This window comes from Centroberyx affinis, unplaced genomic scaffold, assembly GCF_046629955.1.
Source record: "Centroberyx affinis isolate AG114_WGS23_722 - 3 ecotype Tasmania unplaced genomic scaffold, CSIRO-AGI_Caff_v1 ptg005091l_1, whole genome shotgun sequence".
NCBI classification, from domain to species: Eukaryota; Metazoa; Chordata; class Actinopteri; order Beryciformes; family Berycidae; genus Centroberyx; species Centroberyx affinis.
In genome coordinates, this window is record NW_027282520.1 from 502,166 (window position 1) to 553,062 (window position 50,897).

General features: G+C 38.7%; 1 protein-coding gene across 1 annotated transcript; it reads right to left on the reverse strand.

The window, feature by feature from the left end:
* Window positions 1–642: 642 nt before the first annotated feature.
* LOC139666696 (macrophage mannose receptor 1-like) lies at window positions 643–46,252 on the reverse strand. Its single transcript, XM_071546008.1, has 33 exons — window positions 46,125–46,252; window positions 45,346–45,702; window positions 44,064–44,234; window positions 43,617–43,772; window positions 42,154–42,264; window positions 39,680–39,868; window positions 39,412–39,582; window positions 34,430–34,584; window positions 32,473–32,586; window positions 27,296–27,411; window positions 26,983–27,131; window positions 26,691–26,890; window positions 25,740–25,855; window positions 21,522–21,594; window positions 21,210–21,363; window positions 18,595–18,630; window positions 17,781–17,944; window positions 17,567–17,628; window positions 14,772–14,872; window positions 14,475–14,623; window positions 14,072–14,177; window positions 12,827–12,954; window positions 12,643–12,687; window positions 11,562–11,612; window positions 10,352–10,396; window positions 9,167–9,263; window positions 6,162–6,394; window positions 5,345–5,507; window positions 4,887–5,054; window positions 4,677–4,793; window positions 4,147–4,302; window positions 2,448–2,477; window positions 643–2,258 (listed from the first exon to the last, which is right to left on the reverse strand). Exons 1-33 carry the CDS (start codon window positions 46,225–46,227, stop codon window positions 2,017–2,019), a joined length of 4,428 nt encoding a protein of 1,475 aa, XP_071402109.1. The 5' UTR covers window positions 46,228–46,252; the 3' UTR covers window positions 643–2,016.
* Between the last annotated feature and the right edge of the window lie 4,645 nt (window positions 46,253–50,897).

Sequence of the window (50,897 nt, forward strand, 5' to 3'; positions counted from 1 at the left end):
AACATTTTTTCTTACATTACCTGTATCAAACTGTGAGGGAGAGAGGAAGTTTTCTCAAATTAAACAAATACAAAAATGAACTGAGAACAACCATGGGGTCAGGGGCGCCTTTCAGCACTCTCCTTGGTGGCCATCGAGTCAGAGCTGGTCTGGGAGTTGGATTTTGAGGATTTGATAACCCAGTTTACAAAGGCCAAGTCAAGAAAGAAAATCTTCTAAAGGTAAGACCCAACCATTTACTAGCCTATTTTCTGTGCTTTGGTGTGGTATGTGCTTCTGCATGCTATGTTGGATGGATTTAAAGATCAAATGCTGCCCTGTGCTATTCTGTGGGGTTATAGTAAGCTGCTGTGCTGTATGATTGTTGGATGGAAGTCACTTGGTTTGTAACCTATAGTGGCCAACCTGGCTGTGTTGTTTGGCCAACAGAAGGCATTGTTGGTGTCATGACATAAGCCTTTTTTCCTTATGTTCATTGTAGGGATGGGTATTGTTTAGATTTTGCCAATACCGGTGCTAAAATGATACTTTTAAAACAGTACTGGTGCCTAAACAGTGCCTTAACTGATACCTTCTTTAAAATAAAGCGCAAACGACAACATTAAAGAATGTATTTTTTATTGCAAAGGTCTACCTCTCAAATTGTTTTGGAGGCTAGGCTACATCAAACAGAGGAGAAATTCACACTTCTTAAAAGATGCTCATGCAGGTTCAGCAGCACAGATTGGTGATATATGCCTCTGATTCGCCAGTGCACTCAACAAGCTCAACAAATATGTCTGTGATTGGTTACAAAGATCATTTTCTATTTACAGTGGTTTAGAGCAGTTTGAAACTAAGAAAAACTTGGGAGTATTAAATAGAATGCAGTAATTGCAACTTTTCACGATTACCATATTGCCGTGGCCATAATTGTAATCTCGATTAATATACGATTAGCCTACTTGTGCAGCCATATTATGTCATTATACTGTCTGTCTTATGTTACAATATGACCCAGTAGGAACATATTGCCTGGTTTAATGTTTAATGTAAAAACATTAACAAATGTCCCATTTGTTAATGTTTTAACGCTTTGGATAAAAGCGTCTGCCAAATTGGAAATTGTAATGTTGATTAAACATTAAAGTAGAACTCCGGGATTTCCCAGATTTCCTTGCTTTGTCTCCCCCTCTGGTGGCGAGTATTTGAGTATGACGTTCAGACAACCACGTAAGGATTATATTATCAATTATATTATCAAAGAAGGTGTAGCAGCCAGTGTCGCTCGTGTGCCGTCAGCTCATCAGTAACCAGGTAATTTGACTTTAAGTGATTGTATCTTATGATGAAATTGAGGATGGTGTAAATTTGCGACTTGACAGTATCCTGCAGCCTGCAGTGTGTGCCGCAGTAAGCATACTAGCCAACCCAAAATGATTTTTGGCCAACCTGATACGCTTACTACCTAGCGGCACTCAGCTATACCCAGTGCAGGTAACCTGTGTTGGCTGTGGCAACGTTAATTGGATAGTTAGCAGACTTTTGTCCTACCAGACAAAAAAAATTCAATAGCGGTCCATGGAGAGCGTCTCCAACCAAATACTGACAAGTAATACTGACAATTGGTATTGTGATAAAGTAGCCTAACTATTTATTACTGGAAAAAACATCCTGGATTCCAGCTTTAAAACATTCTAACATTAAACAATGAACAATCTGTGACAAATACACAGTAAATATAGCCTAGTATCCTAAAAGGTGTAATGAAGTAAAATTCTATAATGCGCATTCAGTCACAGGTATTTTATTATGATAAAATATATGATAAAACACAATTAATTTCAAATAATTTCAATTGGCGATCATTCCTAATCAGACATCCTAGAGCCTTTTGTTCCCTAAGGCCAGAAATTGCCAATTCCATTGAAACTTCTCCCATTCCCCAAAACAGACTGCAAAATTGACCATGAGGATGCCAATGACCACCAGCCCTAGATACAGTGTATGTCCCATTAGATTCTGCAAGTTTTTACATCACAGAATTAAAATAGGCTCAGGATTCTCTTCCTCTGCATTCTCTATCAGTTTACTGGTGTCCACCACGTCAGGCTGGGACCGCTCACCGTTGAAGTAGAGAGGGTTGTCAAAGGTGGGTAAGGGGCGACCAGACTTCTTGTACAGGAAGAATGCAATGGCTGCCAGTATGGCAATGACAGCAGCGGCCAGCACAACTGCCAAACCTATGTGGCCAGGGTGACGGAGATCCAATATTGGACCTGCTGCACAAATTCAGTAAGTAGGTGATGATCAGTCAAAGGCATTCAATTAGAAACACAAAATGAAAACAAATTCAGTGAGAAATGACTGTCTCTAGTTTTTTTTTTTTAAATCCACATGGGTTTTGTTGACTCTAAAATATTGTATTCATATTTGACAACTACAGGAGTTGAAGAGAAGTAACTTACTAGGTGTTGGTGATGGCTTTGGCTGTATCACTGGCAGGAAAAAAGGGAAACATGATAAGATAACAAACCTTTCACAAGGCATATAATTACTATAATTTTCCCACAACAATTAATGAGTTGTTGAACAATTAGTGTTACAACTAGGGCTGCAACTAACGATTATTTTCATAATTGAATATTCCATCGAATAATAATTCAAATGTTCAAATAATCTGTTATAAAATATAATACTTTTTTTTTTTAAAAGTCCAGTCTTTCAGTTCAAATTTTTACTGCAAATACTGAAAGCAAACATGGGCGTCGTAAAGCATAATGTGAATTTAGTATTTTCTTGCATTAAAAAGGTTGCTGTTTGGCAGCTGACTCTTCCGGGATGTTGGAGTGCACATGAATGCACCAACGAGTTTTCAAAACAGTCAAAACAGTCTCCGCTCTCAACACAATGATAACAGAACTTTGACTAAAAAAGGATGACAAAATGTTCACTGTGATGGATTACCTATCTCAAGCAAGTTTCAAGTCTCTGCAAGTTGATTTTCATACCATACTGAAATGAACTGAAACCAGTGGCTGCCTAAAAGGTAGGAAAAAGGCATTCATCAATCTAAATCTAAATGGGCTAAAACATGAAAAAACCCTAGGGTAATATTGGCCTTCCTCACAAGTGCAATGGGGAATGAGGACCGTTGATGGCAGCACGGTGGCTCAGTGGTTAGTACTATTGCCTCATAGCAAGAAGGTAATGGGTTTGAATCTCTGCCCTGGTCCTTTTTCTGTTTGCGTGTTCTCCCCATGGTTGTGTGGGTTTCCTCCAGGATCTCCGGTTTCCTCCCACAGTCCAAAGACATGCAGGTCAGGTGAATTGAAGACTGTGAATTGCCCATAGGTTTGTCTGTAGTATGGTATATGATGTATATAATCTAGTAAAATGATATATATGATGTATACAATATGATATAGTTAATGATGTATATGAAGTATGTATATGATGTAGTGTGACATGACAATGACATGTACTGTAGGCCTATATGATGCTATGTGTAGCCCTTTGAGACATGTTTGTGATAAAGGGCTATATAAACAAGACTAGACTAGACGGCTCAGCATGTTACTGACCAAAGACGTTGCGCTTGCGGATTGGTCCCAGATTGGACTAGCCTATAACAAGGCTGTAGGCACCTTTTAACCTTATTTTTGTACGGAAATTGGGCAGGTACACGCTTCATACCAATGTGGACTATTATTTGGATTGTAAACTACAAGAGCATTGCATCAGAATTGGATGTTGAAATGCATTACTCAGCATAATGGCAAGACTCGAGATAGAATGCAAGTGTCAGATTGTAAAAAAAAACTATCTGGAATCAGCAGGGCTATCTCATTGAGAGCTCTCTTGATTTTCAGGCATGCTGAAAATGTATGCATTCCAACGCCTTGTGCTGCCTGTCTGTGCAGGCTGCCTGCAAGAGAGTTGCCTGGCTGGCGGGGCGGGGATAGAATGCACTGAACGGCCCTTGAATGCCACAGAGAGCCTTTGATTTATGTTATAAATCATTCGATTATAGAAATTATTGAAAATATTTTATAATTGAATTAATCAATTTTTTTAATATAATCTTTGCAGCCATAGTTACAACATTACACCTGTTACACATTCCTGTTATAACAAATTCAGTCTGCAGTGGTCTGATGGTCTCACCTTTGGGTGTTTTACAAATGTACGCCCTGTCATGCCAATGGCGGCCTGTCCTCCATGTCCCATCCGACAGAATCTCTCCATAACCGTTGTCATCAGGCTCATCAGGACCCCAGTTAGTATAGTCCATGATTGTTTTGTCCAACCACAACCACTTCCCTGGGGACACAGAAATTCTGTTTTTTTTCTTTGGTAATTTGACAAGGTGAGGTGACGTGTATAGCGAAGGGAGTAAGCTTTCTTAAATTTCCTCTGGGGGATCAATAAAGTGCAATCTTACCTTAAATAATGAATGTCCATGTCAAATAATGAAATCACAACATCCAATAGCGAACAATAGACCCACACCTTAGCATAACATTTATGACACTGGAGTTTTTTGTTATTTGATAGTTTGCTTTTCATTATTTGATGTGTGTATTCATTACTTGATGGTTGGCTGTATTTGATGTGAATATTTGTTACTTGAAGATTGTAAGTTTTTATCATTAGATGTGATCATTTATTGTTGGGTTGTGGCACGGACAATGTACCTTTGTGAGTTTTAAACAGGCCGATCCAGAAAGAGCTGTGGCTGTCTTCAAAGATTTTCACATTGCTTTTAATGAAGTCTTGCTCAGAGGGATCTTCAATACTGGCTAGGTTTCCACCTTCACAACACAAAATAGTCAGTTGTTAATGAAAACTAAACACAGTTTACTGCTTTAAACTTTGATATTGGACTACCCACAGAAAAGCCTTACCATGTCTTATACAGCTAGAAGCTGCATCTGTCCATTCAACTTCTTTTGTGATGAAGACATAACAATGACCCTTAAATGGTAGCCAGACAGACCTCTGGTCTCTGGACTCTACATCCAGCTCTTCAGGGCAAACTCCTGGGAAATGGGATGACTCTGTTGGCGGCACATCTGAGTGAGAGAGATAGTAATGACATAAGCTGTGGGATCCATTCATTAGATCGTTTCATGCTTTAAAATACAGTGCAGTGAGAACTGAGCACATTTTTGACACTGTAGTATAACAACCAAACTACATCTATGTATCTACGGTATGTAACATCAAGTAAAAGACAAGAAGACATATAATTCACAGTATTGAACAGCATGTTTACCTGTAATTTAGTAACCTTCTGTATATTACAACAGTGTGCCAAACAGATAAAGACCTATATGATCACTTAAACTGCTAATTGTCATACCTGTAGACTTCATACAAACACTGTTCATGGTCTGATTGCAGAAAGCAGTCTTCCACGTTCCATTCACATCCAGGTACACACAAGATCGGTTACTTGGTTCACCTGCGTCCCAATTGACAAGGCTCAAGTGCCAGCCATCAATATACCTGAAATAACCGCCAGTCTGAAAGCAAGGATGGATCAAAATACATTCAACTACAGAATACAAATTACCTGATTAAGTTTTGGATTACTTTGCCTCAAAAATCCATTGAATATATGCCATTAAATGAATTAGTTATTCCATTTCACAGACTGTATTTATAATAATTTCATCATTTCATCCAATTTGTGATTAATCAAACAATAACATATTTATTTCAAACGCTTGTAATCTCTTTTCTGTGATTTACGTAAAAAAATCTATATATTTATATACATATATCACATGTATTCATGTTTATTGCAATCAGTTACTCCTCACCCCTGATAAAAAGTTTGTGGAATGATTTTTCTTGTGAAGCTAATTGGCCAGATAAAATTATCACCGCTGCCTTGAGGATTTCATGCTACAAGATTTACGTCATATGCATTTATCCATGACTTGTAAACTTAATAAAATAAATCAATCAATAATCAGAAATAATATCAATAAATTATTTGTAAAAAAAAATCTAAATATATTACTTGATTTCTACAATTATAAAACGCAACTTGAACAACTTAATTTTGAAATGAATCATGTTCTCTGGAACTAGTCAATGTAGCCAGTATGAGTTTATCAACATTTATAGAGGTTAGCTTTATGTGCTATTGTGAGATACTTCCTGCCCTGTACCTCTGCTTTGTTCAGTCCAATCCACAGAGGAGCCTGGACTTTCATGGCCTGCAGCTCAACATAGGCCTGTGTCCACTCATTACGTAGGCTAGCCAGTTTGGCACCATCAGCTTCACAATGCTTCTTGGCTTCATTCCAGGTCATATTTTGAGTCACAACCTTAATGGAGTCATTAGCCAGCTTGACATAGATGTTCAGAGTTGTTGATTCTGTTGTGGCTGGGATAGTTGGGTCTGTTGAGGGTGAGAAATTAGATTGGAAGCGGTTTTAGTTTTTACATTCAACTTCATGTCAGGAGCACTGTGGCATCACAGCAGTTTACAGACACTCAACAGTTCTTTTTCATTTGCCTGACGAGAATAAAATCATTCACTCACCAAATTCAGTAATTCAGACAGTGCACTGTTTGAATAGGCTATGGTATAGTTTAGCATACAACATGTCTTAATTTTCTTATTGTTGGATCATTGGCACAATTACAATTTAAAAAAGTGCATCAGAAAAGAATTAATTGCAATACAGAACAGCCACACAGAAAATCATAGCATACTAGCCTACTAAAGTTCAACTAGTTGGAGGAATAGTTCATCCCAATCTGAAAATTTCTCAGTCAAAAGTTTGTACGAAAACCAAATGCAGATCTAGTCCACATAATTCTATCCCAGCCTTGTTCCAAAGTATTGTATTATAAGTTAACAGGGCCATCTTTTTACAGCTCTAAACAAAATGTAAATGTAAAGTTTCCATCAAATTTCTCCAAATGGCTCATGTAGAATAATTCAAGTGTTTTGTAGCTAAATAATTGCACTATGGGCCCAAAAGTCCAATATTTACCCTATGATCTCCTATATTTTCCTTACTGACAGTGCTTTAATCTAGAACATGTCAACAGTTGCGGGCTCCGCCCTTGCTGCTACAAAATAAGCGGAGCACCTGCACCAGGGCTCGAAATTAAGGACGTCCTAATCCCCTGGGGCCATAAAAAAAATGATTTGGAATTGTCATTCGGGACTGGTCCGGGACAGCTGGATTGTTGGTGGATTTTTTTCATTTATTAATTTTTTGGTCTTGCTGGTGAGCTTGTGGTCTGCTGTTGTTAGGCCAACTAACAATGTAAATGTAGCCTATCAAAAACGCTGGGTGACACAAGGGTTGTCGCGGTGGGCGGTGTTCCCGGTGGCATACATTCTTGGAGTTGACAGCGGTATGATGGTGGTTGGCGGTGGGTTAATTTCAATAGGATTAATTGTTGCGCAAACCTTTGCGCAGGATTTTTATGCCTGTTAGCCAGCTCTACTAGATATAATATAATGATAATGTAATGTATAAGGATAATGTAAAATATATATTTTGGGATGGTCAATGTGTACTTTTGGACGGTTAAAAATAGATGAGTATGTCAAATTTGTCATGAAAGGTTTTTTTTTTTCATTATATATATTATCAGCTGTTTAGCATATGTTACCTAGCCATTGTTGTGAATTTGGTTTGTTAAGGTTAGGTGTAGCTTTAGCTAGTAAAGCATATATTGCAAACAAATAATGTTGCACCTTAGTTACGTTAGTACATCCATACTGGTTAATTGCAGCTAGCAAGAACACTCACAGGAGTTGGTAAATTGACCATCTAGTCAGCAGTTGACGCGAAGCACGCAAAAAGAAAGGGGTGGTTGCTCAATAATTAATTATTCAAAGATTGTGTGTGCTGGTGCCGGAGTATTCCCAGCCACTGAAAACTTGTCCAGGGGAAAATTAATTACATGAAAAGGCATTTCTCAATGTAGGCATACTGCTTCTTTTTCAAACCTTGGTGTTTTTTATTAAATCCCTTAAGGTAACAAAACAACACAACTGAAGAGAAATCACAGATTTCAGTTTCTTGTGGCTTTAATGGAAATTTTAGTCATTTTAGTTATAAGATGATGCTGAGTTTCTGAGAGTGATGCCCATCCAAGAGTGTGTCCATCCCACACAAAACTAGGACAAATTTAATTCATTAGAGTTTTTAACAGAAAAAAACAAGGAACTATATGTAGTGAAAGAGAGAGGTGATGTCAGGAAGGGGCACATAAATGCTTCCACCAGGGCCCACTAACCTGCTAGGTTAACCCAGAGTTAACCTAGCAGGTTTTTCAGAATGTGTGCATGAGAGGGTGGCTCAGGTCTTTGACATTTACCACAGCCTTTCCTCGGGCAGCTATATAATACAGATTACCTAACTTCTTACAGAAGAAGACCTACTTTTCCAGCGGTTTTCAAAATCTTTGCTTTTTTTTGTTGGTGCGATTAGACTTCCCTGCAAGACATGAATGTGACAATCTTTTCCACCAAACTCATAGAAATCTGCTCCAGGACATGCGGATGGTGCTGAACCTCAGGCCCCATTTACACTTGTCATTTATTACAGTCATTTAGCAGAGCCCCAATTTGTTCCATATAATTGCGACAAATTCAAGGTTTTAAGCAATTGGACTTAATGTCATATGGTTAGAAATTAATGATGCGTTATGGTTTTGTGGCACACGGTGCATTGGAGATGCTGGTTTTCTCATACAGAGAATGGAATGACAAGCACATTTACATGCATCAGTATTCATTAAGGGTACTGTTGAGAGACGTTTTTCCACTTGGGAGGAGTTGACGGTTGACGTATGCGGCTTGACAAGACATTTACACTTGGCAAACTTGAGGATACAATGCGTCTCAAGCCACCTCCGAAGGTGGTTTGAGCAATCGGATACCAAACCGTCTCCAATGCGTCTTGGTTGCATTTACACATGGCAGATCGGATAGCTATCCTGCTCCGATAAGGTGAGTGATAAATGGGGTATCACTCACCTTATTAGTCAATTTAGAATTTGCTGAGCTGTTCTTATAAAACCAAACTTCAGCCAATTCCTTTATGTAAGAAATACTTGAGGACAATATTATGTCTTTCTTGTCTACTGCAATCAGTTCTAAACCTCAGGAAATGTATAAAAAATAAAGGGCAGAGGATGAGCTCACCAACATTTCGAAGACAGATATATCCATTGGTGTCATTGCAGGACTTTGCTATCCATTTCCCAATCCCAAGGACAGGATTGCTGGTCATCACAACACACTGTGAAGGAATGGTTTGGGAAATAGCAAACTGTGACAGGATCCAAGACAATTTTGGAGATTTTCTGGCTAAGAATATAGCATATCTCTCATAGGACAATTTATTCTGTTTTAAGGAATATTCATCCTCCTGAAGAAAAAGAAATGCAGAAAAAGTTTGTTGCCCTCTTTAATCTCTGTGATGTCATTCATCCATCTCCACTGAAAATGTATCAGGAAACATAGAAATAGCAACTCTGACAGTATCCACAGTGATTTTGCAGGGATCATGATACATTTTCTGGTTTGGAACTGATAATTCTTCTAGGACATAAAACTAATTTGGATGTAAAACTTCACACAAGCAGTGTACAGAATGAGATCAATCTCAGATCCACTGTCTATGGAGAAACTCCAGGGTGTATACCCAGTGAACACATTATGTAGCAGTGACATAACCTATTCAGACTTGTTGGTTATTTTATGATTTACCAGATGACGACAGTGTGGCTACATTCTATAGTCGTAATTTTATTATCTCCAACCACATTATTGTTAATATTGTGATTAGAATTAGCATTGTTGTGAACCTGCCAGGCAGGGTTAGATTTTATGCTGAGATAACTCTACAAGTGCCAAGCTAGTCAGTATAAAATAATAGCACTTCCTGTCACAATTTTCAAAATATAGCCCTTATTGATGAACCTACGTCAAGCATAAAGTACCATTGAAGAATGACTTCAAGCCTGTTGTTACTGTGTAATGTTATTACTCCAAGTTTCAATAGTACTATTAACAAAAGATGAAAATTAACATGACTTTTTTCCCCAGTTGACACTGGTCTGTTAAAACTGTCAATATTACAGGACATGAAGTGGTTACATTGCTATGACAAACCTTTGCTTGTCTGGCTACATTGTCACAACTCTGTGCTGTACTTTGGTTAGCTGGGACATGAGTAGGACATCACTATTTAGAGTTTGTGCTCTCTGGTTTATAGCTTGCAGAGATAATTCTTCATGTTGACAAATGCTGTTTGGTCTGTTCAAGGTCATGACAATAACAAAATGGAGTGGTATTCCACTTTACAATCAAGTTTGAAAATGTTACCTGATTCAATCTTTGACCGAAAATTCCTGGATAAAGCCGTAGTAACTACAATGGAGAAACAGTATCATATAAATTGTTATCAACAACACACAAAGAAAGAAATATAAATACAAACTTGATATTATCAACAATAATGCTGCATACAACTCAGTTTCTCATCACAATACTCAATATAGATTGATACTGCATGGCTGTGTGGCTACATTCTATGGTCGTAAGTTTCTTATCTCCTAGCCCGTTTCAGACCTACAGTACCAACTCATCATGTTGTAGGCCTAGTTACGTGCTCTGATAGTCAATACGTAATTTTTTCATCCAGTTCAAAAGGTTTAGCTAACTGGGTAATTCATACACTGTTGTTGTTATTATTGCAGTTGTTAGCATTATATTGGATCTGGCAGTCGATCTGGCAGTCAGTGACACTTAACGTGGGCTTGCGTTTTTTAGGTGCTCGGGGAACTATGCATGATTAAAATGAGTGAAACTGTGCTGACTTTAAAAACACTATCTGTTAACACCAAAGTGCGGTGGTAGCACAGTGTTGTCAGCAAGAGAATAATTTTCATAAGTTAACTTGGCCACGACAGTTAGAAATCACCAAGCCACTTCCTGGTGTGTTGGATGTACAGCACACCTTGAGTTGGTTGATGGTTGTTTGACTTCTACCATACTGCCTGATGGTCAAGTGCACACTTGTATTTACCTATGCATGGCTCTTGGGGCTCTGTGCCGCCAAAACAAGTGCAAGCTGTAATCCCACCCAGAACTTCACATGGCAAAAAGCATTACATACAGCTGATCAAACGAATGAACAAACAAACGAATGAACAAGTGAATGCACAAGTGCACACACAGAGCCCATCTCTGAGAGCCCAGGTTTGTTTATGGGCCATGTGTTTTATTTAAATTGTCAAATAAACTAAACTAAAACTAAGCTCTTACACAGATGCTTCTCCTGAGTACCTAATAATAGCATGTCCAGTCCCTTACTGATGAACATATGTCAAGTAATACAAATTACCAAGGTGAAAATAAATAATATATTTGAGGAGTAAGCTATCATAAGCATGTTCTTTACATCCTAATAATCATATTTTTTTCAAGTTTTTTTTTTAAGGAAAAATTTACTAATACTGTTTGATCTATTCTAAGTCATGACAATAACTAAATGGAGTGATATTCCACTCTAAATCAAGTTTGAACATGTTACCTCATTCCACTGTTGTTCAAAAGTTCCTGGGAAATTGTTGGGAGCGTCCATCTACAATGGAGAATGAGCGTGTCAAAGATTACACTAAAAGAAAAAACAACAACTCACTTTTTCATCACAATACTGAATATAGATTGTGTCTATTTACAGCATAGACTGAGTTGGTGTATCACCTTGGTCGGCCCTCAGTCCAATAAAATTCACATCTTTAAACTATTCAGTCCAATCCAATGATGACATTGTGGCTACATTCTATGGTCCTAATTCTGTTTTCTCCATTCCCCATTTCATACTTAACTCACCACATTGTAGTTACATGCTTTGATAGTAAACAGCTACCTAATGTTACTAATCAGTCAAAGAACTTTGCTGAGTCATTCAAATTACCATCCAGTGATATAGGCTAGTTGATCAGGTTAACTTGAACAAATGGCATGTGACGACAAAGCTCCACATCATTATATATAATATAACTAAAAAATGAACTATCCTACTGTATATAGCACTTCCAGTCACAATTTAAAAAATAAAAACCCCTATTAATGAACATACGTCAAGTAATACAAATTATCAATGTGAAAATAAAGAATTTGAGGAGTATTTTGTCATTAACATGTTCTGTACAACCAAATAAGCATTGTTTTTTTAAGTAGGCCTAACAAATTCTGAAGAAGAAATCCTAACTTCCGGTCATATTCTGGCTCAGTTTCCTCCACTATTATGTTACCAATTGTTTGCACCGACATTTACACAAAAAGTGCGGTATTCATGAAAGTTTTTTTGGAGTCAGATTAGTGTGGGAAAATTTTAGTATCTCACAGAAGCTCCTGAGCAGGTGTAAATTGTATGTAAAAGGAAACATCTAACTCTATTAGTGCTATACTCTCTTTTGTTTCAAGTATGTTTTAATGGAGAAAGGATTTCAAGATACACGCCCTGGAAACACAATTAAGGGTTTGTGCTCTGGTTTATAGCTTGGGGATAGAGTTCATGTTGACAAATGCTGTTTGGTCTGTTCAAGGTCATGACAATAACTAAATGGAGTGGTATTCCACTTTAAAATAAAGTCTGAACATGTTACCTTACGCCATCTTTCATAGAGAATTCCTGGACGATGGTGACGCATCTACAATGGAGAATCAGTGTCAGATTTTTAGGATTTTTTATGAAAAATACACTAAAAGAAAACTCTGTATTATAAACATTATAAACAATACTGCTGCATACAACCTACTTTCTCATCACAATAGATTGTGTCCACTTACAGCATAGCCCCAGTTGGTGTATCGCCTTGGCCGGCCATCAGTCCAGTAAAAATCATTACCTTCTAAAACATTCATACCAATCCATAGGTCTGTAGTAGGTTCGTCAGCCATTTGGGTGATCAAAAATGCTGAAAATTTAACATGGGTGACGCAAGGTTCATCAGACATTTTGATTTAAGATTCAATACTTTATTGCCTTGTGAACTTAGTTGTAAGGAATTTGTGTGCTCATAACAGAACGTTAACAACAGGGACTGCAAGCATAATATAACAGAAAACATAACAAAAACACATAAGGCACATTATAAAATACATTACAAAAACAGATGACCCCCCTCCCATCCCACCCCATAAATAGAAAGGTGCATACATCCATCGATGTAAGACTTCAAAAAAAAAAAAAGTACAAGAATAACGTGTGGCAGATCACCTTAGAGGTATAATAAAAGATCTGGTACAGTGTTAGGGGTGGATGTAATGTCTTTTTTTTTTTCAGTTTTGGCTAAATGTAGTCGAAATGCAAATGTTCTATGGTTCTTTGGTTTGTTTCTGTACCCTTGGAGGTGCAATGTACCCTTTTTCTTGATAGATGTCTGGTATGAAGATGCTAATAATTGGTCAACCTATGCTACTATGGCATAGGTTGGCAGCAGAAGGTGGCCAATGGGAGATCCTGACTCATCTCTGCAAATTCTCTTCTGTAAATTCAGTCATGTATTTGTCCATTTAATTGTTTTATAAATATTTTTATTAAATGGGCCATTTAAAAGCATTTTAATTAATCGGTTTATAAATTGTTTTACTTATTTCCCTTTTAATTAATTACTCACTGTACTAGTACTGTACTACTATAATAATTCCTGTGGACTTCACTGCATAACAAAAGAGGTGGTAGTGCCAAAAAAGACACTGTCACAAACGACTTAGTGACATATCACGTTTGCAGCTACATAGCTGGATTATGTACTCCAAGCACTGCTGCAGATAACTGTAGCTCAAGCATTGGTTTTTATATTATTGCTAATGACAGCATTGTACTATGAAGTAGTTTATGAGAATTCGGGTTAACATGTTTGGGGCTTGCTGTCATTGTGAACATGGACTATTCATCATTTTACTATTCAGATGCTACTAGCTGGGGCTAATGGATAATATTATGAACTAGACTAGACTCAAACAAACTAGACACAAATAAGGTAAAAATGATGTGCATAATGTTTTTAATGGGTAAAAAACAGAACAAACCTTGTACACGCCTTGAGAGGATGGAGACTAAATTTCCTCCCATTGCTTTGCATTGTGTCCTTGCTCCATCCCATGTTGTCTTCAGGTCATTAATGATTCTGTAACACTATAGACAATAAATGATATGTTGATTTTGAACTCATGAAAAATATATCCACAACCACAACTACCCAAACATTGCCCTTATAAAGTTAGCAGATCCCAATCTCACATGACAAAAAAGGCTTGATTTATGTGACATTGCATAAAAGTTGTAGATAAGGCGTTGTTCACTATTGATCATTATTTAAAATCCAAGGCATATCTCAGTGCAAGCACTGAGAATTGGGTCTGTTCAAAATCAGTGGCGTTAGCATATTCCCATCCCTTTGAATGACTATTAAAGTTAACAGTGACCTCTGACCTTTGAATCAAATTTTGACCAGTTGACTGAGCAGCCACCTTGAGGAGGCACTGTGGGGGCTACAGTGGCAGTGGTGTTGACAGGTGGTGGGCCCCCACGTTTACAAATGGACCTCCGCTCCCGCCCACAATTATAGTCACGCCAGAACCCTGTGAGCACATCGATGATATTATCTTCAACATTTCAGATACAATCTAAATTTTTTTGAATTGAACACCTAATTCAGGGTTAATGCTTTGTTAAATTTGTCGCATGCATGTTTGCCAGTGAAGATGAATCATTCTTTAGTTTGCTCACCCATAGAGTAAGTCATGGCAGCACAGTTCTCATCATTGTTCTTGAATTCAGGTTGATTTTCGTCCCACCTTTCAAACACCACTGGAGAATCATCCATCCACCTTTGTGCAACACAGGCAAATCAGTTAAAATTTTTTCAGAAAAACATCTCACTCTACAAATTATACTAGCTTAATAAAGGGAATGTTTATTAGGGGTTCAAGCCCGTAAACCCTATTGTTTTCATTCTTTTTCTGCCCAAAGATGATCAAATCTCCCCCACTACTCAGGCAACAAAAATTACACTCATCAGCCAGATTGTGGGACTATAACAAGCAACTTTACACTTTGGCCAATAACTTCAGAACTGTGAGGTCTATAATCAATTCTGTTTTTCCCTCAGGTTCCTTGGTTTATGACAAATCCATTGCACATATGGTTTTAATTTCTGCCATGATAGTTTTTCTGTCATTTTGAATTTTATGCAAAACCTTTTTGTCGCTATTTCTCCCACAAACTTCATCCAATCTCATTGAAATTTTGCAAACAGCATGTACGGATTTCTTAGGTCAGTGGTTCCCAACCTTTTTTGGCTCGTGGCCCCACTTTGACATCACAAAACTCTAGTGACCCCAGACATTCAAAACACAGACAATTTCTTGCTAAAAATTAATTTGTTTTCGATCATGTAACAGTTTGTAATACTATGTTGCAAGTAAACGTTCATTTTAGACCATATTTAGGCTATTTCATGTATATTATTGTGGACGGCAGCCGGAGGCAGAATAGCCAAGACGAGCCACAGATTAGTGCACAAAGTGAGGATTTTATTTTCCCAGTGCAGGATATGTACAGGTGAGCTTGTATTTACAAGGCTGCAAATTAATGCTGAACAAACAATGACTGAAATTAAATTGCGCGCTGTTTATGTTTGAGTGTGGGAATGCACATAGCCTGGTCACGTGTGATCGTGTGAATCAAGATATGCTGAGCTCAGTTAACAATATCCTGCATTTTATTTGAACTTGATTTTTATGAGGGGAAGTGAAAACGTAGGATACGTTTAGTTGTTTTAAATTATGTGTGGTGTTTTTATTATTTTAATAATAATAATTATTTGTATTGATCAATTGCTAGAAATTCCATGCGACCCCACTTGGGGTTGCAACCCCAGGGTTGGGAAAGCCTGTCTTAGATTGTGGCTATTACCCAAAGTTTTGAAAATCCAAAAAAACAGGAAGTGAGGCATAATTCCTAAACGCTTGATGCTAGAGCAACCAAACTTCAGATATATATTTGGTATAGACCTTAAAGTGTGACAGACCACATTTGGTTGTGCTCCATACCACCACCTTTAAGCCAGTGTTACATGGTGAAATTATTCATGCAACTTGGTTGCGTTGGTGAGTTGCAAGTTGCATGAGGTTCATGCAAATTTACTGTTACACAATTTCAAATGCAATCAAAACTACATGCAACAACACACTCTACAGTAGTTTAAACGAATAAAAGTCATGTTTTACAACATTTTGTGTTAAAAAGTAAGTTAAATCATCAAGTTAAAAAGTAATTCAGTATATTAAATACCTTTGCTGTGGTTTAATATGAATATAACATAAGCTATGTCCACAGTTAGCGGTTAAGCTAACGCCAGCTAATGTCCACTGACAACTTAACTTTCTATACGTGAAATAATTAAGCCACCTGGAATACAACAACATTTAAATGTAAAGTGAATCCATAAACCATCGAAATTCTGGATGACTGGGTGATTTATTTTTCTTGGGTCCATATCACAAGCGGTATGCCTTCTGTTGTTTGTTAGTTACACTATCAGTTGGCTGTAGTAGTAATATCATTTGCCCAACTGAAAGTCATGTGACATGATATCAGCATTTTGATTAACTGTTGCCTGAACCTAGTTGCAAAAAGTTAAAACAGTTTCAACTTGATGCAACCAGATTGCATGCAACGTTTCAGTTAAATGCAGAGGGTGATATACAGTGCAACTCCGTTAAACTCAGTTTTACCGTGAAATGCTGGCCAACACATGACACATGAATAAAGTTGATGGTGAAGATGTACAAACATGAAGGGGGGCATAATTCCTAAATGATTCATGTTAGAGCAATCAAATTAAATAGGCATATAGTTTTCAAATCTCCTTCAATACTGTGGCAACAAAAATTAATGTGATCAGCCAGATGGTGGCACTATAACATTCAACTTAACATTTTGACCAATAACTCCAAAATATCGCAAAAATCTCTTTTTCAAGTTCAGTTTTTTAGAGAAAATATTTCATAAAAAATGTATGCAGTGTTTATAACATTGCGAGCATTAGAGTGCCTTCTGAGAACATTCAACCCCTTTGACTTTTTCCACATTCTGCAGGCTGAATTCAGAATAGAAACATTTTTGTCAACAATCTACATAATATATCCCATAACCACAAAGTTAAAACATGTTTTAGAAAACCTTATACATGTTTCATTCCAAATTAAGTCAAATTATATTTGCCAGAGGAGGCCGCCAATCAAATTGTAGAAATATCTCAAGGACATTCAACAGAATATGGAATATACCTCGACTAAATTTGGAGTGTCACTACATTGAATATTTACACTCAAAACATTTAAGTTTTTCATTTATATGAACTTTGCATTAAATTGTAAAAAAAACAAACAAAAGAAAAACACTTTGAAATTATGAGCTTTTGTGTATAGACCAGTTACAAAAAATGCTAATATAGAAGTCTTTCTGAAAGCACTATACATTTCAAGTTGTCTACACATATGTATTTAATTCATACTCACCCATATGTTCCATCAAGATCCACTGTCAGACCTATGTAATGAGACTTGTAGTTTCTGGATATCTACACACACACACACACACACACACACACACACACATACACACAGTGAGACCTACAGTACTTATTTTTAAGACAGTGAATTATATATGCTGAATTTGAATGTCATGACTATTCAGCAATGCAAGTAATGTACCTTAAATGTCACTGCCTACCTGTTTCCATAAAAAGACATTTTCAGCTTCACTGTTGATAACTACCAAGTCGCCATGTCTCTGTTGACAGAAGTGACGAGCATCTTCCATGGCCATTGACATCGTATTAATATAATACTGATTTCCTCTCCACTCAAGCCAGCCGTCTGCAGTGACATTATGCTCTGCAAAGATTTTAGAGATCATGTTTTTTTTTTTTTTTTGTGGGACAGAAAAAAAATTGTCATTGCATTCCTTTTTTCTTACACCTTGTCAAAACAACAATCTGGTGACATATTCAAAATGAAGAATTTTAGATTATTATCAGATTATCTTTTAGAGTTGATGTGTAACCAAAAGTTCACAGGTGTGATCCCCAGTAGCACCAGTCTGTCTTGCTGAAGTGTTCTTTGGTTAAGCGCTTAATTAAAATGCCTAAAAAGTAAAAGTATATCATCGTGGTCATGGTCGTGGTGATTCGGAGTCGTAGATAATCACAGTCAGAGATAATCATTCGTGCTAATATACAGTATAACAACACGACCGGGGGTGTGATATTGCTTTTATACCACAGTTCTATAAACAAAGCTATTTATCAAGTAATGGTAATTTGAGACAACATAATATGATTTTTGTCTTTTAGTCGTCTCCGCCAGTTCCCTCAGGATTCCTATACCAAGCGTTGCCACACATAAACTGTTAGGACACCTGTAAAGTGGAGTTATACATATAGTGAAACATCCCAGTGCTGTTATACTATATCAGCACTCATAGAATGCCTCCTGTCCAATCAAATTACTCGACCGGAACTAACTGTTGTATAATGGCAACTCACCAGGGACAATGTCAGGAGGTGGCTTTGGAGTTACTCCTGTAAAAGCACAAACAACAGACAATTACACTTAGAACAAATGTGAGTTGAGAACGAGCACAGCAACCCATTCTTTGACTTTGGCTTGAGCATTTCTTCTTGAGTTTTTGGTTTTTGTTATCAAAATCCGGGATTATGAGACCAGTGTATTTGGAAGACTAACTTTACCCTGAGCCAACACAGACCACAAATATATTGTGCTAATCTCAAATATTTAATTGTATGAAAGCATATTACTGCCAAAATAGCAGTAATATATGATTATTTGCCCCTGCTTTTATCCTAACAGTACCATGACTGCATACATTTTTAGCACGAGGGGTCTCAGCGTGAATACAATTCCAATCCCATGCTAGTGCCATGCTCTACTTTGTGAGGTACACAAGTCTGTTGCACACAATTTAACAAAGGGTGGTGTAGTGAATAAGGAAAATGCTGTTTTCCACAGTACCCAGGTTCGAGGCTCCTATTGGAAAGCAGTGGACAGTGCAAAAAAATTCCCTCCAGGGATCAAAAAAGTGTCACGTTGCTACATCATTTGAGGCATTGGTAGACAAGAGGTTGAAGACGCAGGCCTGTCACTAGTTTGAATCTCCCCGACTGGCTGGAAATCTGGATAGGGGATGCAAATAACCTTCTCCCCTCCCTCAACAATCAGTGTTGAGGTACCCTTAAGCAACGCATTTAATTCCAAATTGCTCCCATGAAGCTGCACAGTAGCCAACACTAGAATACTGTAGTTGTAGTGGGCAGATCCTAGCTGGATCTGCCCACTACAACTACAGTATTCTATAGCTGTATGTATGCGACACACTGTGGTGTTGAAAAAGAGCATGAATGCTCACTAGCGCTGCACAATTAATCATATTAAAATTGTGATCTCTATTCATAACTCTATGTGATCTCATTCCTAAATGACAACAATTGTGCCTCATGTTCATTAGGGATATCCGTTGCATCACACCAAGCACTCCTAATTTCTTGTTGCATCAACAAATGACAACACTGCGTTACACCACGTGACAAAATGTGCACATGCAGAGTGGGCTGAAACTGGCAGAAAGGAAAACTCCAGTGAGCGACATAACAGAAAACAGCAGACACACACAGGAAAACACTTTTTCAAAGGTTGTGTTCTAAATAAGAAAAGACAAGAGACTTAAGCTGGTTGTTTTTGTGTTCAGTATTGGATTCATCAAGCAGTTGGATTTAAGCTATTTTGTCTGTTAACAACCAAGCACGGATCCTCAGTTCAATCCACTGAAGCATTACAACATGGTTATCAGTTAAATGACCTAATAATTAGGTAATTTAACTAACAGTGTCGCAACGCAACACAATTAGGCTAATTTCTCTAATGTTACTTAAATACCACAAGATAATAACATTACCTACCGTTAAAGTTCCCGTTAATGTTAAAGTTTTAAATAGTTCTTTTTAAATAGTTCTTTTAAATAGAACTTAAAAATATAAACAGTGCTACACTGTGCTGTCAGTTTCACCTGTATCTTTACATCGTTAAATTACTAGCCTTTGACATTATTATCTACTCTGTTTTATTGCTCAGCAGCTCCTCTGGTCCAGGCTGTCCCTGCTCCTCCTCAGGACGAGTCCTTTTACTTCTTTGAAAATATTTTTCAATATCATCTATGAAGCAAGGAATCTCTGTATGTGTGTCCTTCGCATATCTCGAGAACCGTTCGTCCGATCTACTTCACACTTGGTGGGTGTATTGCTGGGGAACCAAGGACGTGCAGTGTCGGATCGGACACGCGACACGTTCAATATTAATAAACTTTGACTAAACAAGCGAACAACGCTCTGTGCAGCAGCGGGGCTCAAAGCAAGCGACTGATAGCCTACGCCTATTTTGAACAGGCACTGCACTAGTTAATCTGGATTGAGGGAGCAAACATTCAGAGTCAGAGTTAATAAGTTAATATTAATGTTATCAGTCCACTCAGTGGATACTGACTAGCAGCTAGGCTATACAGCGTGCTAATCTCGGAAACTCAGCTTCTTTTCGGGAATTCAGTCGGTTGTCTTCTTGGCATGGAAAAAAATCTCCCTCACACATGTGCAGTGGGAGGCGAACAGACGGGTCCGGTGAGAGAGGGAGTGAGTGAGAGAGCAACAGAGAGAGAGCGGGAGCAACAGAGAGAGCAAGCGAGAAAGAGAGTGAGAGACAGAGATCGCGTGGTGCAATTAGGGGCGGAATGAATCAATGCGCTACACGCAGTTCTACGATTAAATAGTGAAGAAAATTTGTGTTGGTCAGTGCTGATACTGTGGTGGCCCACCACAAAGTTTTCTAAGTGTGGGAAACCCTGGAGGGGTAGAGCGAGGGGAGATTGTCCACTAGTTAATCGATCGCGGATGGTCTCGTTCTCTCGGACAGATAAAAAAATAAAAATAAAAAATGCTAAAATGGGTCGCCAAATATACTTTGGCGGCCGTTAATATACCTGGGCGGCCCGCTCAAGTAAAGTCTATGTGTGGGAAACACTGCTATTATTTAAACCTGTGGTGACCAAACAAGACAAAACACATGGATTCAGTCCACATTTTCTCAACTGTACCTGCACGGATCTGACACAGCCAGTCATTGTAACTCTCACAGTGCACATCATTCCAAGAACCGTCTTTATCCCAGTAATACATGGAAAATTCAGCACAAGATTCCACATTGTTTTTATTGTTTGGCTCTCCACTCCTCCAGTGCTGGAAATTTAGCTGTGAACACAAATAAAAATAAAAATGAACAAGGTTTTATTGTCTATTTATAATTAGGCTAGACGATAAACTATAGATAAAATATATAGAGAATATAGAATATATGATGCAACTTGTAAAATTAGATGTAAAATTTAAAAAAAAAAAAGGTAACTCACTGGGGATCCATCGCTCCATACATAACCGGTGCTTGGGTCAGGGGCACTAAGGCCAATCCAGGCTCTTCCATAACTACAGTGTGCAATATCAGATACATGAGATGATCATCCAACCTTATTTTAAAATGCTTAAACAGAGAGCTTTTGCCTAATTTAGTGGTTATCTGAAGTACAAGTTGGAATATTTGCACAAGTCTTTGTAACACTATTCCATTTAAGCCTCAGGAATTATGTTCATGCTTATCCCACTCAGTGTAACTACTCTGATGATGCACTGTCCCAATGCTTTGCTCTTCACTAACCACCCTTAGCTGCAAACATACAGTATGCCATAGGGGTGGGAATCACAGAGTAACTCACGATACAATACTATCATATGTTGCCCACAATAACGATGGTATCACGATACAGCGATTCTGCGATACTCGATATATTGCAAGACAATTCATCTACGATACATCACGATATCTGTGTAACTGAAGAAGAAAAAATACCCCTAAAAAGGCAAAAAGCAAGAACTGTGGTGCCTCTCTGGTTTGCTTTGCCCCGCTGTCCGCCATTTTCCCCTCTGTGAGTTATTCGTCTTCTTCACCGCAAGTTAGTTAACTTCCGTTCACGTTACCCTCATTCATTTGATAAGCGCCACCGCGAGGAGTCATTAAGTAGTGACTCTGGTAAGTCAAAATGGTAACAGGCTTAATGCGGGGAATCCATTTAGAGCGCCCGCATGTTTTAATAAAAATATTGATATTTGGCGCCAGTGTATCGATAACGTATCGCAAGAGGAAGTATGACGATATATTCCAGTATCGATATTTTGTCCCACCCCTAGTATGCCATGCTGTGTGGATGCAGTGTTAGAATGCTAAATGTATATATAGAGGGATATGTATAGTCTGCTGTCTATTGAAAGTGCTGCTCTGTCCCTTTGCACTAAATAGATAGTATCGGGAGTATTGGCACCAAAATCACCTTTGTGTCTCTGGGAGATAGCTCTATCTGCTGCGCATGCTGACACTTTAGCATACACTGTCAAGCAACTGTAGGAGATTAGCATTTTCCAAAATATGAAGATACACCTTTTAGTAATCCAAAGTTGTTATTGGTTTTTATTCTATGGCCTGTAGATTAATATCTTCTGAAAGCAAAATTTCAATCTTCATCATTAGTGAATTCCATTGCTCTCATCCTGTGTAAACAAAACAAGTTTCACAAGAAGAGACATCTTCAGTCATTGAAAGTGCATTCTTTTTTTAAAAATGTATGTCTATGGTCTATGTTATGATTCTAGTCTATTTTACCAATCCCCTAAACAAGCCTGGCAAGTTCAGCTGTGCATCATTAAAATTAACTAATCATCAAGCCTGAGAGGTGCTACAAGTTCTAATTTTCTCACTTTCATGATAATGCTAGTCGCCAACAATTACTTGAAGGATAAGGCTGGTGTTTTTTAATGTATTGCTTACCGTCAACAAATCCTATGAAAATAACAAAATCAACAATTGCGTTTGCTCTACTCCCGTTACTTTCTGACATCCCACGTACCGTTTTTAGCCGTCAACCCAGAAGTCATTGGCTCCAATTGTAAGCTAAAAACCTTGAAATACAGCTCACAAAGACATAGTTTCAATTTTAAAAATTGCTAACTGTTACCACGAAAAGTCAGGCTGTTGTAGTTATTATCAAATCAAATTCAAATGGGAACAAATTCTTCATTACGCCAGGGACTATTTTCGGTGCTACGGAACTACTTTCCTGAGATCGCAAAGTGTTTACAGCCGGCTTATTAAGTTGTTTGAGGAAAAAGTTGGCTGGCCCGGTGCATCGCGATGATGCAGTATGCTGCCCAGAGCAGCAGCATGGCTCTTTGACGTGTTTTTAATCTTTTTTTTAATACAATGGAGTTCTATGGCTGCTGGGACATGGCTTCATTGGGCACTGGCTACACGGACGAGACTTGTTGGCAAAACAAAATCATTGCTGATTTTGTTATTTTCATAGGATTTGTTTGATGTTTTTTAAGCAATGCATTAAAAAACACCAGCCTTATCCTTTAACATACTGTTAGCTACAGTGTTAGCCAATGGTCCTCTCGTAGGGTTGCACGAAATACCGATACTAGAAAAGTGTCACGATCCCCAGCCTTTAAAAACAATACACTACATTTCATGCATCATTTTAGTACTGATACGTTTAGAATAGGGCTGAACAATTAATCAAAATTTTATCGAAATCGCAATATGGCCTACTGCAATTTTCAAATCGCAGGAAGTGCAATATTTGATAAAGGCGAAATGTGTGTCAAAATACCATTTTAAATTAAATATTGTCATGCTGCAGAGATGTCCTGGCCTACACATCATATTCTACAGACTTAAGAAAGCATCTTTGTTTGGAACAGATCCCTGCAAAAATCACACCATAATCATTTTAAAAGTTTTTCAATGAAAATGAGAATAATGATGTAAAAATGATCATTCCCTCTAATATCGCAAATCATATCGCAATTGCAATATCAGTCAAAATAATCGCAATTAGATATTTTTTCAAAATCGTTCAGCCCTAGTTTAAAACAATAATGCCATATTTTTTATGAGTGGAGCGGATGGAGCACAGAGATTTAGCAGGGCAGAGGGTCAGAAAAGCAGATTTCTCTGTAAAAGGGGTCTCATTTCTATTTTTCTGTACCTTGTAGACAGGACAAACGCAAGCAACAAACAGAACAGTATAGCACTGTAGCTCTTCATATTTTTAATTTATGTTCTCTTTGACACAAAGTACTGGTAATTTGGTGACATTATGTAAAACTGTTTACTCGCATTCGAATAAAAATCCTGCTCGGAGAAAAAAGGATAAGGAGGAAGATGAACTTGCCCCCCGTTTCTGTGTCTCGCTCTCCAGGCCTGTACGAGATAGTATCTCGTATGTACGAGATAAACTTAGGTTTTGGCCGACATTGACCACAAACTTTTTTTTCCCCCTTGCCCCTCAGGGCTTTCGTAATTTTCTAGAAAAAAACAAAAAAAACCAGACTGGATTCTTAATTTCACACACTGATGCCAATTATGTTATTGTTACAGAAAAGAGGGGAACTCTAATCAATTAATCTAATTTAATAGCTATATTACTGAGCATCTGTAACAGAAAACTTTTAGGCTACTGTTTTTGATCATTTAAGTTTCAACAGTGTTATTTTATTGTGGTGGTGGCCTAAAGGTTAGAGAAGCGAGCTTGTGACCGGAATCCCCCGGACCGGCAGGATAAATCTGGGTGGGAAAGTGGAAAGCAGCGCTTGCCCCTCCCTCATTACCACCACTGAGGTGCCCTTGAGCAAGGCCCTTAACCCCAACCGCTCCAGTAGAGCTGCTCAGTGGCCAGCAGATCAGACTGTGCTTGTACTGGTCAGCTTCCAGGTATGAATGTGTGTGTGAATGTGATCAGGGCGTTCCTGAAAAAGAGAGCATTGCTCTCAGTGAAACTCCCCCTGAATAAATAAAGGTGAAAAAAAATAAAAATAATAATTTTACGAAAAATTTTAAGTTCCATGTTCTCTTATAATGTTCCATTACTTTTCCTGATGTTTTAGGTTTCTGCCGTGGAATCGTTTGTATCTAGATGCTTAAGCTGAAGCTCAGAATGCTTGGAACTCAACATGAAACGTGTCGTGCACAATATCCCATATGGGTCAGGAGTTTGATTCTGCCTTCTTTTTAAGGACTCATTCTGGATCAGCTATTTTTTCAGCACCGTGGAGCTGCTTTCAAGACCCCTCCATACTCCATAGTGCTGATCCAGAATCAGTCCTTATTAACAGGTAGAATCAAACTCCTGCCCGTTCAGTATTAGCTTTTACTCAAAGTTACACTACATAAAGTATTAACTTTACGTCACATAGCGAAACGGACGAAACTGCGCCATTTTTGCGTAGAGGCGAACTAAAATTACACCCTCATAAGCATCAGCTCTGACATTAAATTAATGAAAAATCAAAGCGGTTTGGGATTTTTTTTGTTTTTTGTGGGATTATTTTGTTTATTTTGTATTTTTTAAAATGTATTTATTTGTTTTGTGTAACCCCTCATCCAAGCCAAGTGAGTCTGGCTGGGCTTTATAGCTGTGTCCCACAATGGCACATGCACTGTAAAGTTTCTCAAATTTTTTGTGCCTGACCGACAGAGTGATTTATACTATCTGCTAGTCGCAAATAGCAAGTCGTACCGTCCAACTCTTAGCTCAGCAGCACTGTGGATGCTGAGCAGATCTCCTCCAATGGCCCTGCAGTAGTCCCTGGCCTCATACCAAGTCTTCTCAGATGAACGTGGTCCTGTAAAGAACTGGAACACAAAGGAAGAGGTGCAGCCCTGATTAAACCAGACCGAGTTTGGTAGGGTCACTTCACTCTGTACTCTGATGCATCATTTGAAGGGACACCTTAGTTAATAACCCCCAAAATACAACCAAATATACAATAGTTTATTTACACCGTATGTGTGCATATTGTCAATTATCGGGGTTGGAGACAAAATTAGTGTTTGATTTTATTTTTCATATAAAAGACAGTCAAGTTAACTTGAACTTGAAGTGTGAGTCAGATGACATTTAGGTCATGCTGTCTTAACCCTGGAATAAGCTATTTCAGACCCTATAACCAATCCTGAAACTAACGTGTGCTATGTGGAGATTTCCTTGAGACGTAATGCTATAAACAAACGCGGGCCAGCTGTGTTGCTGTTTTCACCTCTTTTCTAAAGCTTGTTGTCAAAAACCCGGCCCGGGTAATAGCTTAGCTATTAGTCTTTATGCATGGTCCTTCGCAAGGTTTGTCCTTTGGGGCATTTACAGATGTGTTGCGGTTTCTGTCACTCTCCAGTGGTCGGAAAATTGCTTATTGCAGCTTTAAGTGGTTTGGTTATCAGTTAGACTGTAAGAAGGGTGGTAGCAATTTGGGTCCATATGAAGTGGCATAAATGGAGCAGAAGACAAGTTCTTGGTACTTGTTATCCCATTCATAATAATTATGATCATAATAGAAAGTAGAAATTGTTGAAGTGCGGAGACTGATCTGGCTATGCTTGACCAATAGCACAAGCATGTAGACATATTTTTTGTAGGTGATAGTAGGCATATATTTCTATTGTGTTCAGCCTTTTCTATTTCTTGTGGTTGTACCTTATAGCAGTAGTTCCTTGATCCCACAGGATTCCACTTGTCGGCACACCTGGGAGGGGCAAGAGTTGGTGGGACAGGGGTTAAAACTGCCCCCTCTGCCAGGTGCTTGCAGATGTATTTCTCCTTATTGGTGCAGGGCAGCACATCCCACAGTCCAGCAAAAATCCCAGTTGTCATGGCAACGCAACCCTGTCGGTTGCCTTGCATTGTTGAGGAAAACATTGTAAAATGTAAATTGTGAAGACTTTGAAATTTCATTTGTAAGATATTGTATAAACAAATTTCTCCATACCTGGCATTTCAGCATTCCAGTGAGTAAATTTCACTGAGTTTGCGTTGGTCCACACATAGTCATCAATGTTTTTCTGGTTTGAGAGTCCGAGCCAGAAGTAACTCTCTGGTCTCATCCCCACCAAGCTGACAAGGAATGCATTATCTACCCTGGAAATATTTGGGATGGGAATGGGATTTCTGGTCACATTGAATTACACAAAAAGTAATCACAATGTTTCTCTGTTAGTAAATCCCAGTAAATCCTAATACCATTGATCTTCTGAGGTCTAGGAATTGATCAAAATGTTTGGAGGGAAAACAAATGTTCTTACCCATTTGCAACATCAACCAAGTAAGAGTCTGAGCTCTTGCATTCATCTTTAGCTTCATCAAATGTCTTTGTCTCTGACCCTATGAAGTAGCAATAGGAGCCATGCCTTTTCCAACCCTGGAGTACAGGAAAACACAAGAAAAAAGATCCTTACTTGGTTTTCATCATTCAGTATCTTTAATTTTAGAGTATCCATTAGGGTTGGTCCGATGGACGATGCCATCGTCCATCGCCGATGGCCGACAGTCATCGACCACTGAGCCTTCTACATCGCAACATCGTGATTGAAAGCCCCCCCACCCCCACCCCGCGTTACTGAAAGTGCAATATAAGCTTCACGAGTAAAAAGCCAATAAGAGTACTTTATCAAAACATTTATCCATAGAACTGATGAATATGTTTTTTAAGGAGTGTCAGCCAGAGAGCGCAAAAATGAAGGATGGGTTTATTCTAATTATTATAATAGCTCCTTGCACCTGATTTACTAAAGGAAAAACAGCTTATTTAATCACACTATTTACCGCCCAGTGAAAGCATGTTTTAATTTAGGCGCAGACATAAAATTTATTTTTAAATCTACCTGGTTTGCGCCTGCCTAAGTAAATCGGGGGGTGAGTCTTTATTTGTATCTCAAAACTGAGGATTCAAACTCACCTACAGAGCGAACTCCGGCCACACTGATCCGTCAGAAAACGGACACATCAGCGCTATTTTTTTTTAAAAACACCTCTGATTTGCGGTGACGAATCAGTCAAGAAAAAGTTCAACTGGGTTGCGCTGCCCGGCGTTGCCCGGACAACGGACAGCTCTCATTGAAAATGAATTGAAATGAACAGAGACGGACAGACACAACGGACTACTCTCCCGTTCTCTCCTAGGAACCGAAATTTCAAAAAGGTAGGAGTCGGACTACTAACGTTACGCCTACCAAACATGAAGCGAAGTGCTGCAGTTATGCAGTTACATCACTATGACTAGTATTTAAAATATTTTTTTTATAATCACATGATCTGCTTGAGGTTGCTTAAGCATAGGCTATAGGGAGGAAAAGTAAGGAAAGACCGGGTGAGTAGGTGAGGATGGGCTGTGGGCTCAAATGTGCAAAAAATAGAAATGGTAATTAATATCCAACATAGGCTACGTTACATACGTTACCCGGTGCTGAGATTTCTGGGGTTTTTTTATGTCTCAGTCTCTGTTTTAGAACAAAAGCTCCTCACCCACTTGAAGACACTACCAATCTCCTGCTCTCACCTACTTTTACCTAGGCTACATTTTCAACTGCTCAACAATGGTGGACAATGTGACATTAGCGAGCGGCAGGCAAAAACATTTGAGCTATGAAGTCTAATAATCCTCATTCTCAAGCTAAAACAGCAAATAACAAAACAGTACAATTAGTACAGTAGGTTGCATCGTGATATATTACTCTTCACTAGACATTACACTGCTGTAATTAGCTACCTTACTCGCCTCCATGTTGAAATGGCATCTATCATTTGTGTCAATTACAAGTCACTGTCATGCAAGGGGACGGGAGGGGTGGAGGTTTAGGGCTGTGCTGTGAGACTTGTGGAGGAGTTAAATTCTATCAGTGTTGCAGCTTGTTACTTGTCGCCAATAGAGGTTGATAAAGATCATAGATTACTTAAAGGTACAATCTGCAATTGATGGAACTGCACCCCCATCAACATTGCATCAGCCCACTTCTGTGCTTGTTTTGTAAACATTGTGTTGGAGAGGGTTGTGGGACAGTCCCCGGATTTGGTGCTTTGTTCCAGGCTGGCACTATCCCTGGGTTTCCCCCTGTCTGCACAGCATTAGTATTACCAGTGGAGGTCTGGTGATTGGTAATTTCTACCTCAGGACCATGGGAATTTATTCCATCTGGAATGAACATAGGTGTCTGAACGGGATTAGTATTGCACGACAGTGTTCATAATGAAATTTAGTAAACTGCATGTTGGGGATTTTAATGAACAATGTGGACCCCATGTATTACTATAATACTCTCATAAATGAGTGAGAGACAAGCACAAATCGAGTACAAATGGTGGATTGTAGCATTAATGTTCCTTTTAAAGCTGTAATCTCTTGGCTTATAAAAGGGATATACAAGATACGTGATCTGTACTTGGATGGAGTGTTTATTTCTTTTTCTGAACTTGTGCAAAAATATGATTTGGAAAGTAAAGGTAATTTTTGGAAGTACTTACAAATGAGAGACTGTATTACTAAGGGCCAATTCATTCAGGGCAATAATCCAGTGATGGAATTTTTGGAATTACCTTGTATAGCACACAGGGCAGCTGTGTTTTACAAAACCTTTAACAGGTTACAAAAAGATATTTGTAAAAATCTGAGGATCATTTGGCAGAAGGACCTAGGATGTGATCTGAGCGATGAGGAGTGGTTAAAAATACTATCGAATACTGGGAAATATATAAAGGAGGCTAGGGGGAAATTTACTCAGTATAGGCCTAAGTTAATACATAGGTTTTATTTTACTCCTTCTAAGCTCCACAGGATGGGCTTGCTAACCAATAATTTATGTTGGAAATGTCAGACGGAAACAGGTACATTTTTACATGCAATTTGGGAGTGTAACTTGTTTACCAATTTTGGGAAAAAGTACTAGAATACATAGGGAAGTGGTTGGGTTCGACGGTACCTGTATCGCCAAGACTATGCCTACTGGGGGACCAAACGGAATTGCCCAATATATCAAAATATGACTTTGCAGTGATAAATGTAGGGGTTGTCACGGCTGCCCGAATGATCCTCAGATTATGGAAAAGTACATCCTCTCCAGATCTTAAAAAATTGATAGAATCTATGTTAGAAATAGTATCATATGAACACATGTTAGCTAGAGTCAATGATGAAGGTGAGAACTTTAAGAGGTCATGGGACCGCTTTTTCGCTCATAGTATTGCTGGGACACGGTGATGATCTGGTTGTATTGCTATAACTGCTAAATGTTTATTTTGGTTGTTCTAAATATGTGCATTTACCATGGGCCTTTGGATGTTTTATAGCTAAAGGTAATAATACTGTCTGTTTGTGTATATTTAAATAAATAAATAAAAACTTTAATAACAAAAAAAAAGCCGTAATCTCTTTGTCAACAGGCTTAACAGTGTTTCCCCTAGAATTTTTTTCAGGCCTGGTGGTACGCACCAAAAAAACCCTAAACAGATGAGGCGCGTGGGATGGCATATTGGCGTGGTCAGCTTCGGTCAGATGGCGCAGCAGCTGGTCTGCAATTTATATTTGCGTTCAAATTTTTGTTCGCTTGGTATATTCAAGACTTAAAACAAAGTGATCACAAGGAGAGAATGACTTAATAAGCTGCATTTATTGCATAAAAATAAGCTGTGTAACCTATGACCTTTGCAAAACATTAGCTCATCATGAACACAGTGTGCATGATTCATTGCTGCACTTTATCTTCCTTGGTGCCGGGGTGTCAGTCAGGATCAGGCCTGACAATATTAAGGTTAAATCAAGTCAAGTTAGTCAAGAGTCAAAACCTCTCACAATGGATCCATGAAATTATCAAACATGTCATGGACCCAGAAAAACCTGTGTAACAATTGAAACCAGCAACCATAGACAAAATGAATATTCAGTCAGGAACACTTTAGTCACAAGATAAAACCATTAATTGCAACTAAAGGTAATACAGTTATGATTGGCGGATATGGCCCTGCTGTAGCAGCTCCCTGCTTACCCAGCAAGCATGCTGAAGGTATAGCAGGGGCGCCATGCAAATCCCCCATGGAAGAATACAGAGCAGAGCCGGAGCAGCAACACTCAGCAGTGTTGATACTTAAGAGCCACCATGGGCTCAACTGCATAGACTATAACAGGTGGAGGCTGGGGAGGTGGAGGTAAAGCTTTACCAAGCAGCAGAGTGTGCAGCAGTTGTGAAGCAGGAATCAGTGTAGGAGGAGGCCATTTAAATAGACTGCCTTGTTATGAGAATGGATTATGATTGGTGTGCGTGGTGATCAGCTGGTAGATGACTTGCAACGTGTGACGTCCGTGTCCTGCATGAACTAACGCGATGCTTCATTTCTTTAAACAAAATCACCACACACACACACACATACAAGGAGTCTGATATTGTCCACCATTTGTATTAGAACATTCTTTAGTTCAAGACAGTTAAAGAAAAGAGTCCAAAGCTCAACAAAAAAGTAATTCCACTCCAGAATTTCCTTATGACCAAAAATGAAATATGCAAGTTCCTTTAGAATACAAAAATAAATCTTCACAAGTAATCCCCAAAATAATTCCACTTCCCAAAATAAACCAGCTTTGATGAAAGCTCTGGCCAAACCGGAGTTACCTCAAGTCTAGGTCACATCGCATTATTCAGCCAGCACGGAGTTGAGAGGCCGGTGCAGCTGAGAAGACGGTGTTTTAGCGGTGATGTGTATGGCGTGTAATCCCGTTTTTCCCTCGGAACTGGAGGATGTCGGCTTTGTAGGACGAGCGGCTACGGCGATTGCGGACTTAACTCGGCGCAAGGGCGATGACACTGCGGGATGGACTCTGCCTCTTCCCTGTGGTGAGTCGCCATCTTAGCTTTTGGCTACGCCATAGTTAGGCTACTTGGAAGGGAGTGAGTTTTTATTGAAATTGCAGATCGCCACAGCTCGCTCGCGTCACATTCAGTTAGGACACGGTGTGATAGCAGTGGCACTCGCATCGCAGCAAGAGTCTCCCAGGCAACAACACAGAGGTTGACTCTTGTTTCGGAACAGCACTGCACAGATACTTCCAAACGCAAATAATTATTGATTTCCGAATGAATGGATGCTTGGCATTATTTTTGGCATTAAAAAAAATATATTCTTGGCCTGGTGGGGGTTCTCGTTGGCCTGGCAACCTGCCAGGCCTGTACAATTATAGGGGAAACACTGGGCTTAAGTTAACTAATGTCAGCACAGTACCATAGTTTTTTTAACAAATGGTGGACACACTAAAATGAAACTCATTTGGAACATCTAGAAGTGCATAGCTCCATATGCAATAGAGACAACTGATTTTGTGATTGAATGGAATATTGATAACATATAGCATTTAAAGGTTCAACTTAAGGCATACACCACGATAAAGCAGATGCAGATATTAAATTTTTTTTCATAGGAAAAAAAAACAATCACTCACAGGCTTGCAACCTTCATTCACCTCCAGTTCATTTCCAGAGGGTTTGGAGGCACTCCTCTTCATACAGATGAAGCCATGTTTCTCCTCACACACACGGTCAGCCCAGTTCCCATTCTACAAGAGAAAAAGTACCATAAGATGCATGTATATACAGATTGGATGTACTTGATGGAAGTGCTACAGTCAATGTATGTCAAAGTCAGTCTTAAACCTGTAGCCTACATCTTGAACATACATATGTATGTATAGTACCTATTAAGCCCATGTACCTATTAAGTCCATTACCATTATTGTTATTATTTTTTTTACCATTTTTTGCCATTTATTGTTAAGTTATGGGTGGCAGTGTTCCCGATGACGTTGTTGAAAGTCAAGCTATAACTTCGCTGCTGAGGTGATCCCGGGAAGAAGATATTTGGGTATTTAAAACCTTAGTTTTTCATAAATATTTGAATGAAGTTCACGTGGGCTTAAAGGATACAGTACAACTAAAATTATTCTGCCCATGTAGGGTAATAAATAAAGTAATATTTTTAATTTTGACAAATATTTTCTGTACTTTGCACAGTCTTATAGTCAATGGTGTATATACCGTATATACTTCAGATAAATAGTTTATATTTTTTTCAAGCAGAATTTGATCATTTCTCTTTTTCATCCAAAATCTACTTTTGTTCTAAGTAAGACCAGTACGCCCCTATTAAGCCCACTTTGTTAGTTTGTAATGAAACTAATGACTAATTGTGTTTTGATTAAGCTAATGTAAAGTTGACATACAATGAGCATTTAATGTTTTCTTTTAAGATGTAAAGGTGACAAAATTGCTAGGAAATTACAGTGCATGTCCTCGCATCCTAGAGGCATGCTATCTGTACCGCAAAGATACAATGACAGACCTGTCAGTGTTTGTAAAAGTTTGGATTGGACAAAAAGTCTTTGAGTGAGGGAAGAACAATGTCAGAGTTGAGGCACATCAGGGAAAGGATACTTACCTGAGTGTAATACAAGAGAGGGAGATTTCACACTGTCTTCAGGTAGCCTGTTTTAGTAAGATAAGTTGAACTAAGACCCCATTTACACTTGCAATTAAATCATAATCGAGTAATCCTAAAGCAGTCCTATCGCATTTATCCACATTAAAATCCAGGTGTAAATGCACCCAAGATGAATCGGAGGTGGATTCAAATCTGATTGCAACTTCGGCAGGTGGTTTGAGATGCATTGTGGCCGCACATTGGCCAAGTGTAAATGGAAATGTTTGTCCAATCAACATAGGTAATCTGTATACTCCTCCCAAAAAGTTTTATCCCTAACTGGAAAGACAGTGCGCAGTTTTGTTTTATTCTGAGTGGAGTTGAGGAAGCAAGGACCGGCTACAGGCTAAAACCTCGACGATCAGTTGGATGTTTTTAATTTGTTCATTATTTTTAATCTTTAATAATTATTAAATACATTTTTAACATATTTGTAGCAAAGATGATGGAGTGGGCTTATTTGGAACCACTATTGGCTTAGATGGTACATCTTTACTTATTAAGCCCAGGCCAGACTTTTCACATATTTTTGCAAATAAGTTAATCTCCTCAAGCAAATATGAACAAAATGTAAGATAAAATGGTAGATAGGAGATTATTCTTCCATTCTATCTTAACCTTCCTGCTAGAAATCAAGGCTGTGTATAGGCCTATGCAAAAGTGAAAAGGCTTAATTGATATGCTTACACCATATACATATGAATATACTGTATGTACACTGAATTAAACATGACAATGATTCAATTTCACTATTTGTCTTTTTGATTGTAGTTATTTGCTCTCTGGCAAAACAGTTCACTTTTGTCTTTGGCAATTGAATGAGTATTTTTTCAGGAATTAATTCAACTCAGTGGATGTATGATGTGAGCACATACACATACAAATAGGTTATATATGCACCATATCTAGGTGGTGCTCCCTACCTCTCCCCTGATGAGAACACAGTCCTCTTGGTCAGTGGAGACACTAGGCTTCCCAAACTCCCAGCTGGTGAAGGTGACTGTAGAGTGGTCACCCCAGTCAAACAGCCCCTCTGTCTTCCTGTCATTCAGTCCAATCCACAGCTCATCACTGGTTGCTGCAGACATGGAGAGAGGAAAATGCACCTTGTACTGTAAACCAGTGGCCATCTGCACATCTGTTAATATGTGAATAGTGAATCACAGACATTTGCCGCTACCTGGGCAGGTTTTTACTGCCCCATAGCGCAAAATAACCATAATATATCTGTGGGGGGTTGATAGATTTGTTGATCAATGCTATTGACTCGATGATTCTTCTGCCAGTTGCTGAGATTTCTGGCTTTCAAAACTCACTGTCCAGCCCATAACTTCTCTTGGAACAAAAGTTTCCCACATATTAGAATTTCAAGAGAGTCCCTATCTCCTCCCAGCCACCTACTCCCCACTCATTCTTTTCTTCATGCATTTCAACTGCTCAGTGATGGAGGATGGTGCGATGAGCAAACAATCGGCATCGTGAGACATTTCAACTATGAAGGCTACAAAGCCTTGTCCTCAATCCAGAAAAAGCAAATGACAAATTAGTGTTATTACCAAATTCTGTATTGTTATATTTACTCTAGGGCTGGGCAATAAATCAATTTTATAAATTTATTTGAATTTATGGTTTAGGATGATGTGTAAAAATGAAAATCGAGATTCACTTTAACCTGGGTAAATACGGCACAGATTGCTCTCTGTCAATCAAGCCCCACCGCTTCCCTGAGCTTCCGCAGTCGACAACAACGCTCACCGAGATTTCCCCTCAGACACAAACACAGTATCAAGACGGCAGCACATGCTTCTACAAGTGAGGAGCTCATTTGGAAGTGGTTTGGTTTTGCAACGTCCGACGTTGAGCGAACCACTGTCCGTTGTAAAGTTTGTGCAAAGTCTGTGGCGGCAGCAGCGCGACAAATTTATTCCAGCATCTCTGACAGAGGCAGCAGCTGAGTGGAGAAGTGTGAGGCACTGTGACATGCACAAGCTAGCGGCAGCCCCGAATGCCTGCTAAAAAGCAGGTAACATTAGCGGCATCCCATATGACAAGAAGGGGCCCCGGTGGAAAGACGTTACAGATGCGCTGGCATTTCATATCTTTTTCATACACTTCATTTGTTTTTAAGAAAAAAAAAATCGATTAAAATCGGAAATTGGGTGTAGGTGTAAAAAAATCTGAGATTTTATTTTTAGGCCATATTGCCCAACCCTAATTTACTCTTAACTAGACTTTTCTGTTGGATCTCTGCTCTAAGTACGTAGCTTACTTGTCCCTATTGTGAAAATGTGACTTTATTTTTTATTTCAGTAGGCAATTTTTCAGATCATGTGACGTGTCTGGATGTGCACGCATCTGGAGGCAAAAAGCTTGCTGGAGTTGCACCGGGAACAGTGTTCATACACAAAACACTGTCATGCTTGCAATATTTTCTTGTAGTAGTAGTAGTTTCAAGTCAAAACAGTTGTTTAAGGGTGCTTTCACACCAGCCTTGTTTAGTCCGTTTGAATCGAACCCCGGAGCGTTTACCCCCTTGGTTCGAACCCTGGTGCGGACCACTTCCACAGGCCACTTCCAAGTGAACTGTGGAGCAGTTCATTTCTGGTGAGAACACCATTCGAACCAATCTCAGGAAGTGAACCATTTAATCTGAATTTTATTGGTTAAAAACAACGTCTTCACATCCTGTTTTGGTGACTGGTGAAACTAGCGTTTGCATGGATCAACTTTTGGGGATTTTTGCATGATTGCAATCACCAGCTCTATGTGGGATCCTCTTTTTGTCCATGTTATCTGTTTCTGAGCCTATGCATGTGTCATTCTCTTTGTTCTTTACTTGGTGGATCGTGCGTAACTTTATTGCAATTTGATTGAAATTACTGGTGTTCTAATTTCCGTAACCGCTAGGTTATGTATGGTTAATTGCAGGGGTTAAAATGGGCCGGAACGATCCGGAACGGCGTTCCGGCACCTTCGATTAATAAGTAAATAAATCTGATTGGCAGTTTCATACATAATAATGTCAAGCGAGTTCACGGGGCTGCCAACTCTCGCATGCAATGCAACGCATTGACCGTGAGACTCACGCAATTGACATTTATCACACGCTCTCACGCCACAAGTCCATTTTCTCACGCAGTGAAAAACAAATTCATAAACGTTGCGGCGTGAAGACAGAGCAGCACCGTGCAGCAGAGAGTTATTCAGACCATCTGAATAGCGAGAAATATTCACAAATGTATTATATTGTAATTTATTCCCATGCATGCTGCTCAGAGTAATCGCAGTCAGCGGCTCTTCTGCGTCTCTCCCTCTCCTCTCGCGCCGGTGCGCACGCAGGCAGGAGTGACAGTGAGTTGCTATGGTTACGGGGACGCTCTGTGTCTGTCGCTCTGAAACGTTCTCGCGATTCCCAATAATAGATTTTTAGGTTAGTATGCCTATGCAAAATCATGAATGTAAGTACCTTAATGCTGAAATCTAGTAATATAACATAACATTACATTTTTGGTTAACGTTATACAGGGTTGCTGTTTCTTGATTTACTCCAAGAGGTTAGGTGGTGTAGTAGAAATGCAGGAAATTTGTTTTAAATTACTATTTTCTTCTGACCCCCCCACCAATTATGTTAATTGTAATTTAAACTTGATGCAATTTTTCTTTAATGCGGCTGAAAATATGACAGCATTTTCCCCAATCTTCTCTCATGATGGGCTTCTGCCTCTGAGCCTGTGCGTGTGTCCTCGCCCTCACCCATCCTCTTTGCTCTTTAAAAGTGACGCTTGTGCGTAACTTTGTTGCAATTTATTGAAACTTTGTTGCAGTTTCAGTTTCATTTGAATGTGAGAGCGCATTGTTGTGATCTCTTGAATATTTTGTTACGTGTGTTCTGATTATTTGTGCATGATTAAATTTGATGCCTTTAATGTGGCTATAAATAGGATATGTTGCGTTTTTTTTTTTTTTGAAGGTGCGGGGAATTGGGGGTGCATCAACCCGGTCGGGATGTAGAAGGGGGTGCGTCGCCTAAAAAGTTTGGGAACCGCTGCTCTAGAGTGTCCATGATATAAGATATAGTATAGGCAGAAGTTGCGAGGGTTTTGTTGTTTGTTTACCAAATTACCGGAGCCAATTTACTGGAGATTTTTTTTATTGGGGGCAGGCGGTTAGACAAACAAAAAACGAATATGATGCCCCATTGTTATTGCCATGCAATGACACACAGCATCAATCAGTTCTACTATCTACTATGGAAATTTGCACTTTATGTCATTCCTGACATGTGTGCCATATGCTGTCACCATTACGTGATGCCAAATGCCAAAAACTATGTGTCCCTCTCATCATTACACAATGCCAAATGCGCAACGTGCATGACCCGTCACAGCCCAGCAAAAAGTCATGAAAATAACCTTCATCCGACGCAGTGGACACACACACGCGACGCACCTGACGTACAACATACCCAACGCACACACACATTCTTATAATTTCAGCTGTCAAAAAATCTCTGGGAATGTATTTTTTCCATCCCGGGAGACTGAGGCTAATTACCGGAGTCTCCTGGCTAATCCGGGAGGGTTGGCAACCCTATCTGGACCGTTTGATTTTTGACTTTGTGAAAGCGAACCGAACCAGCTGAAAAACGAAACAATGTATCATTCTCGCATCAGGTGCGAACCAAGGAAGCAAACTATCAGGTGTGAAAACGCCCTAAGGTTATTCTGTTCTTATTGCTATGTAAAAGAACAAATTGGCACATCGCCGTTTTTGCTGAAAACAACTTTGACTTCTGCCCCTGTCGCTGGATAAGGAACAGGTCGGAAACAAGTACACAAAACCCATCAACTATATCCTTATATCTTCTATCCCGAATGTTCTTATATATATATCTATATATAGTATATATACGTATATATATATATATGTATGTGTGTGTGTGTGTGTATATATATATATATATATATATATATATATATATATATATATACACACATACACATACATTCGTATGAACAATGAATGATCTTTCAGAGTACGTGCTGTCACTTGAACCAAAGAAAGGGCTGTGAGGGTTACCTTAACAAAGTAACGGGGTAAAATTACCCGATCCGTGCGCTGACTGAATGGGTGGATGATATGACCCGCTGGCCTAGCATTGAATAGCCTGACAGTTTTATCTATCTGGTGGAGAAACCAAGTGTGTACACCAGTGTTTCCCCTATCATTTTTTGTTACAGCAGGGGGGTTTCTGTCTGCGACCACACGTCACTGTTTGTCACTCCGATCATGAAGGTGCATGTCCGCATACATTTGATAAAAAATAATCTTGCAGATTTTCATCGGGGCGCTACTGCTTAATGACTATACAAACACTATAGAACACTATAGGAAATGTACTGTATTTCACCATGGTGGCCCGCCACAGTATAATAAGGGAAACACTGGACTGTACACTAAAGAAAAACTAAAGGCATATAAATCTTTAGATGCGTACAGTTATTGACTAAGTGGCCACGTTTAGCATATATGATAAGAATAAGGATGTAGCTGATGGATTTTGTGTGCTTCCTTCCAATGTGCTGCGTAGCCAGTGACAGGGGGACAAGTCCAGCATGTAGGCTACAAAGTGGGTGAGCAAAGTTGTTTTCAGCGAAAACGACGATGTGCCAATTTGTTCTTTACATGTCAGCAATAAGAACAGAATTAACCTTAACAAAAAATAACTAACAGACTTAAGACAGTTTTTCTTATCAGGCAAGATAATTATGCAAATGGACACATTACTTTTCCAGCTTCCTGCCAGGATGAAGCTTGGAGGATTAGAGGTGTGTTATCTCTGTTTGTTATAAAAAATATCTTATTTTGATCTGTACTTTTGTTTCTGTCTATTTTCTTCATGTACCGTATCCAAGTTGAGAGATGACAAAGCTTTGGTCCTCCACATTGTTGATGCTCGCCAGGTCTCCTCCTTCTTCTTTACGGCATTCAGTCTGAGCATCAGTCCATGATTTCTGAGGACGTTGAAGATGGAAGCAGTGGCCATTGTAGGGGATCCAAGGGTCTGAACAAAATCCTGTCTCAACTGATCATAAAAATAACAGAGAAATAAGGACTGAATGATATCATATTGTGAAAGCATTACACCAGAAACAATTCAGTAACACTGTAACCATGAGGGCTGATTCTAGAATAGAAAAGAATAGAATTGATTTTTTCTGTACCTTGAACAGGAGGCGGCAAGGCTCCTTCTTTGTAGCAGATGTACCCCAACTTCTTGGAGCAGGATGAACTTTGCCAGTAGTACTGCACACTGGAATCAACAACTGCACAGTTCTGTCCCGGATCAGGAAGTGGATGTCCTAAAAATAGATGAGGACTTAAGTTGGGGTTCTGTCTTTCCAAGATCCAGAACCAGGGGAAGCCCCTTGACATAATGTCTTTGTAAACAGTAACAACAATAACCTTATCTAATAACAGAGTTTACAAAGTTCATAAAACAGATAAAAATGAATCATTACATAAAATGCAGTCTATAGAACTGAGCAATAAGAAGAAATTTAAGAGATGATATGGAATTAGCTAGTCTGACTTCATCAGGCAGGTTGTCCCACAGTTTAGGGGCCTTATTACTTTGTACTTTAATTCGCAAATATGAGACCATATGGAATACAGACACACTGGGAAACAAGGTGTAGAAAATAGGAGCATTCAGCTAGCACACATTTGAAAAACAGGGAGGGAAAGTGTCAATTTACGCCATCTGCTGGTTGTATTCAAAGGGAGAAAAAAAATCACTATTAATTTTCCCATTAGGGATGTTAATGATTAATCGACCATCGATTAATCACCGTTAAGAATTTGTTAGATCAAGCATATATTAACCGATTAACCGACAATTCATTCGTCATGTTTTGCTGAAATCATTTATCACCACGAGGGTGCAATTTAACTTTCACCGCTTACAGAGGAAGAGGAAAGTCAAGAAAGTGGACGAAGCATAGTCCAGTATAGGAGCATTACACCCAAAAAGATGACAGTGTTCATTGTAAACATTGTAATACAAAGTTGAAATATAGCACGTGTACAAGCACAATGAAACTAATGACGTTATGTAAATGAAAGGGAATGCAGGAAGATTCCCTAGGCTGGCAATGTTGACACTATTTCTGCCTCCCGACCCGGGACATATGTTTGTGCGTGTGTTTCAGCGGCTGGACTGACTGTCACCAGGCTGCACACTGGACTCATCCCCAACAACGTAGATATGCTCTTATTCTTAAATAAAAAACGAGTAGATTACAGTGCCAGTGTTTCCAATACATAAACTGTGGCGCAGCGCCACAATATCGGCACGGCTGGCACAAAATAAAAACTTTGTCGATTGATCTAAATCACTCTGAAATGTGCCTAATGTGCACATCACGTCTCATTTGGCGATGCATAGTCCAGTAGCAGTGTACTCAATCTGACAGTGTCCCGTTCTGAAAAGTGAGCTAGTGAAAAAAATTCAATTCCACAATTTTTTTCCAAATTTGCATGTTTTAGTAACGGTATTTGTAAAGAGTAACTTGATACTTTTTAATCTGAGATTTCTAACACATGAACAATTACATGAGTTAAAGTTAACGTGAGTGCAGTGCAGAGACTGCATTGAATATTCCCCCTGATCTCCAGTTGGATTCCACTGGACACAAGGTAAAGACAAGTAGGCCAATTTATCCTAAACAAAGTAAATTATCAACCTGTGGGAAACACAGCCGTCCGTTGTCGGGAGTCTGGATTTTATTTTTTCAGTTACTATAGGCCTCAGCTGTTAGATGGATGTAAATATAAAAATGTATGTTTATTACGCATGTTTGGTGTTTCCATGCTCTAATTAGACCTATAAATTCTGCAGAATTACTAAAGTTAATCTTTTGAATCTTGCTTGGTTGATTCACTTGTTGAGTAGGCATAAAGACAGGTGGAAAAACACACATTTTGTATTTTCTATTTTCTGTCAAAAGCTGTTTTTTTTTTTTACACAATGATTAATCGATTAATTGCTCATTAACGTGACTGGCGCTGACACAGATTATTAATTTGAGGGAACAAATTACTAATTCAAGAGTAGGCTACAGATTGTTAAACCGTGTACATGGATTTCAAAACTGAGAGCACAGGATTTTTTTTTTTCCTACCAAATATAGCCCGTAGAGGGCTCTGAACAGATACCTGTACAAAAGAACTACAGCCACAGCCTTGCTGGTGCACTGTATGATAGCGTCCCTCGTCTAAAATGAGGGATAGCATGCAAGAATGAAAATTATAGTATTGCATTTTAGTGCCACCAGATCATTTGAAACACTGAGATAACGATCAATTTCATAGGAAACAGGTGTAATCACACCTCATGTTTAACATGAAATGTGTAAACCATCCAATTGATTTTGATGGCCAGTTTTGAATGCAGACAGGCTTGGTTAAAAAGGACCAAATGAAGTTATTGTGGATTTTCTATCATTAAGTTGTAAAAAGTTCTGATACATCGAGCACTTGATATTGTGGAGGCAATTGTGTAGAGACTCAAGGTTGTTTGGATCAGTGAAATGTAACATAGCACAACAACAGAACAACAAAGTGTTGTATTGGAGATAAAACTTACCAGAGTCCCATCTTAGATACCGGAAGGGCCTCCCATTAGTCCACTGCCAGCCATGTTCCTGGTCCAAGACCAGCCCAATCCAGAGTCGATAGTTCACTGTACCCAATAGTGCTGTGAGTGTGTGTGTGTGTGTGTGTGTGTGTGTGTGTGTGTATGTGTGTGTATGTGTATGTAGTTGAAAGAGACAAGATGAAGGAAAATGACAAAGTAATGAATGTTTCCCTCATACCATTTAAATGGTTGTAAGTAAAGCACAAAGCATAATTGCCAATCTGATCTGATCATAATAACAGCAAAGTATCCAAGCACACATTCAATTTATTAATACAAGCAGTACATTCATGACTATATATAATGCAGTTAGGGCTGGGCGATATGGCCTAAAAATAAAATCTCAGATTTTTTCACACCTACACCCGATTTACTATTTTAATTGATTTTGTTTTTAAACAAACTAAAGGCATTATTCATTTTGTTTTTAACAATATCTACAAACAAGATGTTTAAGAATAGAAAACAAACACTTCTTGAAGGCTCTTTTGTGCAAAAAGACATGTAGGAAGTGGCTTTAGAACTGGAATTGATCCCTGTGTGCTGCTCAGTGGCTGCCCACTGCTCCTAGTAGTTAGTATGGGTAAAAGTGCAAAGGATGAATTTCCGTTTGGGGGCTGCCGCTAGCTTGTGCATGTCGCAGTGCCACACACTTCTCCACTCGGCTGATTGTTGCGCTGCTACCTTTAGTTGTCACAGACTTTACACAAACTTTACAACAGTGGGTTGCTCGACGTCGGACGTTGCAAAACCAAACCACTTCCAAATGTCTAAGGAGACGCTGCCTTTTTTGGAAATGAGCTCCTCACTTGTAGAAGCGTGTGCTGCCAATTTGATACTGTGTTTGTGTCGTGGTCGTTGTAAGGAAGGAAGAGAACTGTGGATGCTCAGGGAAGCGGTGGGGCTTGATTGACAGAGAGCGATCCGTGCCGTATTTACCCAGATTAAAGTGAAACTCGATTTTAATTTTTACATATCGTCCTAAACCATAAATTTGAATTAATTGATAAAATCGATTTATCGCCCAGCCCTAGATGCAGTATAAAATAATTAAGAGTTCCGTTCTAAACTTGATAACCACTAATGGACAAAAATGCCAGCTAATTTATTAATGGCACAAAATCAAAATAAATTATGGCACGTTTTAAGAAACAGTAGCTAACGTAAGTCCTATGTTGATCAAATAACTTGACTTTTACTGACAGGATCATGTATATGTTTGAGAAATATTGAATGATGAACTTCAGTTAATAATTATTTTTCCAAAATGGACACACAAAAATTTGGAAATTAACACTTTAAATGCCATCTCAGTTCATCAATACAAGCTGTTTATTTATGCGGTGTGGTGTATTTACCAATAGACCCTTACTTTATCACTACAAGCAGATATCCACAGGGGGGCACTGTACCTGTGATGTAAGCCTGCTCATGGGGATCGGTGATACTGAGCAGGGAGGCACCTTGCTGTTTGCAGCTGGTCTGAGCTTGAGGCCAACTCAGAGCTGATTGTGTGTTGATCTGGTAATATGCTCCTGTTATAGGATGTTTCTTCCAGTGTTCTTTGGCTGGGAAACATAGATGCAGGACTATGGAAAAGCTAATTCTTCAATCATTAAAACCTGTGATGAATTCCTCATGTAAACTTCCACCTGTATACCTTCTTACTTTGCATTAAGTGTCAAAGATTGACTAACTCTAAACTAGTGGTAGCTGCAGCATCAAAATGCCTTGTGTAATCGGTGCTCAGGCAGGTAAAAAAATGTAACTATCTGAACACACAAAAAGCCCTTGATACTGGCTCAAATAATGTACACAAGCTAATGTATGCAGTTATAATTTCCATATGCAATACTCACAAGTAGTTGGGCAGTAGCCCCAGAGTTCATGATCATATTTTGTTTCAACTGCACACCAAGAACGCTTTACTGAGGAGTCAAAAGTGGTGCAGTCTTGATACCACTTGTCTTTGTACAGGAAGGGAAACATGCAAGGCCTGCCAGCTGCATTTCCTTCAATGGTGTAAAGTTCTAAAACGGAATAAAAACAAACAAAAAATGAGACACTTGATGTAAGAACATCTTTAAGAATATGACACTCTACTACAATTCTTATAATTCAGCCAAAGATCTACCATTAAATTTTATGATTACGTGGTATAAATACCAGTGCAATCAGTAGCAGTTGGTTACCAGCCTGCCCATCAGCGGGAGTGACATTACCAAGCAATATCAATATCACTCATGTCAGTTTAAAGGAATGCTCCAATCACAACTTAATCAGCCTCCACATTATTGAGTCGAAGTTGTTTCATTAAAGGATAATTCCGGTTATTTTCAACCTGGGCCTTATTTTCCTAGTTTTTGCCATCATGACAATTGCTTGTGTTTAAAATCACTTACTTCATTGTAGAGCGTTCATGGTTGAAAATAATTGGAATTATGCTTTCAGGGAATTTCCCAGACTTTTCCTCTAATTCCTATAGAATTGTATGAATAATTAGGTTACTTAGGTTACCAAATTGACCTCTGCCTCTAATTTTTCCATAAATAGTTTATAGTTTTGCAGTTCTTTCCAGGAAACTCTTTTAGAAATTTACAGAATTACGATATCTTATCAACTTCACCAAACCCAGGAAATGTCCTAAGAAATAATTAGAAAATTACGGACCCGGAAAATAAATTGTTACTGAAATTTCCTATCATTAAAGGGGAGCTTAATTGTTTGTTTTTTACATATATATATATATAATAATGTAATGTCCTTGAACCACACTGCTTGATATGGCACAGTGAAGATTTATGGAGATTTTCTAGAACTAGACTTATGGAAAATTTGTACAAACAACAACAAAACAAACAAAAAAAAATGACATGCAATAATAACTCATAAGTCAAGTAAAAAAATATATAGAAACAATCTTGGAAAATATTAGGAAAACCTCTATTTTTGCAGATGGAGAACCTATAATTATCCAAGTTACCAACAATATTATTTGAAAAGTAACCCCCCATCATCCTAAAAAAAATCCTCTCCTGCATTGTCTTATTCAGCCCTCCAGTTTTAGTCCTTAAAGTCTATGAACTGGGTTAATATGGAGAATGGAAGTTGTCCAAAACACCAAAGTGTTTCATACTGTACCTCTGTATGTTCTTGTGCAAGCTCCACTGGATGTTCCTGAAATTGTGATGTGGCTGTTTGGCCCTACTTCTTTGGAGAGAACTATTGAGTCTTCTGCTTTGAAGTCTATGTAAAGCTCTTCGCCTTTGAGGGCAAGAAGTGTTTCATTCTTGCATTCCCACTTTTGCAGGTTGCTGTTTTCGTCACAATCGTAGAGGCTTATTTCACTTCCCACACTGTTCCCCTGGACTCCCAGGCATTTGTTGAGCCAACGAACCAAAAGTCGGTCACCAGTTGTCCAGCGCACATCATAGCAGTGGGTTGATTTTTTCACCAAACAAAAACCAGTGGCCTTGTTAATGAGTGAGAATGGTGAATCTGCGGAGAAAGATTGTTAAAAAAAACACTATAAAGAGACTTTATTGTAAAATACAAATTTCTAGTGCTTGTCTCTCTTCAACAGGTTCCTCTCTGCTCTGCTTTTTTTTTTTCAAAGCATTATAAAGATGAGATATCAGTCACAGTAATAATTCAAAGGCTGAACTGAAATGTAATAAGCAAATAAACTCCTGACTTCCATCAAATAAAATTAGAATCAGAATCATGTCAATCTTGAAGTACAACAAATGTACAGGAAATCCTCTAGATAACATTGGTGGCAACATACAGAGTTCACAGTACATATTGACCCACATAGTACAAAGACAAAGGGCCTTTGCATACAGTGTAAGATATACTGTGCACAGTAGACTCTTCAAATCACACAAAAAAGCTTTAAATTAAAGCTTCTGATACTGTACCATTTGAAGCCAAACACTGAGATGTTTGGATGAGGAGCACAAAAGCTGCAACACTAATCCTCACGATTAGCATTCTTCTGAAATGTCTTACACCAGCAGACATTGTTGATGCATTGCTAGCAGAGGACTTATGAGTTGTGTTAATGATCACGAAAAAGAGGGTCTCTTAATAGCTTTGACACATCCTGTCGCGTCATTTTTTAATTTTTTTTTATGAATGATCAGGAAGGTTGAGATTGACACATTTCAACGTTTTTTCTTCTGATGAATAGGGAGTGGCAAATTACACATCCTCACTTTTCAGTAAACCAAATGCTGATATTTGCACATTTGACTGTTACAGTAAAAGGCTAGTTTTATTAAAGCACATTATATTCCCAGACTGCCCCACCCCCACCCCACCCCACCCCACCATCCCACACACACTCCCACACACATTGTGCACCATTGCATACTGCATACATACAAACACAGAACGTGGGAAAGAAGAAGTATGACGCACACAAATTTATGGTCACATTTTGTGTTTTAAATTGTGTATTTTTGTGTTTATGAGCCAGGTTTCATGGGACCTTCAAGCTTTATGGCTTTAATTTCTGCTTCCTAGTTCTGCCACAAGGGGGGGCTTCTTCAACAGTTTAGTAAAATGTATTATCACAATGTAATTATTAAGGAATGTAAAGAATACATGTCAGACTTGATCATCGTAAAGTTTGCCGTTGAATGGGTTGTAGATTGCATGTTTGGTTGAGTAGGAAACTGTAGAAACTTGTCCATAATGGAGGCAAGCTGGCCGCCTAGGGTTAAACTATGAGAAGATGATGGCCGTGCCACCAGTATTTTTCTTTGTCTGATGCAAAGCAACTCATGGACCTGTTGAGTCACTCACTCACTCACTGTTAGCCTATCTGACTCCTAGTGGCCATTAGGAGGCATGGCAATGTCTATAAACGACACACTGAACTAGGATCATTCACTAACCACCTCTCTGCAATACTGCTGAACTGTGTAGGCTGCTTCGCATCTATGACACTGTGTCCTTGTTTTTACTATGGAACCTTGACACTTTTTTTTTAATGTAATGGCTCTAATTAATCTTTAAACCTTATATTTTCCATTTGTATATTATATTAAAACTTAAGTTATTTTAATGTTTACATTTTACCACAGACTAATTCAGTATAGCCATGTTGAGAAATGGGTTGTAGCTGTACTGCTGTACTGGGACTTACAATGTAAATCTTCCAAATGTTATACGATACTTACCTTGCCCCATATGAATGTTGAATTCAAGAAGGAACTGGAAAAATACAAACATACCTTGTTATAAGGACTGGATCGAACTCATGACGGTTACAGCCTCATACGAGTTAATGCTAGCCAAGCTGAAAGATAATGTGTCTTAATTCACTGAAATGTGGGGTAGCTTCCTCAGTTTTATTAAGGATCACTAGATAGCAATATGTAATAGAAAGCCTTAATATATGTCATTTAGAGTGTTGTGTGTTATGGTGGGGGGGAGATGCTGTGACCTATCATGCTGTGCTGTTGTGTTTGCTTTTGTTTTTTTGTTTTTGTTTTCTATCTGCGTTTGTGTACGTGAAAAGTATGTTTTGTATTGTAATGTTGCAGGTTGTTTGAAAAATAAAAAAAATTAAATGATAAAAAAAAAATATTGAATTCAAAAACTTGGAAATGGAAATAACTTATTTTGGTGGAAGATTATTTTGACAAGAAAAGGAAAGAAAAGAGAATCCCGATGGGTAAAATGAGAAAAATAGAGTTTAATTAAGACGGAGAACAGCCTGCTTGAAGGACACAACTAAAGTCTTCTGTCTCTTAGTTCCTGTTCTAAACAGGAACTCTAACATAATGAACAGAGTTGAAACCACACATTACTCACATGGGTTCTAGAGAATATTGTGGTGTTGTCCATTGAAATTCTTGGCTAAAGTATTGTGCAATTTTGGTGACAATGACCCCGACGCAATGCTGACTTCATGCTTTTTAAGGCTCTGTAAGCAATTGCTGGGTTTTCTCAAGAAATTAATGTCAGAAGAACTATACACTGTATAGGCCTATTCTCTTAAATGGTTCTCCAACATGAATTAATGCTGAGGGTGTAGAGTAACTATTTGGTATCAGGCATGTGTGAAAGAGATTTTCTAAAAAAAAAATTAGGAGGTAAAAAAGGTATGGATGGAGAATCCCAGGAAGTGGCATGCAATAAATCAGTCTGCATGACACCAAGCAAGCAAAAAAATTGGTTATTGAAATATTTTTTTCCCACTGCGCAGCCGGACGAGCCAAATTCAGGTCAGGCAGGCTGGTAGTCAGTCATTAATTCAGGTAACGCTTAGTAAGATGATGCGCTTCATGAGATGGCCTCTAAATCAATGGTTCTCAAACCATGGTCTGTGGACTGGTACCGGGCCATGCAGGAGTGGCTACTGGGCCGCATTCCAGCTGTTCCAAAAATAGCTATATTTTTTGGAATATTTTATTTTCAGATTTATTTTACATTCATACAGAACACAGAACAACAAAGAAACCCCAACCCCCCACCCTTTCTGCGTAAACCCAAAATAAATAAATAAAATAAAATAAAAGGTCAGTGCATAGAGTGACACACAAAGAGACACTGCACCAACACAGTGTTATATCCTTTAAAGAGGCCTTCTAGCTAACCAGAAATGATCATATCCCTATGGTGACGTCAGTGATGTGCCTATATACTCTAGGTAAGGCTGCCAAATTTTCAAAAAGGTGTTCAAAAGGCTATATGTGATCTTTTCAAGAGGAATACAACTGTTCATTTCTAAAGACCATCTATCAATGAGGAGAGGGGAATCAGATTTCCATGTCACTGTTATGTATTTCCTGGCCACACACAAAGCGATTTCCATAAATTTAATTTGGGAATTAGTTGAAGATTTACTGACACTTGTGAAATTCCCCAGTAAGCAAAGCTCAGGATCTAACGGGACGGTAACTCCCGTGATCTTGGTCAAGGTGTCACAGAAGTCGTACCAAAAAGGCATCACCTTTGTACAAAGCCAGGTACAGTGCAGGAATGAGCCAACCTCTATACCACATCTGAAGCACATTTCCGACAATTCAGGTTTGGATTTATGGAGTTTCTGTGGGGTGAGGTACAGTTGATGGAGGAAATTATAGTGAACCAGTCTGTACCGGGCATTAATGGTAGCTGACATACTGTCTTGGCATAAATCTGACCAGAGCTGTTCATCAATTGTTATGTTCAGATCTGATTCCCATCTCACTCTAGATTTGTGCAAACCTGGCTTTGGGCCCTCATTTAGCAGCAAGGAGTACACTTTAGAAATAAATTTGTATACATTTCCCTCATGAAGCAGTCTCTCCACATCAGTAAATACAGGTAAGGTCATTCCAGGGCCCAGGTTGGTTCTAAGGAAAGATCTTAACTGAAGATAGCAGAAGAAGGTCTTGCTGGACAGGTCATATTTCCTCTTCAATTGTTCAAAGGACATGAGAAGTCCTTTTTCGAAACAATCTTCCAAATCCCTTTATGATGCCAAGTCTCCAGAATCTTGTTATTTAGAGTCATGGGTATGAGTTCATTTTGTCTCAGAGGTGTTTTTGGTGACAGTCCCATTTTCAGTCCATGACTTCCATGAGTCTCACACCATATTTTAACCAAATGTTTTAAAATAGGATTGTCTGTCCTGTTGGATATAAGTTTGGAGTTCCATTTATAAATAAAATCACTGAATACCCTTTCTTTCAGGGAATGCAATCCAATTTGTATCCAGGAGGGGGCACCGTCACCCTCAAAAAAGGATGAAATAAATCGCATTTGAGCTGCCAAATAATACTTTTTAAAACTGGGTAATCGAAGGCCCCCTAATCTATAATCCCACGTTAATTTTTCCATAGACACCCTGGGCACCTTACAATTTCATATAAATTGTCTAACATGTTTGTTGAGGGTTTTAAAAAAAGCTTGAGGTAGTGGAATGGGCAAGGACTGGGAAAGATATTGTAACCTTGGTAGTATATTCATTTTCACACAATTAACTCTGCCAATTAGAGTAATGGGCAAACTCATCCACCTACGTAGATCATCATCAATTCTACTGAGCAATGGGAGGTAATTAAGTTTGTACAAATTATTAAGGTCATTATCTACAGTAACTACAAGATATTTTATACCATTCGGAAGCCACTTAAATGGGCTTGTTTGCTGATACTCAGTGTAATCAAAACTCGTTAGTGGAATAACTTCACTTTTTTCCCAGTTCACCTTATATCCGGAAATAACACCATAAGTGTTTAATAGGATCTGTAATTTGGTGAGGGAGTTACCAGGGTCTGTCAAGTACAAAATTACATCATCTGCCAGGAGGTTAATTTTATGATTTGTCTGATCTACTTTGAAACCCTTTATATCAGGATCCTGTCTAATTGCTTCGGCTAGGGGCTCAATAGCCAAGACAAAAAGTCCTGGAGACAAAGGGCAGCCCTGTCGACTTGATCTACTCAGGGGAAACGCCGTCGAGATCTGTCCGTTAGTAGTAATTTTGGCCCGGGGTTCATGATAAAGGGTTTTTACCCAATTAATAAACAACTGGCCAAACCCAAACTTGGCCAAGACTTTTAATAAATACGGCCATTCCAGCCTATCGAAGGCCTTTTCAGCATCTAAAGCTACAGCTATACTAGGCTCAGTCCTAGATTTTGTTAGGTGGATAATATTAAAGAGCTTACATAAATTGTTAGCTGACGAACGCT

Coding starts and splice junctions, on each gene's coding strand:
- LOC139666696 (XM_071546008.1), bottom strand. CDS start 46,227: ATGTCTGCTGGTGTAAGACATTTCAGAAGAATGCTAATCGTGAGGATT. Junction 42,265..43,616: donor TGAGCAGGCTTACATCACAG/GTACAGTGCCCC, acceptor ACACACTCACAG/CACTATTGGGTACAGTGAAC. Junction 10,397..11,561: donor TTGAACAACAGTGGAATGAG/GTAACATGTTCA, acceptor TCTCCATTGTAG/TTACTACGGCTTTATCCAGG.